Raw genomic sequence first — 60,948 nt, forward strand, 5'->3', positions numbered from 1 at the left:
ATGGACTTTCTTCGTAGATTTTAAGTTTGATATGTCTATATTGAACTTGTTCTATTGTCTTGTTAGACTTTTAATTCTAATAAAATTACTTGGGTATATTAGAATATTTTATAAGTTGAAGCTTTGAATAAAAGAGAAACCTTATTACTGTTAATTTGGTTTAAGAGTGATAAAAGTATCACTAGTTCCTTCAAATAAAGAATGGTCTTAGTACCATTATCCCTTTGATTTGAGAATGGTTTTAGTACCATATTGGAATGTCCTTAGTGTCATTATATTGATTGATATTGTAATATCATCAATACATGTGGTATTGTAGTACCACATGTGGTATCGTAGTACCGTTGATTCATAGATTGATGTTGTAGCATCAATTTGAGTGGTATTGTAGTACCACTGAATCACCGATGAATCATAGATTGATGTTGTAGCATCAATTCGAGTGGTATTGTAGTACCATTCAAGAAGGTGTATTCTTTGACCGATTTCTACCGTGCAGTAGCATATCGGTATACAGTTGAAACTGGGCTGTTTTATCCTGGGGACGGCGTGGTTGATAGTCTGCTTGCACAATTTTGGGCAGTGCCACGAAACGTCTTAAAGAGAGCGACCTAGTCCGCGACTCAACCCAGTAATCTCTTCGGTGGCTGTAAAAATTATTTTTTAACGGTTTTTTAAATCCGAAAACAACAGAAACAGAAAGAGGCCAAATTGTACCCATAATACTATTACCCAAATTCTATTACCTATAATACTAGTCAAAGAGGCCATATTGTTAGCACCAGAATTTGTGTTCTACCAACAAACAAAACATGTACATTTGTCAACCTAGTCATTAACTTCCTACAATCCTTGACAATTAAATTAATAGCAGCAAAGCTAGATTTTCTATAAATACAGTTTACCACATTAGCAGCATCAAAATGAATAGAAAGTCTTCAGCGCTTCAGCCAACAAAACCCTAGCGCTTCAGCCATAAGCAGATCAACATAAAGTCTTCTCTTTTGCATGCACTTCAGACTGTTTCGCCATCCGAGTTACGCAAAATCAGTCCCTAAACTGTACAGAGTTGCTGCAACATCAATAAAAAGAGAGAAAATGAGATATGGGAGGCAAAAAGAGTAAGCTTAAAAAATCAAGAGTAATACCTTTGTTATCTAATTTGCGTCTGTGTCCCCATTATTAGAATTAGTTGAGTCCTCGTGAGGATTAGTTTCGTCAATTGGAGCATTCCTGGACGAAGAAGCTAACATTTCCTTTAACGCGCTCATTTCTCTTCTTTGCTCCTCCATCATTTGCTGCATCATTTGATGCCTCTCTTCATCTTGTTGGGCCCGCCTATTTAGCTCCTCTCTTTGTGCCTACAACTCCTGAGTCAATCTTTGAATTTCTGCTTGCGCCGCAGGGGGCAGTGGTACAAGACGAGACCTTTCTTCAGGTGTAGGAATATGGATAAGGTTTTCATGTCTCACGTTGGGGGCTAACTTCCCAAAACCATATTTGGTCTTCTTCGTCCCGGGTCCAGATACCTCCTGCCAAATATCTCGTCGGATGATGCCGGGTATTTCATCACGGTTGGAATACTCGGTATGTTTTTCCAGAAATTTCTCAATGTAGTCATCATATAACTTCTGCATACATACATAATAAATAATTAATAAAGTCAAATAAAAATTAATGCATAAAACTATTAGAAAATAATTCAAAAAAATATCAAATTACAAGTTCACCTGAGTAGTCTCAGACCGCTGATCCACATAGGCACTCGTGCTCTTTGTGTGAGTATCTTTGTGGATGTCAGGGATGTCTACATTGGAACCCTTCTCTTTTATCTAGTTTTACACACACAACAAAATAATCAATTATAAGGAGTACTAGCATATTATTGGATACAAGAAGATCCAGCACAAAAACAAGGAAAGAAAACGGTACAAATAGAGCCAAACACACGGGAAAACTACTGAATAATCAAAACAAAAACTCAGTCCAAAAGCAGACTGAGTTGCTGTTGCAAAAGCAGAGTTGCTGCTGCAAAAGCAGACAAACAGGCCTAATAAAATAACATGAATAACAGACAATAAACGGTAGCTGCAGCCAGTCGAAAACCACAGTCCAGACAGTAATAACAACATCATTTTGTAAGCTAACAACATAAGTGTGGCAGTAATCAACCTTTGTAAGCTAAGTAACAATAGAGCTTGGAATTAAACAATTTTATAGAATTAAAAACATATAAGACGCTGACAGATCTACATAGCGACATAAATCTACATATATTTCAAAAAATATACAAATTAAATATATTTTTACCAGTTGTTGAGCATGACAAAAGACGCTGACAGATCCCTGAGTATGCAAATTGCCCCCTTTGCTTGAGTTTCTGTTACCTTTGTTTTCCTGGGAGCGTTTTTTAAAAGTTGGGTCATTTTCCCAATAAAATTACAGTTTTTGCCAAGCTTCTTCTCCAATCCAACAAAAAAATATCTACAATCAAGTTATTGATTAAATCTGAAATAATTGATATATCAATCTAAACAAAACGAACACTGCAAAGTCAAAAAATCAAACAACACTAATTCATGTAAAATTAACCACATATTTAGATTAATAGATGGGGAAAAGTGAAAACGATGTATAGGATGATTTGACTAGTCGAAAAAATGACTCCACCACCCCATTTGGAGTGAACTAAGAAGAAGAAAGAGATAACTTAGAGAAAAGATAAAAACTCTAAAAAAAAGTGTGATCAAGAGTTAAACCTAAGTTCTTTCGAATATGAGGAGTTTATTAACCTTTTGAATCTAATATCTTGATTGATCGTGTATGTTTAATACACTCACACATGTTTCTTTACGTGTGCATGTAATTAATGTTAATAACATGGTATAATCCGAGAATAGTGGAGCAGCTAGAGGCTCACAACATGTTATTTCATGTGATTATCTTGATTAAACCAATGATCTTATGTTGTTTGTTGAGATAATTGTACAGTACGATTTTGATCAGTAGCATAGGTTCAAAAAATAATATAGTTATATTGATGATTATTTAAATATAAAAAGCAAGTTCATGAAACTGAAAAATAAAATTCGATAATTTTATAAATATGAGAAACATATTTAACAACTTTTTATTCCTTTTGAACTTAATGGCTATGTGCATGTAAATAAAAAATTAAGTGATTGTGTAAGTAAATAATACTCTATAACTATTGAATTCACTTCCTGCTTAAAAAAAAAAAACTATTGAATTCACTATTGAAGTTAATTTTAATTACATTTTTCATTTCCAAAATTTATCCGTTGTATACTTCCTTCTAATATACAAATAGAAACCACATCTTTTTGTACAAAAAAAAAAAAAGAAACCACATCTTATTTGTAACATTATTAAGCGTGATAGTGAATTTGATAATGAGTTGAAAAAAACTAACGAAAAATACCAATATAACAAACAAATTAAAATTAAAGTTAAGAGATAAATTTGTAACATTAATTAGTTAAATGATCAATATGAATCGATAAATAAATTAAGGGACCAATTATCCAATTTAACCTAAAATATAAGTAAAAGTTAATATATTTTTTTAGGTGAATACTTTAGTACCTTAGAGTTTAGTTGAATACTAATACATATATACAAAATTCAAAGACATATTATATTTTTTAATTATATTAATTTAATTATATTCAAATATATTTAAAATTTTAATGAATTTTGTCCATATAGTACTAATATCCAACTAAACTCCAAGAATACCAAATATATTTTTATTTTTTTATCCGATTTAACAATTGCATAATAAAAATGTTTTTGGTCTCTAAGTGTGCGTTTGATTCGTAAAACAGGAAGAACTGGACAGGACAGTACATGATAGAACAAGATAATACAAGACAGGACAAAACTGTACCGGAGAGATATAGGGCGATAATATTTTTATATTCGAAAATAAAATGGGTATTTTCGTATTTTTTATAGTTGTACGTACTGTGGACAAAAAATTATCATGTGGTTCAGTGAGGGACAAAAAATCTTGTTTTTATCATGTCCTTTGCTGCCTAATTTTCCAGTTCCATAACCTGTTTCAAATCAAACAAAATACAACAAAAGTTGTCCAGTCTAGTCTCCTATTTTCTAGCAGATCAAACGCACCCTAAAAATATATAATCTTTCATTTAAAGAAAATAATGGTCACAATTATTTAGACACACCATTTTGATACAGTTAAATAAAATACATATCATTTAATTCTTTTTTTCTTTTGTCCATTTCAAATATATGAGTGTGTCTAAATAGTATAACTAAATAATTATGATTATTCAAGAGTTTCTCTTCGTTTAGTCTCTCAATAGTGTTACGTTTAACTTACTTTAGCATAAAAAAACCAAGTTTATTGAAGAAAAAAATGATTTGAAGGACCATTTATTTTTAAAGAAAGTTAATATGATATAATTATAGGAGTCAAAATGTTATTTAATTAACCATATAAAAATTGATATCCATTTTGTAGTTTCTGCCTTACGGGCCTGAAAAGAAGGAAATTAGAATTTAGGGAGAAGATAGAATTTAGGGGCGGCTTTGAAAGAGTGTAATAGTAATACACACCAACATATATTTTTCTTTGACAGATAATACACACCAACATAGTTTTTTATGTGTAAATGTTAATTAACAAGGTAGAGGTTCACACTTCACAACCTGTTATTTCATGTGATTCTCTTGATTAGAGCAATGATTTATTACTCTTTGTTAAGATAATCGTACGACTTTGGTAAGTGTTATAGAGTCAAAATATTATTTTATTTCTTAATTGTTTTTTGTCAAGTAAATAAGTAAAGTATTCGGGATTCAAATTCGACTTATATATATATATATATATATATATATATATATATATATATATATATATATATATATATATATATATAATGTAATGTTTCTATCGATTGAATTACGGTAACTGACATATTTTATTTCTTAATTATTTTATTTATTACTGTAATGAATTATTTTTGGAGACATTGTGTTCCAAAAACCACGAAGAAGTTTATCAATGTAAATTGTAATAATGTGATTATTTGATGTAAAATTCAGCTGGATTTCAAGTTGTAGTCCGGGGAATAAGTGAGTGAAATTTATTTTTTCTACCCCTATATTTAACTCTTTACCACTATGAACAATTCAATATTCCCATCTTGTCCCTTTTATTTTTTGCTTCACCCCTCCATTTAACCAAAGGAAAATTTTAAAAAATGAATTTCGAAATTTAGCCACGGTTTAGCCGTGGCAAAACTGGGAAATTTTGGAATGCTTCAATCAAGTTTTCTGATAAAATAGTTGCAAACCGGAACAATTTTAGTCAAGTGTTCTGGTAAAATAGTTGCAAACCGGAACAAATTTAGTCAAGTTTACCGGTACAACAAACCAGAACAAATTGTAAAAAGTTTTTCGAAAAGAATTAGCCATTGTTCAAGCGTGGCTAAAAACAGATCTGAATGTTTTTTAAAATCATCCTTACTAGACATGATGCAGATATGGACGGACGAGAGAAAGAGAAATCCAATAAATTACTACCAAACCTAAGGCTAACAGTTCTTTCATTCGATCCCTAATTCGATCAGGTCAAGTTCCATACACACGTGAAGTGACAAAATGAAGTATTGTGTACTTTTGTTGTCCCAAGATTCTTAAACACAACAAAACATCATCACAAACTTTGTTAATTCCCAGATTGATAATGAAGTTTAATAGTTTCTCTTGAATTTCCCGATTGTATTGTTTTAGCCACGGTAATTCTTTCTGGTAGTCTGAAATTTTTCAGGTTTTCCACGGTTTAACCGTGGCTAAACTTCGAAACTCATTTTTTTTTATGTTCTCCGGTTTGTGACTTTGATTAAATGTAGGGGTGAACCAAAATAATAAAAGGGCAAGATGGGAATATTGAATTGTTTGTAGGGGTAAAAGGTTAAATGTAGGAGTAGAAAAAAATATTCTAAGTGAGTTTGAAAATGTTTTGGGCTGACCCTAAGGTCTAGCATGCGAGGATACAGGCCCAAGGTTACGCCCTCCGGTCCAACGGTTAAGGAAGTCAACCTTTTATAGTGGCTAACATCGAAATGATTGACATTTACTGTTAATCATGGCTTCTCAGCCGTTATTCCGACAACTATTAATGGAAAGGACGTGATATCTATCATGACATTAATGGTCTTGGCTCCACGTCGGAGGCTATATATAGTTTTCTCATGTAGAAGGCCCAAATACTTTTTACTTACTTGAGCGTCCGACTACAGGTACAACCCCCTCTCCTTTCACACCATAGTATTGAAGAGGAGAACCACCGGTCATGTCGATTCTGATCAGTGTCGCCGTCTATGTGAACTATAGTTTCCCTATATTTTCCTAAAACTTAAGATCAAAACTACTCAAAAACGACCAATGGCCGACAAAAACAATGGCGTTCTCCGCAACGACAAACCGGAAATGCCCCTTGGCATGCCGCTCAATGAAATTGATAGCCACGATAGAGCACCGGCCACCACATCTGAAAATGACCCTGATTATGATCCCTACATCCCGGACATGACAAGCTCGCAAGTGCACGAGCATGTCTTCGTAATAAAGAGTATCGAATCCACATGGACTTACGAGTAACAAGGTAGAGGGAAAATTATATTGATATTGATCAAAAATAGTATCTTACATGGGAAAATTATTTTTGTTATATAAAAAGATTAGAGAAATAGTGAAGATGATTATGGTGATTATTTTGGATTTTTAATGATCAAACAAGCATGCAACAAAGATTGATTTACTTATAATATAAAAGTACCCCCAAGGTTATGGATTTCATCCAAAGCACAAATTCTGTGTTTTTCTCATGTGAAAACCTATCTTTTTAAAAGAAAGTAAAAAGGTATCTTAGCATCGTGAACAACTTTCCTTGTCATCGCGGTTGTAAAGCGCGCCAGTCCATGTCACCATGTTCGTAAAGCATCTGTCCATGTCACCATGCTCGCAGGGGCGGACCCAGACACAAATAACTAGTGGGGCTAAAAAATTTATGCACTACTCGAAAAAAAATTCATTGATAATTCAGTTGAACAACAAACAATATACGAGATTTACTAATACAATATGTATATCCAAAAAAAGAACAACAAATCAACGAACTATAAAATTTCTTTTAAAAATAACAAACATATAAAAAAAACCACAAAATTTCTATTCGAATAAGAAAAAGACTATAATTGTTAAATCATGCATATCACTATTGTTAGAGTCTTCACAAGATTCTACCTTGGACCAAAATATATAGAACACAAAATTATACGAGCATATAGTTTATTTTGATAAACTAATTCAATTAGTTTATAACTTATTAACTTTTATTTCAATTTTACTCGTATTATCTTACTTCAAAAAATTAAATATTAATTATGTCATTTCATATTTATATTCCGGTTGAATTGGTAATTTTACCCAATACTACAAACTCAATTACTTATTTACCTTTTTTGTGCCAAACAAAGTTAAAGTTAATTGTTATAAACTAATATTTGCACTAATACTTAAACTAATATATGTATAAGGGACTTACAGTCATCAATAATAAACTCTAAACTAAAATATTTGTTTATTTTTTTTAGAAAAAAATCAGGTTGGTGTGGCTATAGCGGCTGGTGTGGCTATAGCCACACCAAGACTTGAAGAGGTCCGTCCCTGCATGCTCGTAGTGCTCAAGCATGCCAGATAGTTACCCCCCAAGCATAACTACGAAACATTTGTCACAAATGTGCTTTTTCTAGGCCTATTTAGATGGATATTTGATCAAGTCATCATATGTGCTTTAAAGGAAGACAAGAGTAATAATTTCGTGCATTATGGTCATTTTGTCCGCTACATTTTGCCTTAAGAGTGAGAAAACCAAACATCAAGGGTTAGGATGTCTGTCACGGCTGTGCAAACATAGCAGAAGAGGAAATAATGTCTGGAAACACGTGTTGTCACGGCCATGCCAATGCTCCACAAGGCCGTGACAGGCTTTGTTGAGGCATTTTGGCAGTTTTAAATTTTGGTTTTCCCACTCTTAATGACACTTATGTTGTAACTATCCAATTTCCTAAGAAATTATCAACTTTATGGGCCTATATATCGAAGGTGAGAAAAAACACAAGAAGGGGGGGTTGAATTGTGTTTACTTTTTCTTGATTTAAAGAAAACTTAACTTATCAGCCTTCGAAGTAGTTCAGAGTTTGATGAAGCTGTTGTTTTGTTAAGCATTTGCAGCGGATATTGAAAAGCTAAGAGAAAGAGAGAAGAGAACACAAAACAATTATATACTGATTCCTCCCACAAATTGAGAGAAGTCTAGTCCTCTTGCACTTCCACGAGATTTCACTATAATCACCAAGATTACAATTGCTCAAACACCAAGCAAGAGACTTCCTCTGCTCAAACACTAGTAAGAGACTTCTATGCTCAAACACCTAGCAAGAGACTTCCCTTTGCTCCAACACTATCTAAGAGACTTCCATTTGCTCAAAGTTCAAATGACAAGAGACTTGCTTTTTTTTGTTCTACGTTTTTTTATTTTGTTATGCGATTTTCTTTCTTCCTTTATTTATTTATTTATAATAAAAATACGGTTTTCTATTTCCAACTTATTTTTTTGGTTATTTTTCAATAATTAATTAATACTGACTGCTCGATTAAAAATAATAATAATAATACTAACAACTAATGTGATTTTTATGCATTTATGAATCTGGTAGGATCTTACGATCCCCCGATTCATGATCTTGTGATCCTTCCCCGATCTTGCGTAGGATCTCGACTCTGACTACTTTGCTCCTGTCTAATTTTTTATTTTCCAACGGTGACCTTCACCTCTTGATCCTTCGGTCATTATCTACGTACATGTGAATATATTTATCATTATATCTATTACTAATATATTAAAATCGATTACCACCAAAATTACTAATTTATCCTTATTACTTTTAATCATGTTGTAAGTTTTATATCATTCATTGTAATTTCAATGCAAAAATATTAATAATATATATAAAAAGAATATAAGATAAATACAAACAAAAAATATAGAAAGAATATAAAATAAATACAATAAAAAGATGATATGCTTAAAAATATGAATAAAACAGATTAAGATAAGAACAAAACAGAAAAATATATTTATGCTTAAAAATAGGAATAAAAAGAACCATAGAAAAAATAAGATGAATATGCATAAAAATAGGAATATAGAAAAATTGAAACATAAACAATATTTTTGCAAAAAAAATAAAAAAAAAAAAGAAACAATATTTCTCATAAAAAATAAACAAACAATATTACCACCAAAGTTACTAGCAGTGTTTTAAAAACCGGACCGGACCGACCGGTCGAACCGGGAACCGGAGGATATTCGGTCTGGTTCATACGTTGGATCAGGTAAGCAGTTGGACCGGTGAGAACCGGAAAAAACCAGAAAAACCAGTGAACCAGTGGTTTTCTCGAACCGCCGGTTTGATTACACCCGTTTTTTTTTTCTTCTTTTTCGCCCAAATTGTCAAAACCACATCGCTCTTTCTTCTTCCCTCTTCGTTCTTCTGTTTCTTTGCTTCTATTATGTTGTTTGTTGGTTTATAATGGTGTGGTGTTTGATGTTTAGTTTAAAATTTTACATAGATCATGGTATATTTTGCATTTTGAACCCCCTAAAATTTTACTTTTGCACCCATCCAAGAGAATAAGAGAACACAGAAGAAACAAAATAGAGAAGATGCATGATGTTTGCAAAAAATACTCAAGAAAAGATGGATAAACAAGGAACTGGAAGTTACTGAGAGCGGCTGCACACAATGAATGAGTTTGGAGAAGATGATAGTGTTTTTAGGGTTTTTCTAACTCATTTGGGCTTCTATTATGTGGCCCACTTGTTATACAATTTTTTTTACAGTTTGTTACATACTTACATGTCTTTGTCTTTTTTTAGCTCTTTTTGTTACATGTTTGTGTGTTTCTTTTTCTTTTTTTGTCAAATTTGTGTGTTTACTTTGCATTTAAATAAACATATAAAAAGAAAAATTGCATCAATACTAAAACTAAGTATTTTATACCAAAAAAAATTAGCATTGTTTTTATTGTTGGTTTTAATGTAGTATTTTGTCGAAATTTATAATTTGTCTTAAACTTTGTGCCGATTTTTCAAAACTTTATTCTATTACTTTAAAAATTCAATTCTTTAACTGCTAAACAAATAACAAAATATAGAAGAGAAAATTTTACTTTGATTTTAGTCAACTAAATTGATTTTGATTTCAAATTTTTTAGGTGTTATGATTTTCTTTAAAGACCAAGTTATCCGGTTTAATAACTATAAAGTTTTATTATAGAGACCGGTTCATTCCATCGGTTTAATCCGGTTTTATCCGGTTTATCATGCGGTTGGACCAGTGACTCAGTGGTTCGACCAATGAACCAGTGAACCAGTACTCTCACCGGTTCGATGTCCGGTCCGGTTTTTAAAACATTAGTTACTAGTACTAATTTTTAATAATGATATAATAAAGTTATTATTAAAAAATATAATAATAAATTTTTTTGAGCAATATAATACTAAAGTTATTATAAAAAATATATAATAAAATTAATTACTATCAAATTTACTAAATTATCCTAATCAAATTTTAAATTTTTTATTAAAAAATATACACGAGAGCATTATTTATCATTGATAATTTATTCATTTAATAAATTTTACAAGAAATAACACAACACAAGTTTCACTTAGATTTTAACAATATTATATAATAAATTTTTAAATATTTTATTCTAAATAAATTTTTACCTTAATATAATAATAAACTTAATATCGAATAAAAGTCAATAGACCCGTGCGAATGCACGAGTCTTTTAACTAGTTGATAAAAAAATCAAAAACATAAAATTAGATTAAACATACAAGACACACCATAGAATAAAGTAAGGACATAACCTCCACCGAAAAAACTCCTTACAACTCTAAAGTAAAGTGGACTACTCATCTTACTCTTTTTGCATCCCATCTTGGGTCCCATATCCCTATGAATATTGATCTTCATGATTGGATTTTGGAATGGTTATTGTGTCAAGACCTCATGGGTGTTCAATTATTTTGTGTGTTGCTATGGAAATTTTGGGCAGGAAGAAATGCTGCTGTGTTCAATGGTGTACAATTGGACCCGGGACGCCTGACCATTGATGCTATGAGTTTTGTCCATGATTTTAATGAAGCAAATCCCCCAAGGTGTAGAAGAGCTCCAGTGGCACATGTCCCTATCCAGCCTGGCATGACTAACCCCATTTTCTCTATGTTTGTTGATGCTGGTTGCAGCAATTCTGGACCTACCGGTTGGGGACTGGTTTTGCGTAACTCGGATGGCGAAACAGTCCTAAGTGCATGCAAAAGATAAGACTTTTATGTTGATCCGCTTATGGCTGAAGCACTAGGGGTTCGTTGGGCTCTCCAACTCGTCGTTGATCAAGGAATCAACTCTGTTTCTATTTATTCTGATGCTGCTAATGTGGTAAATTGTATTAATAGAAATTCTAGCTTTGCTGCTATTAATTTAATTGCTGAGGATTGTAGGAAGCTAATGAATAGGTTGACAAATGTATGTGTTTTGTTTGTTAGTAGAACACAAAATTCTGATGCTCACAATTTGGCATCTCTGGCTAGGATTATGGGTAATAGAACTTGGGTAGGAGTTGTTCCTCTTTCTTCTGGTTTTTCTGTTGCTGCAGCTATGTCTGCTGAACCTTGTATCATTAATAGCTGTGTTACAGCTTATTCTTAATGAAGTATGTTTAACCTCAAAAAAAAAAAGTGGACTACTCATCTTGATCATGGTCGATAACCACAAGCATAAACTAAAACGAAGAACAAATAACTAAGAACAATGAAAATAAAAATAAAATGAGAAAACTTTATTTAGTATAATATGGAATGTTTGCAAGAGATGATGAATGTCTTTTCCATGAGAGCATGACTCTTTGTATAGCCACTAAGTGATGAAAATTTTGTGGCCCTTCACTAGCTTACAAGAGTTACAAAAGGGTAAATGGTCATAAAGAGGGAAAAGGAAAGACCAAAAATTGGTTGATGCATCATACTAGCGTGTCTTGCATTAAGGGTGTGATCGGTAACATAAACAAGCTAGCTTATAGTTTATTATATGAGCTTATAAGCTTGTTTCAAAAAATTAGAGTTGTTTGGTAACAAGTTTTTTTTACTAGCTTATAGTTTTTTTCAGATGCTATTTTAAGTAGCGTTTGAGCTTATAGCTTATAGCTTTTTACACTTTATTTCATTTTCACCCTTTAATTTAATAACTACTCACTCTAAAAAAGAAACTACTAACTATCAATTATGTCATTTTATATTTATTAACCACTTTAAAAGCTAATTTTACCAAACACTTTATTTCAATTAGCTAGCTTTTCAGCTTTCCAGCTATAAGCTAGCTTTTCAGCCGTAAGCTAGCTTATTAGCTATCAGCTAACTTATAACTTATTTTTACCAAACATATCCTAAGTGAAACTACTACCAAAACCATACATATTTTAGAGGTATAAAAAAATGTAGTAAAATAGCTAGTTTCAATAACTTGACCTATAAGTAAAATTTAGGCTAAATTGCATTTTTAACCCTCTAAGTTTCAGAAAGTTGCGATTTTGGCCCCATTTGTTTCAAAATAGCAGTTTTGGCCCCTATCTTTATCCCCTTTTGCAAAAGGTCAATTTTGACCAAGTCAATGCTGATGTGGCAAGTCACTTGAGTGACTCAACTGCCACATCAGTTTTTTTTTATCTAATAATTAAAATAAAAAATATACAAAATAAAAAATAAAAGTAGAGAAAGATGTCACGTGAGATCATCTCCTTCAACCTAATCAACTTCATCAGGTCATCCTCATCCCAAATCACAAACCATCCCTTTTTTCAACATAGAACCTGCATATGGGATACCTTCTCCATTTCTTCTGATTAGCAAGTTCACTAACAAGAAGATCTTCCCCCTCCCTCTTTCATCCACGTCCAATTTCTGATAATCCTTACAACCAATCCCAGGATGCCAAGGAACATGAGTACATGACACATGACACCTTGCACAAAACAATCTATGACAAATAGGACACTCAGATTCCATAATATCTTCCACCCCTAGATTAGGAAAAGAACATCTCTCAATTTATTATTTTAAGTTTTGCCATTCCTTTGAGTACTTTGTTGGAAGAATGACCCTGTTTTCATTTCATGAATAAATTTTTCAATTAGAAATATGTTGTTCAAATTGTAGTTCGCTTAGTAGAACTACATAAATTAATGTTTCCATTGAATATTTTTGTTGACAAAATGTTTTTTTAAATTCAATTACAAACAAGCACTATAATCATATGAATGATATACCTTTACGGTTATGGAATTTTTGTTGCCACTTTTTTGACAACAGACACACTCAGAACAAAATGAATGGTCACATAATTGATTCCTGAACATTTCATCAGTTCTCACAAATGATGATCGAGTTCTTCGGTGTGGACAGTGAGAACATTAACAACCCTTGATGAAGATGCTACACAGAGAAGTAAAACTCGTCTACGGTGTCGAGACAAAGGGATGAGGATGATGCATGTTGTTGTTATTGCGCCATTGGTGTTTGTGTTTATGGCTCACTCACGTGACGTCTTCCTCTCCTTTTATTTTTCATTTTGTATATTTTTTATTTTAATTATTAAATGGAAAGCTGAGTCACTTAAGTGACTTGCCGCATCAGCGTTGACTTGGTCAAAATTGACCTTTTGCAAAAGGGATAAAGATATGGGTCAAAACTGCTATTTTGAAATATGGGGGGCCAAAATTGCAACTTTCTGAAACTTAGGGGGCCAAAAGTGCAATTTAGCCTAAAATTTATTAAGTAAAATAACTGTTAAAATTATGCATATTTTAGAGGTGTGATCAGGATACACCTCTGGATGTATCACATATCACTGCCGGAGATGAAACAGATGCGCTGATGGCAACTCTTATTCATGTCATCAACGGGCAAAGCTGGATGGATGTGGATGTGGATCTTCCAGGATTAAAACAAGATGGAGATCCTCACATACTACTAGACGCACAATAAGCGTAATAACAAAGAGGATCAAAACATACATTTACTTCTCCATTCAATTCGGTGCTTCATCTTCCTGTCTTAATTTAAACAACAAATACACTATAACATATGATATAACTTGTTAATCAGTAATCGCAGTCAACAAATTAAAAGCATAAACTACTCACACCTACACATGATGAGCAACAAACATAAACTAAACAATGCTAAACTAAGAACACAAGAGAAAATGAAAGAAAATTATTTTTCTAAAATTAAAAGAAGCTACACCTGAGTTTCTTGGTTTTTTGCGTCTATTACAAGCTATGAAGCACGGACTCCAACACGGACACCGCGACACGACACGGCCACCGCGACACTGCTAATGTAAAAAATATAGGATACCGACACCGCTACATATTTATGAAACCATATAATTGAGAATCAAAATATATACATGTAAATTTAATTTGAGCAAGTTATTTTTTAAAAAAAGTTTTAAAACAAGATATGATAGTATTTTACCTTTATTTATCTATGTACGATCGAAAACACTAAAAATATCGTAATCTAAATGTAATGTCTTCAATCCCTCATTGATCAATATTGTTGTTTCTACACATCTTTAACTCTTGTAGATATGTCTGATATGTACATAAGCATAGTATAAGCAAAGAAAAAATAATTATTTTTGGGACACTTGACCGACACGTGTCATATGAGTGTCTTACAGCATACAGGTGTCGAACACCGATCAAAGGAGTGTCAAACTAAAAGAAAAATTGAATTTTTTTCCAACATCGATATGAGCTATCCAACACGTGTCGGACGAGTGTCATACAAGTGTCGAACACCGACACGTGTCGGACACCGCGACACGTCTAAACATAAAGGTGTCGGAGCTTCCTAGATTACAAGGTTTGTGAAAATACATTTTTCGAATTACCTTAATTTTATCTTCCTCTTCAATCAATCTTAAAAAAATACTAAATATATCACACTAAAAGTATTTTTTATATAATAAGAATAAGAGGGATTTATGAATCCAATGACCAAAAGAAATGGTGTGGTTATGGTGCATAAGCCAAAACTTATGCACCATGAAAAAACTTGCTTCCTACACCCATCATATTTGCTTCCTACACCAAAAGTCAGTCCAAGCCCAAAATTAGGCAATTCATTACTCGCGCGCCCCCCATATACTACCACATTACTTGCGCGCCCCCCATTTGCTTAGCGCACCCCTCAGTTTTTTTTTTCTTTTTCTCCCTAGATTTCTTGTGAGCCCCCAATTTTTTTTTCCTCTCCCAGATTTCTAGCGCGCCCCCAATTTTTTTCCCTCCTCCAAACTTTTAGCGCACCCCCCCAAATTTCTAGCGCGCCCCCCGTTTCCAATTAAATAATAACTTTTGTTCCTTTGAAGTATATATTATAAGAATCCATTTTTAATTAATTTTTGTCATACACCCCCTCGAAACCCAAAATAATAACCAATGGTTCATGTATATATAAAGCATACTTGTCAAACATACAATTTAATTTTAAGTTTTATCAATCATATTCACAATATAAATAAAATCTCATACATTGATTACATATATATATGGATTTTTTTCTTTACAATAAAAAAATGATCGAATCCAATATCTCATGCATACTATCCAAATTGTTCTCAACTAAACTAACCCTAATTGCTTTATATGATTTTTGCTTTATGTAGCATGGTTTTGTAAAATGGTTATGTGATGTTTTACTTAATAACAATGGTTTCAGTGTATAACATCTTGGCACTAATGCCCATATGAAACCATTTAACTAAAATAATGATTTCAGTGTATAACGCTATGAAACCATTTAACTAGACTAATGGTTTCAGTGTATAATATCTTGAAACCAAATAACAAGACTAATGGTTTCAGTGTATAACGCTATGAAACCATTTAACTAGAATAATGGTTTCAGTGTATAACGCTATGAAACCTTTTAACTAGACTAATGGGTTCAGTGTATAACAGTATGAAATCATTTAACTAGACAAATGGTTTCAGTGTATAACATCTTGAAACCAATTAACAAGACTAATGGTTTCAGTATATAACCAAAATAAGCAAAATAAACGGTTGGAAAAGCTTCAGGACATGATTTGGAACATGAATCAATTCGAAACTTACTTAGTTTGCCTTTAAATCGAGCTAACCAAATAAGTTTTCTCTTAACTATTTTTGAACTTTGGGTATGCTTTTCTATTGGTTTGTCTTCGTGTTTCTTGGTATATTTCGATTTTCTGGAAGTGTTTGGAAGCTTTTGGATGAAAGAAATTAAAGGTTTATGGTGTTTGAATGACTTTCAATTTTTCACGAAATTGGCGAAAAAAAAATAGTCTTGTTAAATCGTTTCAATATGTTATTAACTGAAACCATTAGTCTTTAAAATGGTTTCCGTTTTGTTAACCCATTAATATTGTTAAACGGTTTCAGTTTTGTTAACCCATTAATATTGACTAATGTTATACACTGAAACCATTAGTCTTGTTAAATGGTTTCAATAAGTTATACACTGAAACCATTAGTCTTGTTAAATGGTTTCAGTTTTGTTAACCCATTAATATTGACTAATGTTATACACTGAAACCATTAATCTTGTTAAATGGTTTCAATAAGTTATACACTGAAACCATTAATCTTTTAAATTGTTTCTGTTTTGTTAACTCATTAATATTGTTAAACGGTTTCAGTTTTGTTAACTCATTAATATTGACTAATGTTATACACTGAAACTATTAGTCTTGTTAAATGGTTTTAATAAGTTATACACCGAAACCATTAGTCTTGTTAAATGGTTTCAATATGTTAACTCATTAATATTGACTATGAAGGTAAAATAGATTTTTTGAATCCTTAAATTTCAGCAACAAGAGATGCTTCCTGCCATGTTCCCCTGGACTCAAGTGCTTATAAAAACACTTGTTCAAGTAAGCACTTATTTTATTAAGCTAAAAATAAAAACATAAAAATTAAGCAAGTAGAGGGGGTGCAGAACGTAAGTCAGGCGTGTGCAGAAAACAAATACAGAAGTCCAGGCCCAAGCCCAGTCCATTTTCAAAAAAAAAAGTAGAAAGAAAGAAACGGTTCCGTGCGGCACTAGTCCATGGCGCGTGATACAGATCTCAGATGTCGGCCTTCTGATCCATCCGATGGCTAGGATTTAACAAATCAAAATAGATCTGAGCCTTTAGATCGTTTTATAATAATCTAACGGTCATGACTTAAAATTGGAGGGAGCCAATGACGCGTCGCCACGTCATCGTCTTCAACCTCCACCTTCTTCTTCCTCATGAAGAACATGAAGGGAAGCCATGAAAGCTTCAAAATACCTTCATGACTATAACAACAACAACACTAAATCTCAACCGAAAATTACGAGTGGGTATACCATTTTACTCGAAATTTAACGTTGATCATGAATCCATGCTTAGATTTCACAGTGGAGGTATAGATTTTAAAAAACGATTCAATCTTTAAAACCTAAAAAAATTGAAAACACTTATTTGAGCGAAATAAGCAAAATAAACGGTTGGAAAAGCTTGAGGACATGATTTGGAACATGAATCAATTCGAAACTTACTTAGTTTGACTTTTAATTCGAAACTTATTTACTTAGTTTGGGATTTTGAGATTATAACATGTTTCATCAAAATGTCTATGATCGGATGGTTGTGATTAACTTATGCACCATACATAAGATTGACCTTATGCATATTAACTTGTTTTTTTTTTAATAGAAAAGACATCAATATTACTCATAATTGTTTGACCCAAATCAATTTTCACATGTGCGCTATTCAATGAATCCAATGACCAAAAGAAACATTGCACATCAAATCTTATCTTTTGACTATTTTGTTTTTCTTCCTTTTATTAAATTTGGCTATATATGTGAAAGCCAAAAAAAAAAAAAAAAAAAAAAATTTGGCTATATATATTTTGCTTATAACAAAAGCTAGCAAAAACATCATTGAGTCTAAAACAAGAAAAACAATGAATAGAGAGTGCTCAATTCCATCGCTGAAGAAAAAATTGCTAGCTGAAGAAACCCTTCTTGTTGAGTCAAATCCAACGACTAACCAAAGAAAGCCTGGATGGAAGGCTATGCCTTATATTTTAGGTGTGTTTCTTATAATATGCAATATAATTTGAAACTTTTTCAATTTTTTTATTGTGCATTTGTGCTCAGGGGAAATGATTGATTGACATGAAGAATTTTGTGCAGGAAATAATACAGCTGAGAGGTTGGCAAATTTTGGAATCCAAACAAACTTTATTGTGTATTTGATGAAAGTTTATAACATGGATCATGTTCTTGCTGCAAATATTATGAATACTTGGATGGCTATCTCCAATGTTGTTCCTCTCATTGGTGCCTTTGTTGCTGATTCCTACTTGGGAAAATTTCTTACAATTGCCATTGCTTCCTTTGCTAGTCTTATAGTATGTTTTCATTTCATTAATTTGAGTTTATAGGGTCATGCTAATAATGCCTCTGAGACATTTGTTAAGCATAACAAAATAGAAAATAAAAGATAAAATTAATATTTGTAAGACAACCTTTTACACTTTTAAGATATTAAATCCACAAGTTCCAAAATAGAATTTCCTTTTTAATATGCTTAATCATTGCTCTGGCCGAGAGATTGAACAAAAAAAAATATTATTGTCTCGGGGCACTGTTTATAGTATGCTTAATACTTCTAGGTTTCATTAACTAAAGTTAACTCGTGTATATTATCGAGCAGGTAAATCAGATGAATCTAAATTTTTTTTTTCACTTAAAATGTTTGTAGAGTTAAACCATGACACTGTAATAACATGGAAAATTGCTGAAATTTCAACACATCTTTAATTTGTTATTAAACCATTAGATTATTATATTATATAATTCAACTTTTGTTTATAATATTACTTATAGGGATTGGTGATACTAATGCTAACAGCATGGGTGCCACAACTTCATCCAACACCATGCTCAATTCAACAGCAACAATCTGGTATTTGTAATGACCACACAGATTTCCAACTATGGGTCTTAATTTTTGGTCTATTCTGGTTATCAATTGGCACTGGTGGAATTAGACCTTGCAGCATTCCCTTTGCAGTTGATCAATTTGATTTGACAACTTCTGAAGGAAGACATGGAAGTAGCAGGTTTTATAATTTGTACTACACCACACAAACACTAGTTATGTTGATAAACCAAACACTTTTGGTTTATATTGAAGATTCTGTTAGTTGGACTCTTGGTTATGGATTGTTCACTATGTTTATGGTTGTTTCGATTATCATTTTCTTTGCTGGTATAAGAGTTTATTCTTATGTTCAGCCTGAAGGAAGTATATTCTATAACATTGCTCAAGTGTTGGTAGCAGCTAGACACAAGAAACACCTTCATCTTCCTGCTTTTGAGGATTCAGAAGGAGCTTTCTATGATCCTACATTCCAGAATGATTTGGACGGAAAATTGCCTCTTACAAAAGAATTTAGGTAAGCACTTATATGGCATCATAGTCATTTTTTAAGAAAAAATCGGACTTGGCCAATTTATCAATTGATTCAAATGCGGTCAAATCTAAGCTTATTAAAACTCGATTGAACTGGGTTAAACTGAGTTCAACCGCGGATGATTCAACCAATTTGTTTTTTCTTTCAATTATTTTTAAAAGATAAATCTAAAAGTCAAAAGGGATAATTGATATCTTTAAAAAATTAGACCATAATAAATCTCTTACGGAGAGTTTGTCTTCCATTTGGGTCACAAAAGGTTCGAGAGGTCAACCACCGCAGTTGCGCAAAGAATATATATAGCAAGTTTTCAATAAAAAATTATTATAATATAGATCTTAATAAAATACTTTCATTTATCTAATTATGACATTTAAAATATTAGTAGAAATTTCAAAGGATATATATGCTTCCTTAACCTTATAATTAATGATTTTAATGGTTGATATTTATTTTTATTTTTATTATTTATTATAGTTGTTTAAACAAAGCTGCTATTGTGGTTGAGGAGAATGAATTAACCAATGATGGATCAAGCAAAGATCCATGGAGACTTTGTAGCATCCAACAAATTGAAGAATTGAAGTGCATGCTAAAAATAATACCAATATGGGTAACGAGCATCATAGTCTTCATTCCACCAGGACAACTATCAATATTTTCAATATCACAAGCCTTAAAAATGGACAGAAACATAGGAAATTTTGAAATACATGCTGGCTCAGTATCAGTAATAACATTAATAGCAATAGGTATATTTCTACCATTCTATGATAGTGTAATTTCACCTTTACTTGAGAAAATCACAAAACAAGAGCAAGGACTAACAACCCTTCAAAGGATAGGACTTGGACATGGTTCTGCAATTCTATCAGTAGTAGTTGCAGGGTTGGTTGAAATAAGAAGAAGGAAATTAACAATTTCAATGGGAGATTCTAACGGCGTTGCGCCTATGTCGGTAATGTGGCTAGCTCCTCAGTTTTTGCTTATAGCATTTTGTCATATTTTTGGAACAGTTGGATACACTGAATTTTTCAACAAAGAATCACCTAATAGTATGAGAAGTATAAGCAATTCTTTGCTATGTCTCAATATTTCCGTTGGTAGTAACCTTAGCACATTCATTGTGAACATTGTGCATTCTTATACAGGGAAACAAGGTGGATCAGATTGGCTTGATAGTGATATTAATAAGGGAAGATTGGAGTATTTCTATTTCATCATTGCTGGATTGGCAGTGCTAAATTTGTGTTATTTCATATTTTGTGCTCGTAAATATTGTTACAAGATCACTTCATTAAAGGATAAAAAATAGTGAAAAACTATGGTTTGTAGATTGGTCACAAATATATTTTACATAAACCTTCCTTGTTTTGTTAAACAAAAATAAACATTCCTTGTAATAGAAGTGACATGAATAATTTCCAGAGTGTTTGAAGTTCAATGTCTGTTTTCTACCAATCATAGCTAAAATATTGTATATAGTTATTTGTGTTTTAGTATATATTAAAATTGCTCGTCTTATATAAGGTTACTTTGGTTACTTCTTTCAAGGCTTATACATAAGAATATTGTAATTCTTCATACAATCATACATGTATTAAATTTAGGTTTTGTTTGGTAAAATTAGCCTATAGCTAATGACGAGTAGTTTATAGTTGATGGTTGATGACATATAGCTTATAGCTGATAGTTTATTACCGATGGCTGATAAGTTAATTGTAGTATTTGACTAATAAGTTTATTATCATACATATTATATAAGGTTATCTGAGTGTTTTAAATATCTTTGTATCATGATTTTATTTATTTTCATTGGGAAATTAAGAAAGAAATGAAAAGCATAGGCTTCTCCTCGCCGCCGTCAACTAAGCTTCTTGCCTCATCCTCAACTGAACATTCTATCTCTTTGACAGCACCTCACCTTCCTTCATCCCATGGTGGTTTTAGTGTGAACCTCCTTTCTCTCACAGAAGTTCTCTCTCTATCACCAATTCAGTAGGCAACACGCTCATCATCGTCGCCATATACTCCCTTCACCATCACCATGACATCCCTATTCACTGTCGTATACGGTCAAAAATTATTATTATAAAACGTATTAACAATGACCTTTGATTTGATAATTAACAAAAATAAGAACGATGAATAACACAATTAAACGGAAGATTTTAGTTGGAAACGATATATCCGATTAAAGAAAAACAACCAATCCAATGGTTCTAAATAAAATTCTTCTACGTTTATATTCTTGTTTGATAACAAATTAACCGAACAAGCATCGATTATTTCTACCCAAATTCTCATTGATTAAACATCGCATAGTTTGATTAAGTATGAAAGAACAAGCGTCTTAAAACACAATCAATCGAAATTCGAATTTGATCAAACCTATAAGTAAGCATCATATACTCTATCAATCTCTATTCAAACTATCCTAATCAAGAGACAAGTTGGTTCAAATAATTAATCTCAATCAAATTTGAAAAAACCAAACTTATATAAAAAATTGAAAGAAAAAAAAATAAAAACGAGAAACAAAATGAAATTATGTTATTCAGAGGACGGATGTCTTACACGATGTCTAGGACAACTGTATATTTTGTAAGATGTCTGGGACAACTTGTAAGACAATAGTTTTATTCAGGGATTCCGGAAGGTGTTCGCGAGGAGCGGTAGCACAAGCACCAACTTTTTAGGGGCACTTTTTTTTTACTATATTTATATTAATGTTAATATTTATTTTTTTTGTATAAGCTTAAACTCTAATAAAAAAAAAGTAAGATTAGATTGAACCACATATGACATGCATATATAATAATTAAAAAAAAAAAAAAACTTAATTGCACATTTGGTCCCTTATGTTTATTTTAAGTTTCAAGTTAGTCCCTTATGTTTTAAAAGTTTCAAGTTGGCCCCTTATGTTTATTTTAGGTTTCAAGTTGGTCCCTTGTATTTTAAACGTTTCAAGTTTGTCCTTCAAGTTTTGAAAATTTGAATTAGTTATTAGTCCCTATTTGATCATCTTTATAGGACTAACTAATTCAAATTTTAGAAACTTGAGGGACCAACTTGAAACTTTTAAAGCATAAGAGACCAATTTGAAACAAAATAAACATAAGAGACCAACTTGAAACCTAAAATAAACATAAGGGATCAAATGTGTCATTAAACATTTAAAAATATTAATATATTAAAATAAAATCATTCTCTCTTTGTACAAAAAAAAAAAATTCATACATTAATTGTGTCAAAAAATCCCACATAAATGTGATTCACCAAAAAAACCACCAAATTTATAATTTCAACAAAACACTCAAAATCTTGAAGACGACCCTAATTTTATTGATTTTCATTACAACCAAAAGCAAATTTACATTAGACAGAAAAAGTACATAAAAATGCCTCTCTTGTGGTAAAAAGAAATCCGGGCAGATGCCTCTCATTTAGTCATATCTTTCCCAATAGAGCCCAAAAATTTCGCAGTTTAATTACCACATCGTTCCCAATCATGGTGACTTAAACACACTGGTAGGAGCGATACGAATAACCGACGACGAACTATGCGACTAATGAACAAAATAGCACAAGAAAAAATGTAAAAAAAATGCTAGAATGAAAGAATAGGGAGAATGAGAAAATTAGTATGATTTTTTTTTCGCACAAATGGTGTGAGTTTATAGAATTCACCAAGTAGTTTGATTGGCTGAAGCTATATGACAACCACACACGTGACCGATCACATTTGACCACTTGTCAATACAGTTTGATTGCACGGGAGACTTTTTTTCTTCTGCCAACGAGTTTTGCTGTTTGTAATGTGAATTCCGTTCGTGGTATAGCCAACGAACCATTTTTTCACAGTTTTTGCAATTTTAGTTACCGTTTGGCTTAGATTTTTTTCCTCTTCTTTTTCCTTAGAACTAAGAAGCTAGACCAAATAACCATTTTTAAAAGCTCCGGTAAGAAAAGAAAAAAGAAGTTTTCTATATTTTAAGAAAAATTATAATATATTGTGAAACATATCTTTTAACCTCATTATAATTAAAAAAAAAAACTTTTAACTTTTTTTATAAATAAAGTAAGATTTACCAAACAACTTTAATTTTAGTTTTAAAGCTATTATGGGCTTATTTGACCCAACTTTTTTTAGAGTTTATGCAAACTGTTTATGCAATTTTTATATATTATTATAAGTTTGTCAAGGTAGTTTATGATAAAATAATTTATAAAATTACAATTTTCACTAGTCTGAACTTATAAAATAGTATAAAACCTAATTTATATTGCATAAGTTGTTTGCATAAGCTCTAAAAAAAAACTAAGCCAAACGGACCCTATATCTATCTTTATGATAAAAATAGCTTCTACACCTAAAAAAAATGGGCCAAACGGTACCTTATACTCTCGCAACCTAACCAGTAAGAGGGGTGTAAATGGAAAGTAGGGGGTGCGTGAGAAGCTCAGGAAATCTAAAAAGAAAGACTCGTCGCTAAAACTCGCGCTCTTTGATTAAAATTAACGTGGATGATCCATTTGAAAATAGTTCTAACATAAAGTGATGAAAATGAATATTAGAGAGAATATTCAAAATAGTACTTCATCCATTCCTTTTTAAAGTGTCATTTTGAATCACCGTCCACTATTCGCATAATCTACTTTTATCATAAATTTTTATTAATGTATAAAATCAAATGTTAGCAAATAGAATATTATTCAATTTGTTATAAAATTTTAATAATTTTTTATGATAGATAATTAAAAATAGTAGTGATCAAAATTATACGATAACATGTGTGTCATGGTAAAAAACGACACTTAAAAACAAATAGATGGAGTAATTATTAGAGAAAATTTTCATGAATTTGAAGAATCTCAAGTCACAGGGTAAAACTAAAATGGATTCCATTTATCCTCACTTCAGTTTTGTCTCTCTTCCCTCTTTCTTGCCCATGCCAAACAATAGAAAATTGTAGTTTCTCCTCTCTTTCTCTCTTTGATATCTCTCTCTACAACATTGCTCTCGTAACAAACAGACGCATAAAGCTTTGCCACGTAAACTACCTCACGGGTCCATTTAACGATTTTTCATTAGGTCGAACTTGCGCGAAAACAAAAACCCTTTCATCAGTGGAAGTGTGAGTCACTGAGACACTCACACAAACACATAGCGAACTCAACTTCATCATCAGAAAACTCTAACAATGGATCCTTCATCTTCCACATCACTCCCACAATCTCTCCACCTCGCTATGGCCGCGTTACTCGGAGCCTCTTTCATGGCCATTTCCGCTTTCTACATCCACCGCCGCACCGTCGACCATGTCCTCCACCGTATCGTCGAAATCCGTCGCGCACCGCCTGCTGTAACAACCGATGAAGCAAACTCCGATGAGGAAGAGAACTACGGCGATGATCTGAGCGGGTTCGACGGCGGAGAAACGGAAACGGATAACGATTCGAGAAATTATCAAGGAACGTTGTCGAGGTCTTTAGATGAGAATACGAACTTGCTTCGAAACTATAGAGTTTCTTCTTCCATGCCGGACGTTGTTTCTGCAACTGAATGGTTTCCTGATGGTCGTAAGAACCGTTCGTCTTCGCATGATAATCTTAATTCTGTTCCGTTAGGGCTTCCATCTCTTCGAACGAGTTCAAAGCTTGGTGCGAATTTGAAAAACCTAAACATTTTCTGTTTTGTATGATTTTTTTAGTCTTGAAATGTTGGCTTTAATTTGTGATTTGTGGTTGGTAATTTTGTTGCAGAGAGTTCTCAGATTTCGAGTTCTTATAAGAGGATAGCTTCTGTTGGTAGAATTAACACTCCGAGATCACCGGGACGAAATACGTTTGCAAAAAGTCAAAATAAGGTGTAACTTTTTTTGTATGTTAGCAAAAAGTTAGCATAGGAAATAAAAAAAATAATTTCAAACCAATTAGGCTCTATAGAACCTGAGGTCCAGAGTCATTGCATTTTATATGTTAACATGATACTTGGATGGTTCACAATTCGAAGGCTTTGCAAGGATGCTTTTTTGATTTGGTAGTTTAAGATAGTATTGGTATGGTGCATGATAATAAATCTTTTTCCTTATCCTTGCTTTCTTTCGGTGTATCATAATTCATGCTACATTTATTTCTATATCGGCCTTTTATGTGGTTCATGATGTTGTTGAATTGCAGGGACTAAATTCAACTGTTCCATTCAGAGTTGATGATGTAAATGCTGCAAATAATCAGATGTTTGGAGAGGTTTCGAAAGAAGCAGGAGCTGGTACAAATATTAACGGTGCAATTGCAGATTCAACTTCAGTAAATGCAGCTGGGAATGATCTTGTGTTTGTCAATAATGTCTTGTCGGCAAGAAGTACAATGCTCGGTACTTTTAAGTCCTATCGTTGTCTTACTATTCTTATTGTTTCTAAATTCTCTCGTGTTAAATAGTTTCGGATTTAATCCTGCATGTATCCTCATTTTCCTATCCTCTTTTTCTATTGTATTTTAACTTTGTTTGCTCCCCATTTTTGTGCTTACTTTTTTAAATGATAACAAAACTATGAATACGTTTTCTATCGTCGTTTTATGGAGAAGTTGAAAGAACCAGTATTAAATGCATCATTGTCTTGTTCAGAGCCAATGAATATTGAAGAGGAGGAAATTTGCAAGATGATTCGTGAATGCTTAGATTTGCGGAAGACATACTCCCTCCGTCCCAAAATATAAGCAAAAATAGGTCAACAAAAGTTGATGAATTTGGTTTAAAATTTAGTCCAGATACATTCACTTTTGTTGACCCGCTTTTGCTTATATTTTGGGACGGAGGGAGTATGTTTACAAGGAAAATGTCGTTCCATGGAAGGCTGAACCTGTCGAAACTAACTCTGATCCATTTCACTTTGAACCAGTTGAAGCAACAGGAGTAAGTTTCTTTCTTGTCCATTATTGATCTGTTACTCAGATTTTCCTCATACAAGTGGAATCTGCTGGAGTTATTAACAGACATTTATGTTTTGAAGTGTTTGTCTGATAATGTTACGACTTACTGGCTTTTTGAAATTGCAAACAGCACCACTTTAGGATGGAAGATGGAGTCGTACGTGTTTTTGCAAGTAAAACTGGTATGCAGAGTGTTAACAATAGGGCATTTTGATGATTATTTCTCTGCTATCTAATTTTCAATATTTGTTTGTCGAGAATCAAAGAACTGAGCTTTATATGAATATGTGCACAGACACTTAAGAGCTATTCCCTGTTGCAAGCGCAACAAGTTTTTTTACTCATATGGATTACATTCTCAAAGTTATGTCCATTGGGAATGTTCGCTCTGCATGCTACCACAGACTGCGATTTCTTGAGGAAGTATGTTTTCACAAATTTCTTTATACATGCTTTCTTTATGCTTTACTGTGGCGTTTGTTTGTAACATCTATCTGATCATTATACAGAAATTCCGCCTTCATCTGTTACTGAATGCAGATCAGGAGTTTGTTGCCCAGAAAAGGGCACCACACCGAGACTTCTACAATATCCGAAAAGTTGATACTCACATTCATCATTCTGCATGCATGAATCAGAAGCATCTCCTTCGCTTCATCAAGTCAAAGTTAAGAAAAGAACCTGATGAGGTAAAAATCTGCTCTCAGATTATAACTATATTTTGAAATATAATGCTGTAGGCTTACCTCCCCCTCTTTTCGTTTTTCCTCTTGTAGTTTTAGATTAGTAGCTTTTGTATGTTTTTCTATTAGTATTAACTTATGTGTTCAGGTTGTTATATTTAGAGATGGAAAGTATATGACGCTTTAAGGAGGTGTTTGAGAGTTTGGATTTGACTGGGTATGCATTGTCCTCTGATGTTTTCATTTAGCTTCTTCAAGAATGAGATCATCTTATGCTTACGGGCTTGCATTTCTGCTTATTTCTAATTAGTTAAAATTATGACGCAGATATGATCTGAATGTGGATTTGTTGGACGTCCATGCAGATAAGAGCACATTTCATAGATTTGACAAATTCAACCTAAAGTATAATCCTTGTGGACAGAGTAGACTCAGAGAGATATTTTTAAAGCAGGATAATCTTATCCAGGGTTAGTATAGCTATGAGAATGATACCTATTATTTAATTGTATAAAGTTTAGCAACTCCAAATGATTATTAAATGTGTTAGTTGATGTTTTTTGAATTCATAATAGCTTAAAACTACCCATATTGCAGTAAGGTTTCTGGCTGAAGTAACAAAGCAAGTTTTGTTGGATCTTGAAGCAAGTAAATATCAGGTAAGGTTTACAGTGATCTAAGTTACTTTTTCCCCGTGATATTCGTATCTCATTGTATTTCTGTAAAATATAAAATTTTCAGATGGCCGAGTACAGGATCTCTGTTTATGGAAGAAAACAGAGCGAATGGGATCAGCTGGCAAGTTGGTTTGTTAACAATGCTCTTTATAGTAAGAATGCCGTATGGCTAATCCAGGTAGTGTGTTGTTCATGTTGCTATTCAGGCAGCATTTCTCTCTTTCTCTCATGCTTGTTTTGATGATCAGCCTTTGTGGGGCTCAGTAGTAACCCCATTGTGGGCTGTGGCCTCAATAATAAAGTCTGTCCACTTTGTCTTAAATATGTTTGATCTGACTCTCTTAAGTTGTTTGCTATTTTCACCGAGATTTGTTTACACTGGCTACATGAGTTGATTGTAAACGCTGTCTCAGGAATGGCACTAACCATCATTTTCCTATTGAAGTTTCAAATGATTACACTGGCTTCTGTAGTTTTTTTAGCTTTAGGACCAGCTTAGTTTTCAGCCTGAAATTGCAATGGATAATGCTACAGGACAAAAATAGTCACATAAATGCCCTCAGAAAATTGATCAATAAAACTTCTAATTTAATATAAGGTCTCCAACGTGTCCTGTAGAGTCCATCTTATGAAAAGTGAATCCTTTCCTATTATTCTTTTCCTCCAAATTATAGGATTAACTCAATGAGTGCTATTACAATTACCAGAATAAATGATTTTTAATTGCATTGGCCACACCATACATTATTGTAAATAAAGCTATCTTTGTTGTCCACCTTTTTCCTTATATCTATTATTTTTTTACATATAAAATTTCCTATCCTTTTCAGATGTGTTTCAACCTGAAGTGCTTTTTATGTTACTTTTATTTTTTAAGTACAGTGATTGTTGGCACTAGAAAATGTAACTTCTTGTCAGCAGCATCATTACCTGATTTTTGTTTTCAAAATAAATAAAAACCTGATTGTCCACATCTCTTCTTTCTTCATAGCTTGAGCAGTGGTATGAGATGCTGAGTAGAATAATCATTTAGGTTACTGACTAACACAGTATCCCTGTTCCCACAAAAAGTAAAACCCAAAAGAAAAATGCTAATAACAAAAGGTAGTCACTTAAAAATATTTGACTTCGAAACCACATGAACAGAAAGTGGGATGTGGACAGTGGATTATGGATCTAAAGGAAAAAGTTGATAGAAACAAATGAAAAGGTAGAACATATGATTGAATGAATGTGTGAGAATAGAAGAGGTCTCTCCTTCAAGGGTTTACCCTTTATTAAGAATTACTCCTCTAACATACACACACTTATCAAATGTCGGAGGCTATATATAGTTTTCTCATGTAGAAGGCCCATATACTTTTTACTTACTTGAGCGTCCGACTACAGGTACAACCCCCTCTCCCTTCACACCATAGTATTGAAGAGGAGAACCACCGGTCATGTCGATTCTGATTAGTGTCGCCGTCTGTGAGAACTATAGTTCCCCTATATTTTCCTAAAACTTAAGATCAAAACTATGTTGGAGTAAGCCCTAAAAGCCAATCTATTTTGATAGAATCGTCTTTTGTATGATGACTTTGATTTATATATTTAATATATATATAATAAGACATTTCTTTATTATGTTTGTTTCAAACTAATAAAGTCCCTAGAATAGCTAGTCTAGTTAATGGAACATTAAGTGTGACTTAATAGTGAGACTCCATTAAACATAATGACACTATTCTTAAAGTATCCATAATTAAGTTTTACTGTGATGTGGGATAACAGTAAAACATAGAGACTATTATGTGAGTAGACCGATGACTTCATCTCACGAGTCATGGATATGAGATATCAAGTCTTCACATAGATATAAATATTAGGAGTAATATTTATATTGGATTGACCCGCCATGAGAATGCTACATTGTATTTATGAAAAGTGTCATAAGTTATTCTCATAGTGATAATGGTGTATACCACCCTTCGACCTGAAACCACTATGGACCCTAGATGTGGAGTAGAGTACTTAGTTGCCGTTCAAACATTGTCCGTAACAGGATGACTATAAAGTCGGTTGATGGGTACTCCACAAATCATGCTGAGGGACATGAGTGACCTAGATGGAATTTGCCCCTCCTACATAACAGGAGCAATATCTGTAGGCCTCTTGATGGAATATGACTGATAAAATGCGTGGCCACGCCGAACTAAGTCAATATGAGATATTGAGCTTATTCGTTGTTCAGTATATCCTGGGATCAAGAAATAAAATATTGAACCATACAAGGGTGACACGATCTATGTCTTGTGTTCAATATAGATATAAGGGCAAAGGGGTAATTATACACACGATCGTTATCACGGAAAGGTTTCGTCAGATCACATGACATTCTCGTCACTTGGGTAGCAGTGATGTGTTGCTAGATACCGCTCACTGTTTATAATATTAAATATGTGATTTAATATTATTGTCAACGTTACGAGAACCTATAGGGTCACACACAAAGGACAGATAGATGAGAGAAATAAATAAGTAAGACTTATTAGTAATTAAATAATTAAGTATGACTTATTATTTAATTTATGAAAATAGAGAAATGCGGTCCACCGTAAGGTACGGTGTAGTGCTTGGCTTGATGACCACACAAGTGATTCTATAAATAGAACCCTTGTGATGAAGTTTTAAAGAGAGCTTAACCTAATTCACAAAGTGAAAACCTAGCCGCCGCTCTCTAAAACCCGGTTCTCTCTGAATCTCTGGTGGAATTGGCTAGCACCGGTCATCGGAGAAGGTCTGTTCCTGTGGACTGAGTAGATGCATCGCTACTTTGCTTTGCTCGTGATCAGAAACAGTTTCTACTTTAAAGGTTCTGCACTTCAAGAGGTAAACACATAAACTTGTGGTTTTGTGTTCTTTGATTTGTGATTAATGGTTTAATCAAGATCCGTTCATCGGGATTGTTCCGCTAAGAGGATTAAATTTTTGAAAAAACTCCTCTTAAATCCCTTCAAACTACTCAAAAACGACTAATGGCCAACAAAAACAATGGCGTTCTCCGCAACGACAAACCGAAAATGCCCCTTGGCATGCCGCTCAATGAAATTGATAGCCACGATAGAGCACCGACCACCACATCTGAAAATGACCCTGATTATGATCCCTACATCCCAGACATGACAAGCTCGCAAGTGCACGAGCATGTCTTCGTAATAAAGAGTATCGAATCCACGTGGACTTGCAAGTAACAAGGTAGAGGGAATATTATATTGATATTGATCAAAATTAGTATCTTACATGGGAAAATTATTTTTGTTATATAAAAAGATTAGAGAAATAGTGAAGATGATTATGGTGGTTATTTTGGATTTTTAATGATCAAACAAGCATGCAACAAAGATCGATTTACTTATAATATAAAAGTACCCCAAGGTTATGGATTTCATCCAAAGCACAAATTATGTGTTTTTCTCATGTGAAAACCTATCTTTTTAAAAGAAAGTAAAAAAGGTATCTTAGCATTGTGAACAACTTTCCTTGTCATCGCGGTTGTAAAGCGCGCTAGTCCATGTCACCATGTTCGTAAAGCATCTGTCCATGTCACCATGCTCGTAGTGCTCAAGCATGCCAGATAGTTACCCCCAAGCATAACTGCGAAACATTTGTCACAAATGTGCTTTTTCTAGGCCTATTTTGATGGATATTTGATCAAGTCATCATGTGTTTTAAAGGAAGAGAATAATAATTTCGTGCATTATGGCCATTTTGTCCACTACATTTTGCCTTAAGAGCGAGAAAACCAAACATCAAGGGTTAGGATGACTGTCACGGTTGTGACAAACATAGCAGAAGAGGAAATAATGTCCGGAAACACGTGTTGTCACAGCCATGCCAGTGCTCCACAAGGCCGTGACAGGCTTTGTTAAGGCATTTTGGCAGTTTTAAATTTTGGTTTTCCCACTCTTAATGACACTTATGTTGTAACTATTCAATTTCCTAAGAAATTATCAACTTTATGGGCCTATATATCGAAGGTGAGAAAAAACACAAGAAGGGGGTTGAATTGTGTTTACTTTTTCTTGATTTAAAGAAAACTTAACTTATCAGCCTTTGAAGTAGTTCAGAGTTTGATGAAACTGTTGTTTTGTTAAGCATTTGCAGCGGATATTGAAAAGCTAAGAGAAAGAGAGAAGAGAACACAAAACAATTTTATACTGATTCCTCCCACAAATTGAGAGAAGTCTAGTCCCCTTGCACTTCCACGATATTTCACTATAATCACCAAGATTACAATTGCTCAAACACCAAGCAAGAGACTTCCTCTGCTCAAACACTAGTAAGAGACTTCTATGCTCAAACACCTAGCAAGAGACTTCCTTTTGCTCCAACACTATCTAAGAGACTTCCATTTGCTCAAAGTTCAAATGACAAGAGACTTGCTTTTTTTTGTTCTACGTTTTTTATTTTGTTATGCGCTTTTCTTTCTTCCTTTATTTTTTTTATAATAAAAATATGGTTTTCTATTTCCAACTTGTTTTTTTGGTTATTTTTCAATAATTAATTAATACTGACTGCTCGATTAAAAATAATAATAATAATAATACTAACAAACTAATGTGATTTTAAAAAGCCATAATGATATTAATAAAACAAAATATATTATTATATATATTATTATTATTATTATTATTATTATTATATATATATATATATATATATATATATATATATATATATATATATATATATGCATAAATTTATGCATTTATGAATCTGGTAGGATCTTACGATCCGTGTTACGATCCCCCGATTCATGATCTTGTGATCCTTCCCCGATCTCGACTCTGACTACTTTGCTCCTGTCTAATTTTTAATTTTCCAACGGTGACCTTCACCTCTCGATCCTTCGGTCATTATCTACGTACATGTGAATATATTTATCATTATATCTATCTATTACTAATATATTAAAATCGATTACCACCAAAATTACTAATTTATCTTTATTACTTTTAATCACGTTGCAAGTTTTATATCCTTCATTGTAATTTCACTACAAAAATATTAATAATATATATAAAAAGAATATAAGATAAATACAAACAAAAAATATAGAAAAAATATAAGATAAATACAATAAAAATATCATATGCTTAAAAATAGGAATAAAACAGGTTAAGATAAGAACAAAACAGAAAAATATATTTATGCTTAAAAATAGGAATAAAAAAAACCATAGAAAAAATAAGATGAATATGCATAAAAATAGGAATATAGAAAAATTGAAACATAAACAATATTTTTGCAAAAAAAATAAAAAAAAAGAAACAATATTTCTCATAAAAAATAAACAAACAATATTACCACCAAAGTTACTAGTACTAATTTTTAATAATAATATAATAAAGTTATTATTAAAAAATATAATAATAAAGTTTTTTTGAGCAATATAATACTAAAGTTATTATAAAAAATATATAATAAAATTAATTACTATCAAATTTACTAAATTATCCTAATCAAATTTTAAATTTTTTATTAAAATATATACACGAGAGCATTATTTGTCATTGATAATTTATTCATTTAATAAATTTTACAAGCAATAACACAACACAAGTTTCACTTATATTTTAACAATATTATATAATAAATTTTTAAATATTTTATTCTAAATAAATTTTTACCTTAATATAATAAGAAACTTAATATCGAATAAAAAGGGTCTTTTAACTAGTTCATAAAAAAATCAAAAACATAAAATTAGATTAAACATACAAGACACACCATAGAATAAAGTAAGGAAATAAATCACATAACCTCTACCAAAAAAACTCCTTACAACTCTAAAGTAAAGTGGACTACTCATCTTGATCATGGTCGATAACCACAAGCATAAACTAAAACGAAGAACAAATAACTAAGAACAAAGAAAATAAAATGAGAAAACTTTATTTAGTATAATATGGAATGTTTGGAAGAGATGATGAATGTCTTTTACATGAGAGCATGACTCTTTGTATACCCACAAGTGATGAAAATTTTGTGGCCCTTCACTAGCTTACAAGAGTTACAAAAGGGTAAATGGTCATAAAGAGGGAAAAGGAAAGACCAAATATTGGTTGATGCATCATACTGCTGTGTCTTGCATTAAGGGTGTGATTGGTAACATAAACAAGTTAGCTTATAGCTTATTATATGAGCTTATAAGCTTGTTTCAAAAAATTAGAGTTGTTTGGTAACAAGTTTTTTTTACTAGCTTATAGTTTTTTTCAGATGCTATTTTAAGTAGCGTTTGAGCTTATAGCTTATAGCTTTTTACACTTTATTTCATTTTCACCCTTTAATTTAATAACTACTCACTCTAAAAAAGAAACTACTAACTATCAATTATGTCATTTTATATTTATTAACCACTTTAAAAGCTAATTTTACCAAACACTTTATTTCAATTAGCTAGCTTTTCAGCTTTCCAGCTATAAGCTAGCTTTTCAGCCGTAAGCTAGCTTATTAGCTATCAGCTAGCTTATAACTTATTTTTACCAAACATATCCTAAGTGAAACTACTACAAAAACCATACATATTTTAGAGGTATAAAAAAATGTAGTAAAATAGCTAGTTTCAATAACTTGACCTATAAGTAAAATTTATTAAGTAAAATAACTGTTAAAATTATGCATATTTTAGAGGTGTGATCAGGATACAACTCTGGATGTATCACATATCACTGCCGGAGATGAAACAGATGCGCTGATGGCAACTCTTATTCATGTCATCAACGGGCAAAGCTGGATGGATGTGGATGTGGATCTTCCAGGATTAAAACAAGATGGAGATCCTCACATACTACTAGACGCACAATAAGCGTAATAACAAAGAGGATCAAAACATACATTTACTTCTCCATTCAATTCGGTGCTTCATCTTCCTGTCTTAATTTAAACAACAAATACACTATAACATATGATATAACTTGTTAATCAGTAATCGCAGTCAACAAATTAAAAGCATAAACTACTCACACCTACACATGATGAGCAACAAACATAAACTAAACAATACTAAACTAAGAACACAAGAGAAAATGAAAGAAAATTATTTTTCTAAAATTAAAAGAAGCTACACCTGAGTTTCTTGGTTTTTTGCGTCAACCTAGCTATTACAAGCTATGAAGCACGGACTCCGACACGGACACCGCGACACGACACGGCCACCGCGACACTGCTAATGTAAAAAATATAGGATACCGACACCGCTACATATTTATGAAACCATATAATTGAGAATCAAAATATATACATGTAAATTTAATTTGAGCAAGTTATTTTTTAAAAAAAGTTTTAAAACAAGATATGATAGTATTTTACCTTTATTTATCTATCTACGATCGAAAAAACTAAAAATATCGTAATCTAAATGTAATGTCTTCAATCCCTCATTGATCAATATTGTTGTTTCTACACATCTTTAACTCTTGTAGATATGTCTGATATGTGCATAATGAGAGTATAAGCAAAGAAAAAATAATTATTTTTGGGACACTTGTCCGACACGTGTCATATGAGTGTCTTACAGCCTACAGGTGTCGGACACCGATCAAAAGAGTGTCAAACTAAAGGAAAAATTGAATTTTTTTTCCAACATCGATATGAGCTATTCGACACGTGTCGGACGAGGGTCATACAAGTGTCGAACATCGACACGTGTCGGACACCGCGCCACGCCTAAACATAGAGGTGTCGGTGCTTCCTAGATTACAAGGTTTGTGAAAATACATTTTTCGAATTACCTTAATTTTATCTTCCTCTTCAATCGATCTTAAAAAAAAATACTAAATATATCACACTAAAAGTATTTTTTTTTTTTATAATAAGAATAAGAGGGATTTATGAATCCAATGACCAAAAGAAACATTTTTTTTTTTGGTTCAAAAAACTTCTTTTTTTTTAATAGATAAGACATCAATATTACTCATAATTGTTTGACCCAAATCAATTTTGACATGTGCGCTATTCAATGAATCCAATGACCAAAAGAAGCATTGCACATCAAATCTTATCTTTTAACTATTTTGTTTTTCTTCCTTTTATTAAATTTGGCTATATATATTTTTGCTTATAACAAAAGCTAGCAAAAACATCATTGAGTCTAAAACAAGAAAAACAATGAGTAGAGAGTGCTCAATTCCATCGCTGAAGAAAAAATTGCTAGCTGAAGAAACCCTTCTTGTTGAGTCAAATCCAATAACTAACCAAAGAAAGCCTGGATGGAAGGCTATGCCTTATATTTTAGGTGTGTTTCTTATAATATGCAATATAATTTGAAACTTTTTCAATTTTTTTATTGTGCATTTGTGCTCAGGGGAAATGATTGATTGACATGAAGAATTTTGTGCAGGAAATGATACAGTTGAGAGGTTGGCAAATTTTGGAATGCAAACAAACTTTATTGTGTATTTGATGAAAGTTTATAACATGGATCATGTTCTTGCTGCAAATATTATGAATACTTGGATGGCTGTCTCCAATGTTGTTCCTCTCATTGGTGCCTTTGTTGCTGATTCCTACTTGGGAAAATTTCTTACAATTGCCATTGCTTCCTTTGCTAGTCTTATAGTATGTTTTCATTTCATTAATTTGAGTTTATAAGGTCATGCTAAATAATGCCTCTGAGACACTTGTTAAGCATACCAAAATAGAAAATAAAAGATAAAATTAATATTTGTAAGACAACCTTTTACACTTTTAAGATATTAAATGCACAAGTTCCAAAATAAAATTTCCTTTTTAATATGCTTAATCATTGCTCTGGGCTCTGGCCGAGAGATTGAACAAAAAAATATATATTATTGTCTCGGGGCACTGTTTATAGTATGCTTAATACTTCTAGGTTTCATTAACTAACTGAGTTAACTCGTGTATATTATCGAGCAGGTAAATCAGTTATTAAATGAATCTATTTTTATTTTTTTCACTTAAAATGTTTGTAGAGTTAAACCATGACACTGTAATAACATGGAAAATTGCTGATATTTCAACACATCTTTAATTTGTTATTAAACCATTAGATTATCATATTATATAATTCAACTTTTGTTTATAATATTACTTATAGGGATTGGTGATACTAATGCTAACAGCATGGGTGCCAGAACTTCATCCAACACCATGCTCAATTCAACAGCAACAATCTGGTATTTGTAATGACCACACAGATTTCCAACTACGGGTCTTAATTTTTGGTCTATTCTGGTTATCAATTGGCACTGGTGGAATTAGACCTTGCAGCATTCCCTTTGCAGTTGATCAATTTGATTTGACAACTTCTGAAGGAAGACATGGAAGTAGCAGGTTTTATAATTTGTACTACACCACACAAACACTAGTTATGTTGATAAACCAAACACTTTTGGTTTATATTGAAGATTCTGTTAGTTGGACTCTTGGTTATGGATTGTTCACTATGTTTATGGTTGTTTCGATTATCATTTTCTTTGCTGGTATAAGAGTTTATTCTTATGTTCAGCCTGAAGGAAGTATATTCTATAACATTGCTCAAGTGTTGGTAGCAGCTAGACACAAGAAACACCTTCATCTTCCTGCTTTTGAGGATTCAGAAGGAGCTTTCTATGATCCTACATTCCAGAATGATTCGGACGGAAAATTGCCTCTTACAAAAGAATTTAGGTAAGCACTTATATGGCATCATAGTCATTTTTTAAGAAAAAATCGGACTTCGCCAATTATCAATTGATTCAAATACGGTCAAATCTAAGCCTATTAAACTCGATTGAACCGGGTTAAACTGAGTTCAACCGCGGATGATTCAACCAATTTGTTTTTTCTCTCAATTATTTTTAAAAGATAAATCTAAAAGTCAAAAGGGATAATTGATGTCTTTAAAAAATTAGACCTTAATAAATCTCTTATGGAGAGTTTGTCTTCCATTTGGGTCACAAAAGGTTCGAGAGGTCAACCACTGCAATTGCGCAAAGAATATATATAGCAAGTTTTCAATAAAAAAATATTATAATATAGATCTTAATAAAATACTTTCATTTATCTAATTATGACATTTAAAATATTAGTAGAAATTTCAAAGGATATTATATGCTTCCTTAACCTTATAATTAATGATTTTAATGGTTGATATTTATTTTGATTTTTTATTATAGTTGTTTAAACAAAGCTGCTATTGTGGTTGAGGAGAATGAATTAACCAATGATGGATCAAGCAAAGATCCATGGAGACTTTGTAGCATCCAACAAATTGAAGAATTGAAGTGCATGCTAAAAATAATACCAATATGGGTAACAAGCATCATAGTCTTCATTCCACTAGGACAACTATCAATATTTTCAATATCACAAGCCTTAAAAATGGACAGAAACATAGGAAATTTTGAAATACATGCTGGCTCATTATCAGTAATAACATTAATAGCAATAGGTATATTTCTACCATTCTATGATAGTGTAATTTCACCTTTACTTGAGAAAATCACAAAACAAGAACAAGGACTAACAACCCTTCAAAGGATAGGACTTGGACATGGTTCTGCAATTCTATCAGTAGTAGTTGCAGGGTTGGTTGAAAAAAGAAGAAGGGAATTAACAATTTCAATGGGAGATTCTAACGGCGTTGCGCCTATGTCGGTAATGTGGCTAGCTCCTCAGTTTTTGCTTATAGCATTTTGTCATATTTTTGGAACAGTTGGATACACTGAATTTTTCAACAAAGAATCACCTAATAGTATGAGAAGTATAAGCAATTCTTTGCTATGTCTCAATATTTCCGTTGGTAGTAACCTTAGCACATTCATTGTGAACATTGTGCATTCTTATACAGGGAAACAAGGTGGATCAGATTGGCTTGATAGTGATATTAATAAGGGAAGATTGGAGTATTTCTATTTCATCATTGCTGCATTGGCGGTGCTAAATTTGTGTTATTTTATATTTTGTGCTCGTAAATATTGTTACAAGGTCACTTCATTAAAAGGATAAAAAATAGTGACAAACTATGGTTTGTAGATTGGTCACAAATATATTTTACATAAACCTTCCTTGTTTTGTCAAACAAAAATAAACCTTCCTTGTAATAGAAGTGACATGAATAATTTCCAGTGTTTGAAGTTCAATGTCTGTTTTCTACCAATCATAGCTAATATTTATTTGTGTTTTAGTATATATTAAAATGGCTCGTCTTATATAAGGTTACTTCGGTTACTTCTTTCAAGGCTTATACATAAGAATATTGTAATTCTTCATACAATCATACATGTATTAAATTTAGGTTTTGTTTGGTAAAATTAGCCTGTAGCTAATGACGAGTAGTTTATAGTTGATGGTTGATGACATATAGCTTATAGCTGATAGTTTATTACCGATGACTGATAAGTTAATTGTAGTATTTGGCTAATAAGTTTATTATCATACATATTATATAAGGTTATCTGAGTGTTTTAAATATCTTTGTATCATGATTTTATTTATTTTCATCGGGAAATTAAGAAAGAAATGAAAAGCATAGGCTTCTCCTCGCCGCCGTCAACTAAGCTTCTTGCCTCATCCTCAACTGAACATTCTATCTCTTTGACAGCACTTCAACTTCATTCATCCCATGGCGGTTTTAGTGTGAACCTCATTTCTCTCACTGAAGTTCTCTCTCTATCACCAATTCAGTAGGCAACACGCTCATCATCGTCGCCATATACTCCCTTCACCATCACCATGACATCCCTATTCACTGTCGTATACGTTCAAAAATAATTATTATAAAACGTATTAACAATGACCTTTGATTTGATAATTAACAAAAATAAGAACGATGAATAACACAATTAAACGGAGAATTTTGGTTGGAAACGATATATCCAATTAAAGAAAAACAACCAATCCAATGGTTCTAAAAAAAATTCTTCTACGTTTATATTCTTGTTTGATAACAAATTAACCGAACAAGCATCGATTATTTCTACCCAAATTCTCATTGATTAAACATCGCATAGTTTGATTAAGTATGAAAGAACAAGCGTCTTAAAACACAATTAATCTAAATTCGAATTTGATCAAACCTATAAGTAAGCATCATATACTCTATCAATCTCTATTCAAACTATCCTAATCAAGAGATAAGTTGGTTCAAATAATTAATCTCAATCAAATTTGAAAAAACCAAACTTATATAAAAAATTGATAGAGAAAAAAATAAAAACGAGAAACAAAATGAAATTATGTTATTCAGAGGACGGACGTCTTACACGGTGTCTAGGACAACTGTATATTTTGTAAGATGTCTGGGACAACTTGTAAGACAATAGTTTTATTCAGGGGATTCCGGAGGGTGTTCGCGAGGAGCGGTGGCACAAGCACCAACTTTTTAGGGGCACTTTTTTTTTACTATATATATATATATATATATTAATGTTAATATATTTTTTTTTGTATAAGCTTAAACTCTAATAAAAAAAAGTAAGATTAGATTGAACCATATATGACATGCATATATAGTAATTAAAAAAAAAAACTTAATTGCACATTTGGTCTCTTATGTTTATTTTAGGTTTCAAGTTAGTCCCTTATGTTTTAAAATTTTCAAGTTGGCCCCTTATCTTTATTTTAGGTTTCAAGTTGGTCCCTTGTATTTTAAACGTTTCAAGTTTGTCCTTCAAGTTTTGAAAATTTGAATTAGTTAGTAGTCCCTATTTGATCATCTTTATAGGACTAACTAATTCAAATTTTAGAAACTTCAGGGACCAACTTGAAACTTTTAAAAACTTGAGGTACCAACTTGAAACTTTTAAAGCATAAGAGACCAATTTGAAACAAAATAAACATAAGAGACCAACTTAAAACCTAAAATAAACATAAGGGATCAAATGTGCCATTAAACTTTTTTTTTTGAACCAAATGTGCCATTAAACCTTTAAAAATATTAATATATTAAAATAAAATCGTTCTCTCTATGTACAAAAAAAAACTCCATACATTAATTGTGTCAAAAAATCCCACATAAATGTTTTTTTTTTTTTGATAAGCAAATCCCACATAAATGTGATTCACTGTAAAAATAGAAAACCTAAAATTAGTAAAAACTTATTGGACATTTGGACTATTAACTTTGTGGCCCAGAAAAAAGTCAATTGAACCATGCACTATCTCTATCGTACCTTTTTTTTTTTTAATCTACGACTACCTCTACCAAAAGAAACACCAAATTTATAATTTCAACAAAACACTCAAAATCTTGAGGACGACCTTAATTTTATTGATTTTCATTACAACCAAAAGCAAATTTACATTAGACAGAAAAAATACATAAAAATGCCCCTCTTGTGGTAAAAAAAATCCGGGCAGATGTCTCTCAGTTAGTCATATCATTCCCAATAGAGCCCAAAAATTTCCCAGTTTAATTACCACATTGTTCCCAACCATGGTGACTTAAGCACACTGGTAGGAGCGATACGAATAACCGACGACGAACTATGCGACCAATGAACAAAATAGCACAAGAAAAAATGTAAAAAAAAAGAAGCTAGAATGAGATAATAGGGAGAATGAGAAAATTAGTATGATTTTTTTTCGCACAAATGGTGTGAGTTTATAGAATTCACCAAGTAGTTTGATTGGCTGAAGCTATATGACAACCACACACGTGACCGATCACATTTGACCACTTGTCAATACAGTTTGATTGCACGGGAGACTTTTTTTTCTTCTTCTGCCAACGAGTTTTGCTATTTGTAATGTGAATTCCGTTCGCGGTGTAGCCAACGAACCATTTTTTCACAGTTTTTGCAATTTTAGTTACCGTTTGGCTTAGATTTTTTTCCTCTTCTTTTTCCTTAGAACTAAGAAGCTAGATCAAACAACCATTTTTAAAAGCTAAGGTAAGAAAAGAAAAAAACAGTTTTCTATATTTTAAGAAAAATTATAATATATTGTGAAACATATCTTTTAACCTCATTATAATTAAAAAAAAAAAAAACTTTTAACTTTTTTTTATAAATAAAGTAAGATTTACCAAACAACTTTAATTTTAGTTTTAAAGCTATTATGGGCTTATTTGGCCCAACTTTTTTTAGAGTTTATGCAATTTTTATATATTATTATAAGTTTGTCAAGGTAGTTTATGATAAAATAATTTATAAAATTACAATTTTCACTAGTTTGAACTTATAAAATAGTATAAAACCTAATTTATATTGCATAAGTTGTTTGCATAAGCTCTAAAAAAACTAAGTCAAACGGACCCTATATCTATCTTTATGATAAAAATAGCTTCTACACCTAAAAAAAATGGGCCAAACGGTACCTTATACTCTCGCAACCTAACCAGTAAGAGGGGTGTAAATGGAAAGTAGGGGGTGCGTGAGAAGCTCAGGAAACCTAAAAAGAAAGACTCGTCGCTAAAACTCGCGCTCTTTGATTAAAATTAACGTGGATGATCCATTTGAAAATAGTTCTAACATAAAGTGATGAAAATGAATATTAGAGAGAATATTCAAAATAGTACTTCATCCGTTCCTTTTTAAAGTGTCATTTTGAATAACCGTCCACTATTCGCATAATCTACTTTTATCATAAATTTTTATTAATGTATAAAATCAAATGTTAGCAAATAGAATATTATTCAATTTGTTATAAAATTTTAATAATTTTTTATGATAGATAATTAAAAATAGTAGTGATCAAAATTATACGATAACATGTGTGTCATGGTAAAAAACGACACTTAAAAACAAATAGATGGAGTAATTATTAGAGAAAATTTTCATGAATTTGAAGAATCTCAAGTCACAGGGTAAAACTAAAATGGATTCCATTTATCCTCACTTCAGTTTTGTCTCTCTTCCCTCTTTCTTGCCCATGCCAAACAATAGAAAATTGTAGTTTCTCCTCTCTTTCTCTCTTTGATATCTCTCTCTACAACATTGCTCTCGTAACAAACAGACGCATAAAGCTTTGCCACGTAAACTACCTCACGGGTCCATTTAACGATTTTTCATTAGGTCGAACTTGCGCGAAAACAAAAACCCTTTCATCAGTGGAAGTGTGAGTCACTGAGACACTCACACAAACACATAGCGAACTCAACTTCATCATCAGAAAACTCTAACAATGGATCCTTCATCTTCCACATCACTCCCACAATCTCTCCACCTCGCTATGGCCGCGTTACTCGGAGCCTCTTTCATGGCCATTTCCGCTTTCTACATCCACCGCCGCACCGTCGACCATGTCCTCCACCGTATCGTCGAAATCCGTCGCGCACCGCCTGCTGTAACAACCGATGAAGCAAACTCCGATGAGGAAGAGAACTACGGCGATGATCTGAGCGGGTTCGACGGCGGAGAAACGGAAACGGATAACGATTCGAGAAATTATCAAGGAACGTTGTCGAGGTCTTTAGATGAGAATACGAACTTGCTTCGAAACTATAGAGTTTCTTCTTCCATGCCGGACGTTGTTTCTGCAACTGAATGGTTTCCTGATGGTCGTAAGAACCGTTCGTCTTCGCATGATAATCTTAATTCTGTTCCGTTAGGGCTTCCATCTCTTCGAACGAGTTCAAAGCTTGGTGCGAATTTGAAAAACCTAAACATTTTCTGTTTTGTATGATTTTTTTAGTCTTGAAATGTTGGCTTTAATTTGTGATTTGTGGTTGGTAATTTTGTTGCAGAGAGTTCTCAGATTTCGAGTTCTTATAAGAGGATAGCTTCTGTTGGTAGAATTAACACTCCGAGATCACCGGGACGAAATACATTTGAAAATGCTGATGATTCTGATGATGATGGAACACAGCTTAGTGAGGATAATCGGATTCCTTTTTACCCTGTGGACTAGAGATTCTTCAAATTCTTATGTGAGGATTAAGCTGTTTATTTAAGTCTTTGTTAACTAAAATATGGATTTTGTTGATAATTTTCTTTTGGATTTAAATGATACACTTTTTCGGTGTAAATCAATAAGTTTTACCCTAAGGTCCAATGAAAAACTGATTTAGACCAACAATGTATGTTCATTAAACTCTTTTCATTTTCTTCGGTTAGTAGTAGGCAAGTTGAGGAACACACTTTCTTGTGTTTTAAGCATGTTTAGTTGGCCCTAATTGGTTTGCTAAAATGTTATTTGTTATTTTTTATGTAAAATACTACTTTGATTCATTTATTTTCTGGTTTTGAAGTTTTGTGTAGCAATTGGTGAAAGCAGTAACAAAATTTTAAAAATTAAAAAAAAAGTCAAAATAAGGTGTAACTTTTTTTGTATGTTAGCAAAAAGTTAGCATAGGAAATAAAAAAAAATAATTTCAAACCAATTAGGCTCTATAGAACCTGAGGTCCAGAGTCATTGCATTTTATATGTTAACATGATACTTGGATGGTTCACAATTCGAAGGCTTTGCAAGGATGCTTTTTTGATTTGGTAGTTTAAGATAGTATTGGTATGGTGCATGATAATAAATTTTTTTCCTTATCCTTGCTTTCTTTTGGTGTATCATAATTCGTGCTACATTTATTTCTATATCGGCCTTTTATGTGGTTCATGATGTTGTTGAATTGCAGGGACTAAATTCAACTGTTCCATTCAGAGTTGATGATGTAAATGCTGCGAATAATCAGATGTTTGGAGAGGTTTCGAAAGAAGCAGGAGCTGGTACAAATATTAACGGTGCAATTGCAGATTCAACTTCAGTAAATGCAGCTGGGAATGAACTTGTGTTTGTCAATAATGTCTTGTCGGCAAGAAGTACAATGCTCGGTACTTTTAAGTCCTATCGTTGTCTTACTATTCTTATTGTTTCTAAATTCTTTCGTGTTAAATAGTTTCGGATTTAATCCTGCATGTATCCTCATTTTCCTATCCTCTTTTTCTATTGTATTTTAACTTTGTTTGCTCCCCGTTTTTGTGCTTACTTTTTTAAATGATAACAAAACTATGAATACGTTTTCTATCGTCGTTTTATGGAGAAGTTGAAAGAACCAGTATTAAATGCATCATTGTCTTGTTCAGAGCCAATGAATATTGAAGAGGAGGAAGTTTGCAAGATGATTCGTGAATGCTTAGATTTGCGGAAGAAATATGTTTACAAGGAAAATCTCGTTCCATGGAAGGCTGAACCTGTCGAAACTAACTCTGATCCATTTCACTTTGAACCAGTTGAAGCAACAGGAGTAAGTTTCTTTCTTGTCCATTATTGATCTGTTACTCAGATTTTCCTCATACACGTGGAATCTGCTGGAGTTATTAACAGACATTTATGTTTTGAAGTGTTTGTCTGATAATGTTACGACTTACTGGCTTTTTGAAATTGCAAACAGCACCACTTTAGGATGGAAGATGGAGTCGTACGTGTTTTTGCAAGTAAAACTGGTATGCAGAGTGTTAACAATAGGGCATTTTGATGATTATTTCTCTGCTATCTAATTTTCAATATTTGTTTGTCGAGAATCAAAGAACTGAGCTTTATATGAATATGTGCACAGACACTTAAGAGCTATTCCCTGTTGCAAGCGCAACAAGTTTTTTTACTCATATGGATTACATTCTCAAAGTTATGTCCATTGGGAATGTTCGCTCTGCATGCTACCACAGACTGCGATTTCTTGAGGAAGTATGTTTTCACAAATTTCTTTATACATGCTTTCTTTATGCTTTACTGTGGCGTTTGTTTGTAACATCTATCTGATCATTATACAGAAATTCCGCCTTCATCTGTTACTGAATGCAGATCAGGAGTTTGTTGCCCAGAAAAGGGCACCACACCGAGACTTCTACAATATCCGAAAAGTTGATACTCACATTCATCATTCTGCATGCATGAATCAGAAGCATCTCCTTCGCTTCATCAAGTCAAAGTTAAGAAAAGAACCTGATGAGGTAAAAATCTGCTCTCAGATTATAACTATATTTTGAAATATAATGCTGTAGGCTTACCTCCCCCTCTTTTCGTTTTTCCTCTTGTAGTTTTAGATTAGTAGCTTTTGTATGTTTTTCTATTAGTATTAACTTATGTGTTCAGGTTGTTATATTTAGAGATGGAAAGTATATGACGCTTTAAGGAGGTGTTTGAGAGTTTGGAGTTGACTGGGTATGCATTGTCCTCTGATGTTTTCATTTAGCTTCTTCAAGAATGAGATCATCTTATGCTTACGGGCTTGCATTTCTGCTTATTTCTAATTAGTGAAAATTATGACGCAGATATGATCTGAATGTGGATTTGTTGGACGTCCATGCAGATAAGAGCACATTTCATAGATTTGACAAATTCAACCTAAAGTATAATCCTTGTGGACAGAGTAGACTCAGAGAGATATTTTTAAAGCAGGATAATCTTATCCAGGGTTAGTATAGCTATGAGAATGATACCTATTATTTAATTGTATAAAGTTTAGCAACTCCAAATGATTATTAAATGTGTTAGTTGATGTTTTTTGAATTCATAATAGCTTAAAACTACCCATATTGCAGGAAGGTTTCTGGCTGAAGTAACAAAGCAAGTTTTGTTGGATCTTGAAGCAAGTAAATATCAGGTAAGGTTTACAGTGATCTAAGTTACTTTTTCCCCGTGATATTCGTATCTCATTGTATTTCTGTAAAATATAAAATTTTCAGATGGCCGAGTACAGGATCTCTGTTTATGGAAGAAAACAGGGCGAATGGGATCAGCTGGCAAGTTGGTTTGTTAACAATGCTCTTTATAGTAAGAATGCCGTATGGCTAATCCAGGTAGTGTGTTGTTCATGTTGCTATTCAGGCAGCATTTCTCTCTTTCTCTCATGCTTGTTTTGATGATCAGCCTTTGTGGGGCTCAGTAGTAACCCCATTGTGGGCTGTGGCCTCAATAATAAAGTCTGTCCACTTTGTCTTAAATATGTTTGATCTGACTCTCTTAAGTTGTTTGCTATTTTCACCGAGATTTGTTTACACTGGCTACATGAGTTGATTGTAAACGCTGTCTCAGGAATGGCACTAACCATCATTTTCCTATTGAAGTTTCAAATGATTACACTGGCTTCTGTAGTTTTTTTAGCTTTAGGACCAGCTTAGTTTTCAGCCTGAAATTGCAATGGATAATGCTACAGGACAAAAATAGTCACATAAATGCCCTCAGAAAATTGATCAATAAAACTTCTAATTTAATATAAGGTCTCCAACGTGTCCTGTAGAGTCCATCTTATGAAAAGTGAATCCTTTCCTATTATTCTTTTCCTCCAAATTATAGGATTAACTCAATGAGTGCTATTACAATTACCAGAATAAATGATTTTTAATTGCATTGGCCACACCATACATTATTGTAAATAAAGCTATCTTTGTTGTCCACCTTTTTCCTTATATCTATTATTTTTTTACATATAAAATTTCCTATCCTTTTCAGATGTGTTTCAACCTGAAGTGCTTTTTATGTTACTTTTATTTTTTAAGTACAGTGATTGTTGGCACTAGAAAATGTAACTTCTTGTCAGCAGCATCATTACCTGATTTTTGTTTTCAAAATAAATAAAAACCTGATTGTCCACATCTCTTCTTTCTTCATAGCTTGAGCAGTGGTATGAGATGCTGAGTAGAATAATCATTTAGGTTACTGACTAACACAGTATCCCTGTTCCCACAAAAAGTAAAACCCAAAAGAAAAATGCTAATAACAAAAGGTAGTCACTTAAAAATATTTGACTTCGAAACCACATGAACAGAAAGTGGGATGTGGACAGTGGATTATGGATCTAAAGGAAAAAGTTGATAGAAACAAATGAAAAGGTAGAACATATGATTGAATGAATGTGTGAGAATAGAAGAGGTCTCTCCTTCAAGGGTTTACCCTTTATTAAGAATTACTCCTCTAACATACACACACTTATCAAATGTCGGAGGCTATATATAGTTTTCTCATGTAGAAGGCCCATATACTTTTTACTTACTTGAGCGTCCGACTACAGGTACAACCCCCTCTCCCTTCACACCATAGTATTGAAGAGGAGAACCACCGGTCATGTCGATTCTGATTAGTGTCGCCGTCTGTGAGAACTATAGTTCCCCTATATTTTCCTAAAACTTAAGATCAAAACTATGTTGGAGTAAGCCCTAAAAGCCAATCTATTTTGATAGAATCGTCTTTTGTATGATGACTTTGATTTATATATTTAATATATATATAATAAGACATTTCTTTATTATGTTTGTTTCAAACTAATAAAGTCCCTAGAATAGCTAGTCTAGTTAATGGAACATTAAGTGTGACTTAATAGTGAGACTCCATTAAACATAATGACACTATTTTTAAAGTATCCATAATTAAGTTTTACTGTGATGTGGGATAACAGTAAAACATAGAGACTATTATGTGAGTAGACCGATGACTTCATCTCACGAGTCATGGATATGAGATATCAAGTCTTCACATAGATATAAATATTAGGAGTAATATTTATATTGGATTGACCCGCCATGAGAATGCTACATTGTATTTATGAAAAGTGTCATAAGTTATTCTCATAGTGATAATGGTGTATACCACCCTTCGACCTGAAACCACTATGGACCCTAGATGTGGAGTAGAGTACTTAGTTGCCGTTCAAACATTGTCCGTAACAGGATGACTATAAAGTCGGTTGATGGGTACTCCACAAATCATGCTGAGGGACATGAGTGACCTAGATGGAATTTGCCCCTCCTACATAACAGGAGCAATATCTGTAGGCCTCTTGATGGAATATGACTGATAAAATGCGTGGCCACGCCGAACTAAGTCAATATGAGATATTGAGCTTATTCGTTGTTCAGTATATCCTGGGATCAAGAAATAAAATATTGAACCATACAAGGGTGACACGATCTATGTCTTGTGTTCAATATAGATATAAGGGCAAAGGGGTAATTATACACACGATCGTTATCACGGAAAGGTTTCGTCAGATCACATGACATTCTCGTCACTTGGGTAGCAGTGATGTGTTGCTAGATACCGCTCACTGTTTATAATATTAAATATGTGATTTAATATTATTGTCAACGTTACGAGAACCTATAGGGTCACACACAAAGGACAGATAGATGAGAGAAATAAATAAGTAAGACTTATTAGTAATTAAATAATTAAGTATGACTTATTATTTAATTTATGAAAATAGAGAAATGCGGTCCACCGTAAGGTACGGTGTAGTGCTTGGCTTGATGACCACACAAGTGATTCTATAAATAGAACCCTTGTGATGAAGTTTTAAAGAGAGCTTAACCTAATTCACAAAGTGAAAACCTAGCCGCCGCTCTCTAAAACCCGGTTCTCTCTGAATCTCTGGTGGAATTGGCTAGCACCGGTCATCGGAGAAGGTCTGTTCCTGTGGACTGAGTAGATGCATCGCTACTTTGCTTTGCTCGTGATCAGAAACAGTTTCTACTTTAAAGGTTCTGCACTTCAAGAGGTAAACACATAAACTTGTGGTTTTGTGTTCTTTGATTTGTGATTAATGGTTTAATCAAGATCCGTTCATCGGGATTGTTCCGCTAAGAGGATTAAATTTTTGAAAAAACTCCTCTTAAATCCCTTCAAACTACTCAAAAACGACTAATGGCCAACAAAAACAATGGCGTTCTCCGCAACGACAAACCGAAAATGCCCCTTGGCATGCCGCTCAATGAAATTGATAGCCACGATAGAGCACCGACCACCACATCTGAAAATGACCCTGATTATGATCCCTACATCCCAGACATGACAAGCTCGCAAGTGCACGAGCATGTCTTCGTAATAAAGAGTATCGAATCCACGTGGACTTGCAAGTAACAAGGTAGAGGGAATATTATATTGATATTGATCAAAATTAGTATCTTACATGGGAAAATTATTTTTGTTATATAAAAAGATTAGAGAAATAGTGAAGATGATTATGGTGGTTATTTTGGATTTTTAATGATCAAACAAGCATGCAACAAAGATCGATTTACTTATAATATAAAAGTACCCCAAGGTTATGGATTTCATCCAAAGCACAAATTATGTGTTTTTCTCATGTGAAAACCTATCTTTTTAAAAGAAAGTAAAAAAGGTATCTTAGCATTGTGAACAACTTTCCTTGTCATCGCGGTTGTAAAGCGCGCTAGTCCATGTCACCATGTTCGTAAAGCATCTGTCCATGTCACCATGCTCGTAGTGCTCAAGCATGCCAGATAGTTACCCCCAAGCATAACTGCGAAACATTTGTCACAAATGTGCTTTTTCTAGGCCTATTTTGATGGATATTTGATCAAGTCATCATGTGTTTTAAAGGAAGAGAATAATAATTTCGTGCATTATGGCCATTTTGTCCACTACATTTTGCCTTAAGAGCGAGAAAACCAAACATCAAGGGTTAGGATGACTGTCACGGTTGTGACAAACATAGCAGAAGAGGAAATAATGTCCGGAAACACGTGTTGTCACAGCCATGCCAGTGCTCCACAAGGCCGTGACAGGCTTTGTTAAGGCATTTTGGCAGTTTTAAATTTTGGTTTTCCCACTCTTAATGACACTTATGTTGTAACTATTCAATTTCCTAAGAAATTATCAACTTTATGGGCCTATATATCGAAGGTGAGAAAAAACACAAGAAGGGGGTTGAATTGTGTTTACTTTTTCTTGATTTAAAGAAAACTTAACTTATCAGCCTTTGAAGTAGTTCAGAGTTTGATGAAACTGTTGTTTTGTTAAGCATTTGCAGCGGATATTGAAAAGCTAAGAGAAAGAGAGAAGAGAACACAAAACAATTTTATACTGATTCCTCCCACAAATTGAGAGAAGTCTAGTCCCCTTGCACTTCCACGATATTTCACTATAATCACCAAGATTACAATTGCTCAAACACCAAGCAAGAGACTTCCTCTGCTCAAACACTAGTAAGAGACTTCTATGCTCAAACACCTAGCAAGAGACTTCCTTTTGCTCCAACACTATCTAAGAGACTTCCATTTGCTCAAAGTTCAAATGACAAGAGACTTGCTTTTTTTTGTTCTACGTTTTTTATTTTGTTATGCGCTTTTCTTTCTTCCTTTATTTTTTTTATAATAAAAATATGGTTTTCTATTTCCAACTTGTTTTTTTGGTTATTTTTCAATAATTAATTAATACTGACTGCTCGATTAAAAATAATAATAATAATAATACTAACAAACTAATGTGATTTTAAAAAGCCATAATGATATTAATAAAACAAAATATATTATTATATATATTATTATTATTATTATTATTATATATATATATATATATATATATATATATATATATATGCATAAATTTATGCATTTATGAATCTGGTAGGATCTTACGATCCGTGTTACGATCCCCCGATTCATGATCTTGTGATCCTTCCCCGATCTCGACTCTGACTACTTTGCTCCTGTCTAATTTTTAATTTTCCAACGGTGACCTTCACCTCTCGATCCTTCGGTCATTATCTACGTACATGTGAATATATTTATCATTATATCTATCTATTACTAATATATTAAAATCGATTACCACCAAAATTACTAATTTATCTTTATTACTTTTAATCACGTTGCAAGTTTTATATCCTTCATTGTAATTTCACTACAAAAATATTAATAATATATATAAAAAGAATATAAGATAAATACAAACAAAAAATATAGAAAGAATTTGCCTAGTCGTATTGATTCTTTGAAAGACAAGTTGTCGTTTTTAGACCAGAAGGGGGAAGAGGATGACCTGTCTGGTGATGAGTTAGAGGAGTTGCACGAGGTCATAGCGAATATTCACTCTCTCTCTCGGTTGAGTGCCAGCATCAGCTGGCAACAGTCTCGCTCGTTGTGGCTTAAAGAAGGAGATGCGAACTCGAAGTATTTTCATACTGTTGCTGCAGGTCGTCAAAGGGGGAATACTATCTCTGTAATTCAAGTGGGTGGGGCTACTTTGGAGGGCGTGTCTCCTATTCGGCAGGCCGTGTTTTCGCATTTTGCGTCTCACTTTAAGTCCTCCAACGTGGAGAGGCCCGGGGTGGATAATCTCTTGTTTAAAAGGTTGAATCATGTTGAGTGCAGTAGCCTCACTAAACCTTTCTCGGAAGACGAGGTGAAATCAGCTGTGTGGGACTGTGATAGCTTTAAAAGCCCTGGTCCTGACGGGATAAATTTTGGTTTCATAAAGGATTTTTGGGCTGAGCTTCGAGGTGATGTTATGCGTTTTATTTCTGATTTTCATCGGAATGGTAAGTTGTCAAAGGGCATTAATTCTACTTTCATAGCCCTGATTCCAAAGGTTGATAGCCCTCAACGGTTGAATGAGTTTAGGCCGATTTCGCTTGTAGGAAGCCTTTATAAAATTTTGGCAAAGGTTCTGGCTAATAGGTTGCGTCTTGTTATTGGTAGTGTGATATCAGAGTCTCAGTCAGCGTTTGTTAAGGATAGACAAATTCTGGATGGCATTCTCATTGCTAATGAGGTAGTGGATGAGGCACGAAAGTCTAAAAAAGAACTTATGCTTTTCAAAGTGGATTTTGAGAAGGCCTATGATTCGGTGGATTGGGGATACCTGGATAAGGTTATGGAGAGAATGTCGTTTCCAACATTGTGGAGGAAATGGATTAGGGAGTGTGTGGGCACGGCTACGGCTTCTGTTCTTGTTAATGGTTGTCCAACTGACGAATTCCCTCTCGAGAGGGGCCTTAGACAAGGAGACCCTCTATCTCCTTTCCTTTTTCTCTTAGCTGCTGAGGGTTTGAATGTGTTGATGGAGGCTATGGTCACCCAAAACTTTTTTACGGGGTATAACATGGGCGAGTTTGATCCTATATCGGTGACGCACCTTCAATTTGCTGATGACACTCTTCTGCTTGGTGAAAAGAGTTGGGCTAATGTTCGAGCCTTGAGGGCTGTCCTGGTGCTGTTTGAGACGATGTCTGGCTTGAAAGTTAATTTCAACAAAAGTATGTTGGTGGGGGTTAATATTCCTGATTCTTGGTTACACGAGGCTGCGTCGGCTCTATGTTGTAAAGTGGGAAAGATTCCTTTCCTTTATCTGGGTCTTCCTATTGGGGGCGATTCGAGGCGTTTGGTCTTTTGGGAACCGTTGTTGGATCGTTTAAAAAATAGATTATCTGGGTGGAAAAGTCGTTTTCTTTCTTTTGGTGGTCGTCTGGTTTTACTGAAGTCTGTCTTGACCTCTCTACCTGTCTATGCTCTATCCTTTTTCAAAGCTCCCTCAGGTATCATTTCTTCTATTGAATCTCTTTTAATTAATTTTTTTTGGGGGGGGGTGTGAGGCTTCTAGGAAAACAGCTTGGGTTAATTGGAAAACTATTTGTCTTCGTAAGGAGTATGGAGGTCTGGGGGTTAGGCAGTTGAGGGAGTTCAACTTGGCACTTCTAGGTAAATGGTGTTGGAGGATGTTAGTGGATAGAGAGGGGATGTGGTTTAGAGTGTTGGCAGCTCGGTACGGGATGGAGCGAGGGCGACTGCGAGATGGAGGGAGGAAAGGGTCTACGTGGTGGCGAGAGATAGTGAGTATTAGGGAGGGTGTTGGTGTGCCAGAGGGAAGATGGTTTGGGGATCATGTTGTTAGGAGGGTGGGGGACGGTGTCGATACTTTTTTCTGGACCGATCCCTGGTTGGATGAGAACCCGTTGAGTGAGCGGTTTGGGCGTTTGTTTGAGTTGGCTGAGACCAAATTGCTTACGGTGTCTGAGATGTTCCATCGTGGGTGGGGGACGGATGGGGCGGCCTGGGTGTGGCGTAGACAGTTGAGGGCGTGGGAGGAGGAGATGTTAGGGGAGTGTCAGTCTTTACTTTCTAACATTTCTTTACAGGCACAGTATTCAGATAGGTGGCAGTGGCAGCCAGACCCCGATACAGGCTTTACTGTTCGTGGAGCATATCAGCTTTTGACTTCTATTCATCCGGTTACTTTGGATGAGGCAGAGCATCTCATTTGGCATCCTCAGGTTCCCTTGAAGGTTTCCATTTTGGCGTGGCGTTTACTGCGTGACAGGTTGCCCACTAAGTCAAACCTGGTCACTAGAGGCATATTATCTTCTGCAGCTCATCTGTGTGTATCTGGTTGCGGGGTGGTAGAGTCGGCTCATCACTTATTCATCTCTTGCAGTACTTTTGGTCCTCTTTGGGATCTAGTTCGGACTTGGATTGGTATTTCTTCGGTGGAGTCTAATTCTATCAGGGATCATTTTGTTCAGTTTACTCTCTCAGCTGGTGGATCTAGAGCACGTCGGTCTTTTTTACAACTCATTTGACTTGCTAGCGTATGGGTTGTGTGGACGGAAAGAAATCACAGGTTATTCAGGGGCTCAGTCAGTACTATTTATCAGTTGTTGGACAAGATTAAGCTTTTTTCCTATAGGTGGTTGAAGACGACGAGTGTTACTTTAGTCGCAAACTACCATAGTTGGTGGTCTAGTCCTTTATTATGTTTGGGCCTTGTATGATTGTTTATTTTTTCTCTATGACTATTTGTAAACTTTGATAGTCTATCTTGGCACATCTTGTGCTAAGAAGACTAGTTTGTTAATATATATCTCATTTTGGCTTGTTCAAAAAATAAAAAGATGATATGCTTAAAAATAGGAATAAAATAAATTATGATAAGAACAAAACAGAAAAATATATTTATGCTTAAAAATAGGAATAAAAAGAACCAATGAAAAAATAAGATAAATATGCATAACAATAGGAATATAGAAAAATTGAAACATAAACAATATTTTTGCAAAAAAAATAAAAAAAAAGAAACAATATTTCTCATAAAAAATAAACAAACAATATTACCACCAAAGTTACTAGTACTAATTTTTAATAATAATATAATAAAGTTATTATTATTAAAAAAATATAATAATAAAGTTTTTTTGAGCAATATAATACTAAAGTTATTATAAAAAATATATAATAAAATTAATTACTATCAAATTTACTAAATTATCCTAATCAAATTTTAAATTTTTTATTAAAAAATATACACGAGAGCATTATTTGTCATTGATAATTTATTCATTTAATAAATTTTACAAGAAATAACACATCACAAGTTTCACTTATATTTTAACAATATTATATAATAAATTTTTAAATATTTTATTCTAAATAAATTTTAACCTTAATATAATAAGAAACTTAATATCGAATAAAAGTCAATAGACCCGTGCGAATGCACGAGTCTTTTAACTAGTTCATAAAAAAAATCAAAAACATAAAATTAGATTAAACATACAAGACACACCATAAAATAAAGTAAGGAAATAAATCACATAACCACAAGCGGAACCCCCACAACAGGCGGTGAAGGAGGTCTCTCCACACCTCCCACCCCATCGCTACATGCGATGTCCCCGGCAGCGAGACCAAAAAAACTTCTTACAACTCCAAAGTAAAGCGGACTACTCATCTTGATCATGGTCGATAACCACAAGCATAAACTAAAACGAAGAACAAATAACTAAGAACAAAGAAAATAAAAAGAGAAAACTTTATTTAGTATAATATGGAATGTTTGCAAGAGATGATGAATGTCTTTAACATGAGAGGATGACTCTTTGTATAGCCACAAAAGGGTAAATGGTCATAAAGAGGGAAAAGGAAAGACCAAAAATTTGTTGATGCATCATACGGGTGTGTCTTGCATTAAGGATGTGATTGGTAACATAAACAAGCTAGCTTATAGCTTATTATATGAGCTTATAAGCTTGTTTCAAAAAATTAGAGTTGTTTGGTAACAAGTTTTTTTTACTAGCTTATAGTTTTTTTCAGATGCTATTTTAAGTAGCGTTTGAGCTTATAGCTTATAGCTTTTTACACTTTATTTCATTTTCACCCTTTAATTTAATAACTACTCACTCTAAAAAAGAAACTACTAACTATCAATTATGTCATTTTATATTTATTAACCGCTTTAAAAGCTAATTTTACTAAACACTTTATTTCAATTAGCTAGCTTTTCAGCTTTCCAGCTATAAGCTAGCTTTTCAGCCGTAAGCTAGCTTATTAGCTATCAGCTAACTTATAACTTATTTTTACCAAACATATCCTAAGTGAAACTACTACAAAAACCATACATATTTTAGAGGTATAAAAAAATGTAGTAAAATAGCTAGTTTCAATAACTTGACCTATAAGTAAAATTTATTAAGTAAAATAACTGTTAAAATTATGCATATTTTAGAGGTGTGATCAGGATACAACTCTGGATGTATCACATATCACTGCCGGAGATGAAACAGATGCGCTGATGGCAACTCTTATTCATGTCATCAACGGGCAAAGCTGGATGGATGTGGATCTTCCATGATTAAAACAAGATGGAGATCCTCACATACTACTAGACGCACAATAAGCGTAATAACAAAGAGGATCAAAACATACATTTACTTCTCCATTCAATTCGGTGCTTCATCTTCCTGTCTTAATTTAAACAACAAATACACTATAACATATGATATAACTTGTTAATCAGTAATCGCAGTCAACAAATTAAAAGCATAAACTACTCACACCTACACATGATGAGCAACAAACATAAACTAAACAATACTAAACTAAGAACACAAGAGAAAATGAAAGAAAATTATTTTTCTAAAATTAAAAGAAGCTACACCTGAGTTTCTTGGTTTTTTGCGTCAACCTAGCTATTACAAGCTATGAAGCACGGACTCCGACACGGACACCGCGACACGACACGGCCACCGCGACACTGCTAATGTAAAAAATATAGGATACCGACACCGCTACATATTTATGAAACCATATAATTGAGAATCAAAATATATACATGTAAATTTAATTTGAGCAAGTTATTTTTTAAAAAAAGTTTTAAAACAAGATATGATAGTATTTTACCTTTATTTATCTATCTACGATCGAAAAAACTAAAAATATCGTAATCTAAATGTAATGTCTTCAATCCCTCATTGATCAATATTGTTGTTTCTACACATCTTTAACTCTTGTAGATATGTCTGATATGTGCATAATGAGAGTATAAGCAAAGAAAAAATAATTATTTTTGGGACACTTGTCCGACACGTGTCATATGAGTGTCTTACAGCCTACAGGTGTCGGACACCGATCAAAAGAGTGTCAAACTAAAGGAAAAATTGAATTTTTTTTCCAACATCGATATGAGCTATTCGACACGTGTCGGACGAGGGTCATACAAGTGTCGAACATCGACACGTGTCGGACACCGCGCCACGCCTAAACATAGAGGTGTCGGTGCTTCCTAGATTACAAGGTTTGTGAAAATACATTTTTCGAATTACCTTAATTTTATCTTCCTCTTCAATCGATCTTAAAAAAAAATACTAAATATATCACACTAAAAGTATTTTTTTTTTTTATAATAAGAATAAGAGGGATTTATGAATCCAATGACCAAAAGAAACATTTTTTTTTTTGGTTCAAAAAACTTCTTTTTTTTTAATAGATAAGACATCAATATTACTCATAATTGTTTGACCCAAATCAATTTTGACATGTGCGCTATTCAATGAATCCAATGACCAAAAGAAGCATTGCACATCAAATCTTATCTTTTAACTATTTTGTTTTTCTTCCTTTTATTAAATTTGGCTATATATATTTTTGCTTATAACAAAAGCTAGCAAAAACATCATTGAGTCTAAAACAAGAAAAACAATGAGTAGAGAGTGCTCAATTCCATCGCTGAAGAAAAAATTGCTAGCTGAAGAAACCCTTCTTGTTGAGTCAAATCCAATAACTAACCAAAGAAAGCCTGGATGGAAGGCTATGCCTTATATTTTAGGTGTGTTTCTTATAATATGCAATATAATTTGAAACTTTTTCAATTTTTTTATTGTGCATTTGTGCTCAGGGGAAATGATTGATTGACATGAAGAATTTTGTGCAGGAAATGATACAGTTGAGAGGTTGGCAAATTTTGGAATGCAAACAAACTTTATTGTGTATTTGATGAAAGTTTATAACATGGATCATGTTCTTGCTGCAAATATTATGAATACTTGGATGGCTGTCTCCAATGTTGTTCCTCTCATTGGTGCCTTTGTTGCTGATTCCTACTTGGGAAAATTTCTTACAATTGCCATTGCTTCCTTTGCTAGTCTTATAGTATGTTTTCATTTCATTAATTTGAGTTTATAAGGTCATGCTAAATAATGCCTCTGAGACACTTGTTAAGCATACCAAAATAGAAAATAAAAGATAAAATTAATATTTGTAAGACAACCTTTTACACTTTTAAGATATTAAATGCACAAGTTCCAAAATAAAATTTCCTTTTTAATATGCTTAATCATTGCTCTGGGCTCTGGCCGAGAGATTGAACAAAAAAATATATATTATTGTCTCGGGGCACTGTTTATAGTATGCTTAATACTTCTAGGTTTCATTAACTAACTGAGTTAACTCGTGTATATTATCGAGCAGGTAAATCAGTTATTAAATGAATCTATTTTTATTTTTTTCACTTAAAATGTTTGTAGAGTTAAACCATGACACTGTAATAACATGGAAAATTGCTGATATTTCAACACATCTTTAATTTGTTATTAAACCATTAGATTATCATATTATATAATTCAACTTTTGTTTATAATATTACTTATAGGGATTGGTGATACTAATGCTAACAGCATGGGTGCCAGAACTTCATCCAACACCATGCTCAATTCAACAGCAACAATCTGGTATTTGTAATGACCACACAGATTTCCAACTACGGGTCTTAATTTTTGGTCTATTCTGGTTATCAATTGGCACTGGTGGAATTAGACCTTGCAGCATTCCCTTTGCAGTTGATCAATTTGATTTGACAACTTCTGAAGGAAGACATGGAAGTAGCAGGTTTTATAATTTGTACTACACCACACAAACACTAGTTATGTTGATAAACCAAACACTTTTGGTTTATATTGAAGATTCTGTTAGTTGGACTCTTGGTTATGGATTGTTCACTATGTTTATGGTTGTTTCGATTATCATTTTCTTTGCTGGTATAAGAGTTTATTCTTATGTTCAGCCTGAAGGAAGTATATTCTATAACATTGCTCAAGTGTTGGTAGCAGCTAGACACAAGAAACACCTTCATCTTCCTGCTTTTGAGGATTCAGAAGGAGCTTTCTATGATCCTACATTCCAGAATGATTCGGACGGAAAATTGCCTCTTACAAAAGAATTTAGGTAAGCACTTATATGGCATCATAGTCATTTTTTAAGAAAAAATCGGACTTGGCCAATTATCAATTGATTCAAATGCGGTCAAATCTAAGCCTATTAAACTCGATTGAACCGGGTTAAACTGAGTTCAACCGCGGATGATTCAACCAATTTGTTTTTTCTCTCAATTATTTTTAAAAGATAAATCTAAAAGTCAAAAGGGACAATTGATATCTTTAAAAAATTAGACCTTAATAAATCTCTTATGGAGAGTTTGTCTTCCATTTGGGTCACAAAAGGTTCGAGAGGTCAACCACTGCAATTGCGCAAAGAATATATATAGCAAGTTTTCAATAAAAAAATATTATAATATAGATCTTAATAAAATACTTTCATTTATCTAATTATGACATTTAAAATATTAGTAGAAATTTCAAAGGATATTATATGCTTCCTTAACCTTATAATTAATGATTTTAATGATTGATATTTATTTTGATTTTTTATTATAGTTGTTTAAACAAAGCTGCTATTGTGGTTGAGGAGAATGAATTAACCAATGATGGATCAAGCAAAGATCCATGGAGACTTTGTAGCATCCAACAAATTGAAGAATTGAAGTGCATGCTAAAAATAATACCAATATGGGTAACAAGCATCATAGTCTTCATTCCACTAGGACAACTATCAATATTTTCAATATCACAAGCCTTAAAAATGGACAGAAACATAGGAAATTTTGAAATACATGCTGGCTCATTATCAGTAATAACATTAATAGCAATAGGTATATTTCTACCATTCTATGATAGTGTAATTTCACCTTTACTTGAGAAAATCACAAAACAAGAACAAGGACTAACAACCCTTCAAAGGATAGGACTTGGACATGGTTCTGCAATTCTATCAGTAGTAGTTGCAGGGTTGGTTGAAAAAAGAAGAAGGGAATTAACAATTTCAATGGGAGATTCTAACGGCGTTGCGCCTATGTCGGTAATGTGGCTAGCTCCTCAGTTTTTGCTTATAGCATTTTGTCATATTTTTGGAACAGTTGGATACACTGAATTTTTCAACAAAGAATCACCTAATAGTATGAGAAGTATAAGCAATTCTTTGCTATGTCTCAATATTTCCGTTGGTAGTAACCTTAGCACATTCATTGTGAACATTGTGCATTCTTATACAGGGAAACAAGGTGGATCAGATTGGCTTGATAGTGATATTAATAAGGGAAGATTGGAGTATTTCTATTTCATCATTGCTGGATTGGCAGTGCTAAATTTGTGTTATTTTATATTTTGTGCTCGTAAATATTGTTACAAGGTCACTTCATTAAAAGGATAACAAATAGTGACAAACTATGGTTTGTAGATTGGTCACAAATATATTTTACATAAACTTTCCTTGATTTGTCAAACAAAAATAAACCTTCCTTGTAATAGAAGTGACATGAATAATTTCCAGAGTGTTTGAAGTTCAATGTCTGTTTTCTACCAATCATAGCTAATATTTATTTGTGTTTTAGTATATATTAAAATTGCTCGTCTTATATAAGGTTACTTCGGTTACTTCTTTCAAGGCTTATACATAAGAATATTGTAATTCTTCATACAATCATACATTATTAAATTTAGGTTAAAATTAGCCTAGCTAATCACGAATAGTTTATAGTTGATGGTTGATGACATATAGCTTATAGCTGATAGTTTATTACTGATGACTGATAAGCTAATTGCAGTATTTGGCTATTAAATTTATTATCATACATTTTTATTTTATTTTTTGTGTTTATTATCATACATATTATATAAGGTTATTATTTTACTAGACCCTTA

General features: G+C 33.0%; 2 protein-coding genes, 1 long non-coding RNA gene and 2 pseudogenes across 3 annotated transcripts; 4 read left to right on the plus strand and 1 right to left on the minus strand.

Annotated features, from left to right (window-relative positions):
- Positions 1-715: 715 nt before the first annotated feature.
- On the minus strand, positions 716-1,765 carry LOC123897088. The gene is made up of 3 exons (XR_006804788.1): positions 1,731-1,765; positions 1,149-1,631; positions 716-1,072 (listed from the first exon to the last, which is right to left on the minus strand). It is a non-coding gene; the product is annotated as an uncharacterized LOC123897088 (long non-coding RNA).
- Positions 1,766-18,138: 16,373 nt separating this feature from the next.
- LOC123897089 (protein NRT1/ PTR FAMILY 2.13-like) lies at positions 18,139-21,283 on the plus strand. The gene is made up of 4 exons (XM_045947587.1): positions 18,139-18,304; positions 18,410-18,627; positions 19,106-19,677; positions 20,173-21,283. The coding sequence occupies exons 1-4, from the start codon at positions 18,178-18,180 to the stop codon at positions 21,008-21,010; spliced, it is 1,755 nt and encodes a 584-aa protein (XP_045803543.1). The 5' UTR covers positions 18,139-18,177; the 3' UTR covers positions 21,011-21,283.
- Positions 21,284-24,723: 3,440 nt separating this feature from the next.
- LOC123895874 lies at positions 24,724-39,134 on the plus strand (annotated as a pseudogene).
- A 3,837-nt stretch (positions 39,135-42,971) lies between these two features.
- On the plus strand, positions 42,972-47,739 carry LOC123895875 (annotated as a pseudogene).
- Positions 47,740-57,616: 9,877 nt separating this feature from the next.
- Positions 57,617-60,632, plus strand: LOC123895877 (protein NRT1/ PTR FAMILY 2.13-like). Its single transcript, XM_045946347.1, has 4 exons — positions 57,617-57,743; positions 57,849-58,066; positions 58,566-59,137; positions 59,626-60,632. Exons 1-4 carry the CDS (start codon positions 57,617-57,619, stop codon positions 60,455-60,457), a joined length of 1,749 nt encoding a protein of 582 aa, XP_045802303.1. The 3' UTR covers positions 60,458-60,632.
- Positions 60,633-60,948: the final 316 nt, after the last annotated feature.

This window comes from Trifolium pratense, linkage group LG7 (assembly GCF_020283565.1).
Source record: "Trifolium pratense cultivar HEN17-A07 linkage group LG7, ARS_RC_1.1, whole genome shotgun sequence".
In the NCBI taxonomy this organism is placed as follows: Eukaryota; Viridiplantae; Streptophyta; class Magnoliopsida; order Fabales; family Fabaceae; genus Trifolium; species Trifolium pratense.

Excerpts from the sequence above, each read along its gene's own strand:
- LOC123895877 (XM_045946347.1), top strand. The coding sequence starts at position 57,617 with ATGAGTAGAGAGTGCTCAATTCCATCGCTGAAGAAAAAATTGCTAGCT. Across the intron at positions 58,067-58,565 it reads CTTCCTTTGCTAGTCTTATA|GGATTGGTGATACTAATGCT; the intron begins GTATGTTTTCAT and ends TATTACTTATAG. Across the intron at positions 59,138-59,625 it reads CCTCTTACAAAAGAATTTAG|TTGTTTAAACAAAGCTGCTA; the intron begins GTAAGCACTTAT and ends TTTTTATTATAG.
- LOC123897089 (XM_045947587.1), top strand. The coding sequence starts at position 18,178 with ATGAATAGAGAGTGCTCAATTCCATCGCTGAAGAAAAAATTGCTAGCT. Across the intron at positions 18,305-18,409 it reads GGCTATGCCTTATATTTTAG|GAAATAATACAGCTGAGAGG; the intron begins GTGTGTTTCTTA and ends AATTTTGTGCAG. Across the intron at positions 18,628-19,105 it reads CTTCCTTTGCTAGTCTTATA|GGATTGGTGATACTAATGCT; the intron begins GTATGTTTTCAT and ends TATTACTTATAG.